The sequence below is a fragment of the Lotus japonicus genome, chromosome 3, assembly GCF_012489685.1.
Source record: "Lotus japonicus ecotype B-129 chromosome 3, LjGifu_v1.2".
Lineage (NCBI taxonomy): Eukaryota > Viridiplantae > Streptophyta > Magnoliopsida > Fabales > Fabaceae > Lotus > Lotus japonicus.
The window spans coordinates 44264009-44336097 of NC_080043.1; the positions used below are offsets into that span (position 1 = coordinate 44264009).

At 38.7% G+C, this 72089-nt stretch overlaps 3 protein-coding genes across 6 annotated transcripts; 2 read left to right on the forward strand and 1 right to left on the reverse strand.

Annotated features, from left to right (window-relative positions):
- Positions 1-4004: 4004 nt before the first annotated feature.
- Positions 4005-6536, forward strand: LOC130742967 (F-box/FBD/LRR-repeat protein At3g14710-like). Of its 3 annotated transcripts, none has more exons than XM_057595078.1 (4): positions 4005-4248; positions 4489-5416; positions 5669-5812; positions 5921-6536. In XM_057595078.1, exons 2-4 carry the CDS (start codon positions 4505-4507, stop codon positions 6209-6211), a joined length of 1347 nt encoding a protein of 448 aa, XP_057451061.1. In that variant the 5' UTR covers positions 4005-4248; positions 4489-4504; the 3' UTR covers positions 6212-6536. The 3 variants fall into 3 exon arrangements, with proteins under 3 accessions (XP_057451061.1, XP_057451060.1, XP_057451062.1); XM_057595077.1 differs by having other exon boundaries at positions 4244-4362; XM_057595079.1 differs by lacking the exon at positions 4005-4248 and adding an exon at positions 4259-4402.
- Positions 6537-21534: 14998 nt separating this feature from the next.
- LOC130744214 (uncharacterized) lies at positions 21535-24315 on the reverse strand. Its single transcript, XM_057596406.1, has one exon. The coding sequence runs from the start codon at positions 24313-24315 to the stop codon at positions 21535-21537; it is 2781 nt and encodes a 926-aa protein (XP_057452389.1).
- A 13869-nt stretch (positions 24316-38184) lies between these two features.
- On the forward strand, positions 38185-41424 carry LOC130742968 (F-box/FBD/LRR-repeat protein At3g14710-like). 2 transcript variants are annotated; one of them, XM_057595081.1, is made up of 5 exons: positions 38185-38378; positions 38924-39050; positions 39768-39928; positions 40234-40374; positions 40531-41424. In XM_057595081.1, the coding sequence occupies exons 1-5, from the start codon at positions 38259-38261 to the stop codon at positions 40804-40806; spliced, it is 825 nt and encodes a 274-aa protein (XP_057451064.1). In that variant the 5' UTR covers positions 38185-38258; the 3' UTR covers positions 40807-41424. The 2 variants fall into 2 exon arrangements, with proteins under 2 accessions (XP_057451064.1, XP_057451063.1); XM_057595080.1 differs by having other exon boundaries at positions 38924-39928.
- The last annotated feature ends 30665 nt before the right edge of the window (positions 41425-72089 follow it).

The window sequence follows — 72089 nt, forward strand, 5'->3', positions numbered from 1 at the left end:
TCGATAGATTCTGATAGTTTTCTGTGACTTTGCTTTAAAGGAACTTTTGAGGAATTTCCTGAGGAGCAACGCTTTGCTTGTGAGGAAGAGTTAGAAGATAATCCTAGAGAATCTGCAGGTGAGGGCTTCTCACTGAATCTCTAGTTAATGCTTAGGGTCGATGTTTCGACATTGTTTACTGTTTATGCACTGAGATTGTGTGTGATTGAAAATGTTTTCTGAGGCTTCGGCTGACAATGTAGATGATTCATCTACTGAATGTTTTTGAAGATTTACTTACATGTTTTGTGCTATGTGGGTAATCTAGGATGTGTGGTGCATGCTTTATATGCTAAGTGCTAAGTGTTAATGTTGAGATTTCTTGATATATGACATGTTGTTGATTGTGATGATTTAAATATGCTTTACACTGGAATCTGAGATTCTGAATGGTGAGAATAGCGGGCAGGTCATGCCGATTTTATTTTGAGAGTTTTGAGAAAGTTTGATAGGACGAACGAGGTTCGGGCCTTGATTTTGTTTTAGTGGATCGAGACATCCTCTGGAAGCGACTTGGGATTGGGAGATCCTGCAAATGTATAAGACTTGCGATAAGACAAAATGGAATCTATTTTATAAAGAAAATTCATAAGACCTTAAATAACCTCAAAATCTTTAAGTAAGGATAACAACCTCGAAGGAAGGCATTGGAAGTCAAATCATGGTTTTGGAAAAGCGAGGAGTGTCGTCGGATCCAAGTGTTGAGGAGTTTGGTAAGTTCTGAGTATGTTGGTACTCCTTCGCTCGTTGAGCAGTTTGTTAGCCATCCAAGGGATGAGCCGAGAAGCTTCACTGAGGCGTGAGACCTTGTGAATGCGTGATACTCCACTGAGGCGTGAGACCTTGTGGAAAGCATGGATCTTCACTGAGGCGTGAGACCTCGTGAACAGCATGAAGCTTCACTGAGGCGTGAGACCTTGTGAATGCGGGATACTCCACTGAGGCGTGAGACCTTGTGGAAAACATGGAACTCCACTGAGGCGTGAGACCTTGTGAGAGCATGAAACTTCACTGAAGCGTGAGACTTCGTGCAAGTGTGTAAATTCACTGAGGCGTGAGACCTTGTGAAAGCATAAAACTTCACTGAAGCGTGAGACTTTGTGAAGGTGTGAGACTCCACTGAAGCGTGAGACTTCGTGAGAGCATTGATGACTCGAAGAGTTATCGTGAGTGGTTGCACTCATTTTATGATTATTGTATTTTGTCGCAGAATCGACTTTTACCTTAGGGTAAGCTTTTAGAGACATTAATTTACCTAGAACACATGGCGACGTGTCGAGTGAGGTCGGAGACGTTGTTTGGCTAATCACATTGCACTCATGCATACATAGGAGGTTAATACACGGCGTGATACCGGACCTCGGTGAATTGGAGGTTAATACACGGCGTGATACCGGACCTCGGTGAAATGGGAGGTTAATACACGGCGTGATACCGGACCTCGGTGGATTGGAGGTTAATACACGGCGTGATACCGGACCTCGGTGGATTCCAAAATGGTCATAAGACCCGGATTTCCGCGTAAGAGCGCTATTAGGCGACTCTTAGTAGCAGATCTGGCTACCGTTGTTGTTGGAGTAAGAGGCATCACGGGCCGAAATGGCACCACCGTGGCTGGTGAAGGGCTGATCCGATGATGTCCATCCGTTCCGGATTGCATATTGGTTGACTGGGTTAACCTGCATATCATTTCATGCAACATGCATACTGACATAGTTGATGAGTGTGTTTGATACTTGTTAGTTCTACTTGATGCATGTTAACTGTGATTTACAGTCGTTATATTCTTTGTGGAAATATGCAACCCTAGGACGTTATCCCTAGTTATAAGCCTAAGTGGCTATTATCTTATTTATATTTATTGGTGCTATTATTTACATAATTCTTTGGAGTTGACCCTCACGTCTTCTGTGTGTGCTTTGGCGAACAAACGCCCTTTGTCAGATGTCTTTGGCGGGCTGATTCATGATGGTTCATCCTTCGGGAGGAACTAGGGTTGAGATGCGGGAACTGGAGCGTATCGCGGTAGCGAGAGGAGGACGGATGGTGTACATAGACTAGGTCGTTCTGGATTCAGATTCGGGCGACGATCATGCTAGCATGTAGGTTTTAGTGCTGGTGTGAGCTCCTCGAGATGGGATTAGTGTAGGAGTAGAGTCTTAGCTCTGAACATCATTTGTTTTCTTTGGGGACAGGGTAGTTTCCCACCTATAGCTTTTTGTGTGGTTCTTTACGAGAATCACAGAGAGTTGGTTGGACTTAGGAGGTCTTGCTTCAGGCCGATGGGCTAGCTTATTCTCAGTTTGGAGGGATAGTGTTGCGGACACTTACCTTTAGATTTGGTTTGTACATTTTGCCTTCGGGCGTTACACTTTTCTTTCCGTCACTGGAGGTTTACTCGTGACGAGGTTACTTACAGCGGAGGCTGTTTATATATTGTATATTAGCTCTATTGCTTTTCGCTTTTGGGTTTTATTTAATTCAGTCTTGTCTTAGTTATTATCGAAAAAAAAAATATTCACGTTTTTCCGCATTAAGTTTATTTTGGTTACTAAAGTGACGCCACCGAAATCGGGGTGTTACATGGAGCAAAGCCTTGACTTGAACTTGTTTGCATGCCAGACAATCTTGTGAATTCTAAAGCTTTTTCTTTTGTAGCAATTGAATGTTGAAGCATTGTATGCAAATTGAATTCCTCCGGAAATTCAAATTAATTGACAAGCTTAGTTGACAATATGAGTGCTTCTATATAAAAGTTGTTATTGATCAAAATTAAATTTTAAAACGTTATGATGCGTTTGAACTTAACACATAAAAATCTCATTTTAATCGAATACTTTTTTTTTCTAAAAATTAGATGAAACTAACGCATTCCAAAGTACCTTTTCCAAATAATATGCGTTCAACTTTTTGTAAATAATGATTTTCGTAAAGCTGAAACAAAGATAAAAATGATTTTTTGATTGAAAATCGTGATTTTTCTAAAAATAAGCTAAAACAAACGCGCTCTAAAGTAGCTTTTCCAAATAATATGCTTCTAGCTTTTTTTAAAATAATGAATTTTTGAAAAACTAAAAAAACCACAAAATTGTTTTTAAATGAAAAAGTGATTTTTCTAAAAATAAACTGAAACAAACGCACTCAAATTTGTTCTTTTGTTGTTCCTTAAAAAAAGTGATTTTAATTTTGAAAAAAATAATTAGTTTTATTTTAAGTGATTTTTTTTAAAAGCAGAAATTTATTTAAGCTTGTCAACAATTGTTTTTCACTTTAAAAGGTGATTTTATATTGTTTGAATATAACAGATTTCGAATACATATTAGGGGCATCTTGGACCAAGTAAAATTTTTAAGTGGGTGTTCAGTTCCGTTTCATCCTTTTCCACGGAACCATAGTGTTTCGTTCCGGTTGTTTTTTTGACATATTTCCTTCCATCCTTAAACACAACAAACACATAATAAAACACATATCACATATGTTCTATTCCGTTCCTTTCTCACCTATCTACCAAACGCTATCAAAAAAATAATGGTGGAAGATTTAAAACTGAAACTTGTCATTTACTACTCAACACTACAACGGCTATTTAGAAAGAAAAAAAAAACATAACTGAACACCTACTAAATATGATCCATTATTCCTGTATAATTAATCAGTTACGGCACCATCTCCTAAAACTCAGAACATTTAACAACTACCTAGTAAAATCATAAATAACTTCTACTAGAAACTAGGACCACTACCAAACAGAATATGATTGTTGTTGTTATGAGTTGGGCCTACCAAACATATTGTGAAAGTTAGCTCAGCATTCACTACGTGGCCTATTTTGCTACACAAATGGCAACAACCTCCTACCCAATGCAGTTCCAAAGACCACATGACCCCGTATAGATGCTGCGGTAGCGGTGGTGTCATATGCACCTCTAATTTTTTTTTTTTTTTTTCATTTTTAGTGTTTCTAACTCTAATCCTGTAATACTAACGGAGTGTTAGTTCAAATAATACATTTCTCTTAACTAAAGTTTTAGGTTCGAGTTTTATAGAAGAATAAAATCTCCGTTTGAAGAATTAGCCTACAATGATAATAATATGAATGTTTTCGGCTCGAATATGATAATCTCGGGTGGAAAATACTTATACAAGCACCAAAGGGTGTGACTTAAAAACTTCCAAATTTTTCCATGTTAGCTGTTGCCGTCTATAAAGGTTGTACTTATCTTAATCCTTTCGGTAACAATTTTTTTCATCCACTCTGCAGAAATTGTAAAGAACTGTTTGGCTTAATTTTTCAGGAATGTACTTGCATACTTATTCACTTAAGTATGTTCTAGTCTCCAGTCATATTGTGCTTGCTTGAATGGTTGTTAGTTGTTACTGTTACACATGACACTATAGATTTGTTTATTCCCACTTAATTACTGAACACTGTCTACATTTGTGAAGCAGGTGCTTGGTACTGATCATGGATTCAAATGCTGCAACAGAAGTTGGAGAAATGGACATGATTAGCAATTTACATGAGAGCATTCTGGGTCACATGCTGTCTTTCCTTCCGACTATAGAAGCAATTCGGACTAATGTGTTGTCTAAAAGTTGGATTGATGTTTGGAAATCTATAAAATGTCTAAAGTTTGATGACAGTTTGCTCATTCATGGCAAGAAGATGCAGAAAGAGGAGTTTGTGTGTTTTGTGAACACAGTTTTATTTCACTTTGCTAATTCAACCATACAGGGTTTCTCTCTTTGTTTAACATGTTATAATTATGATTCACCCCAAGTGAGAGCATGGATCTCCTCTGTGTTAGAAAGGGGAGTCCAAAAGCTTAACATTCAGTATGCTGATAAAGTCCTTCTTTCTTCCAATTCCCTTTTTAGCTGCATTTCTCTTGTAGAGTTGGTGCTTCAAATGAGATGTACTCTTAATGTTCCAATCTCTGCCTGTCTCCCAAACCTTCAAAGCCTTCACATTTCCGGGGTTAGACTAGTGAGTGATTCCTGCACTTGTTCCAATGACATATCTCTTAGCTTCCCAGTCCTCAAAGTATTTGAAGCTAGAGGATGTGAGTGGTCAACTATGCAGGACATTAGTATTCAAGCACCTCTACTTGAAAGGCTTTCCATTAAGAATTCCTTATCAAATGAAGCTTGTAAATCTGCCATTAAGGTTTTTAGCACATGTCTAACAGATTTTTCTTATGAGGGTGATCTTGAACAAGAGATCATTCTATTTGATCCGTCATCCATTCGCAGTGCTTCTATTGTGATTGTTATTGATGAAGATAGAATGGACAGAATCAAAAAACTTGTGTTTCAAGCACGAAAGCTTCTCGGACAAATCCATCAAGTGGAACAACTGAAATTATTGTTTTACAAGGTATGGTTTGGCTTCATGATACGTGAATGACAATTATGCAGAGAAATGTGTGGAATAGTAGTTTTATCTGTGGTTGCATTTGCATAGCATAAACTTGTTTTGTTATAATGACAAAGCTATGTGTTTTGAAATATATTTCAACTACAACCACAGGCATCTACTGATCTGGTATGGAGATTGAACTATTAAGAAGTACATTTGGCTGTGCCGAAATTATCCCGAATTTGAATCATTTTTGTTGTTGTCACACAGGTCTTAATCAATGCTAAAGGTATCTTCAACCATTTGCCTGCCTTTGGAAGGTTGACTAATCTGCAACTGAATGAGGTTACTGGTGAAGCTCTGTTGCACTTTCTCCACAATTCCCCATTTCTTGATACTCTTGTTTTACTTAATGTGAGTTTTCTTGCTTTACATAACAGAAATTCAAACTCCTTGTTTATTTACTATATAGATATAATACAATAGAGTGATAAATGACTCATTGTACCAAAATAATTTCAGGGAGTATGTGACTTGAATAAAGATGTTTTGGCTGCTGCATCAGTGCCCCTTTGCTTTTTGTCAAGCTTCAGAGTATTTCAGTTTAATGGATTTAATGTGAAAGAGCATGAGCTTTGTCTGGTAAAATTTGTGTTGGCAAATGCGGCAATCTTAGAGCGGGTGACTATATGTACAGCTTTTTGGTTGCGATATTCTGATATTGACATGGGGAAAGTTAAGGGACAGATACTCTCATTACCAAAATATTCCAGATCATGCATGATAAAATTTTGTGATGTCAACGGTTCCTGAAGATTTCATAACATCCAAAGAGTACTTGCACCTCACCAGTCAAATTTGTGTCTGTTGCTTTATATAGAATACTTTTTTCTGTATGAATCACGAAAAAATATAATGGAAGCTGTCAAAATTTAACTGACACCTTAATCCCCCCTTGCAGCTTCACACTTGGTATTAGTGTTTGTACTGATATAGGCGTATCAACATTGTAACCTAATGGGCTTTGATATATATGTATAATAAATGGGCCGGGCGACCCATGACCTGAACAGGTCAAAACTCAGAATATAAATACTAGACACCACCTAAGCGGTTGGGGATCTAATCTTTTCACGCATTTTCCTTGTTTTCTTTTAGTTCTCTCGATCTCAAACTTGCTTAGCCCGATTACTTCAGTTATATACCTGTACATTGGCGCCCACCGTGGGGCCAACGGAAAAACATCCATAGGCTTCAGAATTTCCAGCAATGGTGACTCGATCTGGCACGAACGGAGAGAGGAATCAAGTCGTTTCAGACAATGTTCCTCCTGATGTTCTCCAGCGGATCATGGCGGATTTAAATTATCTCCGCCAACACAATCAGCAATTACAGACTCAACTCACTAAACTCAACCAAGTTCGGGGTCTGCGAGAGGGCGATCGAAGAATGGCTGAGACGGTGGTGGATTTTCAACCCTTCACGGAGGAAATAGGAAACACAACCGTCCCAGATAATCTGAAAACTCTTGTTTTGGATTCCTACTATGGTGATACTGATCCGAAGGACCATTTGGTATACTTTAATACCAAGATGGTTATCATAGGCGCGTCTGATGCTTTGAAGGGAAAAATGCTTTCTTCAACCTTCAACAATTCAGCCATGACATGGTTCACAACTTTACTGTCACGCTCAATCTTTAATTTCCCCGAGTTATCGGCGAAATTTCTTTCTCAGTTTTCAACTAGCCGCGCATAGAAGCTCACGCCTGCAACGTTGTTTAATGTACACCAGAACCCGAATGAGACTTTGCACTCATACATGGGGCGTTTCAATTAGTTGTCGGTACATTTGGAAGATAAAATGCCATAAATTTGCATTGCCGCATTCGAATTGAGTTTAAAACCAGGAAATCTAAACAACAATTCGAGCAGAAAGCCCGTAGCGACAATAGCAGAGTTGCGTATTCGGGTTCAAGGGTTCATCATGGAGGAGCAGAGCGATGAGATAAAGAAAAACCGCCCAAACGCAGTGGTTGCTAGGCAGCGGCAGCAGTTCGATTCGAAGAAGGGAGTAGTTGGTGATCAGCGTCCGAAGCAAGCAGTTGAAAATAGCGACAGTGGATACAACAACATGAACCGCTACGACAACCGTTCTAATTTTCGAAATCGTGTTCAACCGTACAGGAATCGTGGGTATGGACACTCCATGACTTGGACCAGAAATCAACAAGATCGTGTGGTCCCACTGGCGGTTACTTTAACAGAGGCTTTGCACACGTGTCTTGAGGCGAACCTTATTCGTTTTCCGAAAGAACTGAAACGTCCACCTGGCAACGTAGACAGATCCAAGTGGTGTGAATACCATAGAATTTATGGACACAACACATACGATTGCTTTACGCTAAGAAAGGAGACTGAGGCACTGATAAAGGCAAGTTGTATGAAACAATTAGCGGCACGAAGGGATTCAAATGATGCTGGAACTTCCACAAACCGCGATGATGATGGAAATGAAATTGATGATGTAGAACCGAAGAAGCAATCAGGAAGAGAAAACAAAGGGACGAATCCATTCCATTTTTTGGGGATTTTGAGGCGGAGGAGTGACTAACCTCAGCTCGAAAAAGGTATGTTCATTACATCAATGTTGTATACTCTAATGATTGGGGAAGTTGGGGAATCAATTAGCCCGATATTACTTTCATTATTAGAGATTTTGAAGGACTTCAGCCTCATGAAGATGATCCGATTGTAGTAATGTTAAAGATTGCCGATTATGAGATTGAAATGGTACTTTTGGACCAGGGCAGTTCAGCTGATTTGATTTATGGTGATGCTTTTGAAAAACTTGGGCTGACTGAATCAAATTTACTACCTTATGATGGGGTGTTGGTAGGGTTTTCTGGAGAGAAGATGTTTGTTCGAGGGTATGAGGAGCTGAACACGGTGTTTGGCGAAGGCAAAATTGAAGAGTGTTTTGCGATTAAGTTTCTGGTTGTGAAATGTGTATCTCCATACAACGTGCTCATAAGGCGACCCTCATTGAACAGGCTTGGAGCAATCATTTCAACGAGGCACTTAATAGCCAAGTATCCATTAATGAAGACCCTCATTTAGTCTTGTTTTTAGGGTCATTTCTTTGTTAGTTTTGAGTCTTTTTCTTGTGTCTCATGTAGTGTTTCATGTATTCTCATGCATTTTTATCTTTTTTTTTTTTTCGATTTGGTAATTTCATAGTTTTATAGGGACTTTTATTGCATTTTAGTTAAGTTTAGGGGTTTTATGAAGTTTTCACTTGTTTTGTGGCCTTTGTGCAAAACTAACCTTTGAGTTGCTAGATATTTTCCTAGCTTGTTCATCAAGGTTTTAGGTTCAATCAGATGAAGATGGAAGGTCTAGAGGCTTAAAGGCTTGAAGGAAGCATTAAAGTGGAGTAAAAGTGAAGTTCAAGAGGTTTATGAGCGTGCATGTGGCGCTCAAGCGCCCCTAATTAACGCTTGAGCGCCAATTCAACGGAAGCTCAGGAGGCTGGTTTTGATGGTTGGCGCTCAAGCGTCCCTGCCTAGCGCTCGAGCGCCAATGTGTTGAAAAAGTTTATGTTTTGGCTTGAGCAATTGGCGCTCAAGCATGCTTTTCTAGCGCTTGAGCGCCCAGTCCCGCCCATTTTGCCTATAAATAAGATTTTGTCATTTCTTTGAAAAAAACACTTGTGACACTTGTGATATTTGATATTTTGGAAGTTTAGAAGCTGAGGAGCAACTTGGGGCTTGTGCGAAGCTTCCACTTTGTAATTTTCCGGTTCATTTTCATTATTCTTGTATGAATTCTCTAGTCATGCTTGGTTAGTCTTTTCACTGCTTTGGGTTTTAGAGTTCCAGTTGTTAATCCTTTCTCTATGCATGAGTTCTTGTTTCTTTATTTGGATTTCAATTCTATTATGTATGATTGGCTTGAGTGCACACTTGCTAAATGCTAAACTAAAATCAGAACGGAAGTTGTATTCTAGTTTAGGGAACTGAATTGAAATTGATCCTTCTATGGTTGTTGCTAGGAATAGAGGAAGGTTGGGTTGTGTTGGCCTGAAAATGTATGCTTAGAGCCTCAAATGAATGTTTAAGTTCGCAAGGAATTCGACTTAACTTTTAGTTTGAGAGAATTGCTTATGTGAGGCATCAAAAAGTAATTGGATAGGCTATAGCATCAAAGATAGGTTCAAGGTTTCACATGCATAGGATAGGTTTACTAGAATGGAATAGATAATCGACAACCCAAAGCGCTTTTACATTTCGTATTTCTAACGTTTTTACAATTGCTCTTTTGACAACATTTTGTCACCGACAATCAACATTGAAATCAGAATTTCTCATAAGCTTCAAGCTTAAACCAACGATTTTCTCTGAATTTCCTGTGGTTCGATATTTTAAAACTGGGTGGATTATGTACACTTGCAGATTAACCAACAGTTAACAAAAGGGGGCGTAGGAATTTCGAAGGTTGATCAAGTGGTGGTGTAAGACCCAAGTTTTTAAGTTTAGGATAAGTGAATAAAATTCCTATTCACGATTAGGTTTGATGTATCGTGAAAGGAAACCTAAACAAGAGTTTATTGAATGAAATAAATTTTATGAAGGAGAAAGTTCAGGAAAAGTCTAAGGATTGTATCAAAATCGATAAAAGTTATAGCACGACTAATATTCGCCTAAACCTAGGGCAAGGGCACTAGTAAATAGCTAATTTACACTTAAAGGCACGATGGAAATTAATTCCAAAAATCTTCAGAGAAATGTTAAAACTTATCTTGATCGTCTATAAACAAGCGTTTCGATGCGAAACCCTAGAATGTACGAATGTCTGATTCCAATCCTCGGAGGTTTGCCGAAACTAAAACCCTGATAGTTCAAGAAACCTAAAATGAACGGTTGACGAAGACTTTTTCTATTCGGAGCTTCAAATGAAGATTCCACACGCGCACACCCATTTCTCTTGATGTTTCCAATCTTTCTTCAGAAGGAAGTTTTCTCTTCCGACATTCACTGCAAAAAGTAGTTTTTCGGGTAAAATAGATTTACACCGACTTTGAATTGTTTACCTTAATTCCAAGAAACCTCTTTTGAGTTTTGGAATTCTGTCGCCAAAACCTATCTTAGAATTCACGGAGAATGAAGCCGGAAAAATCGGAATCGCGAAATTTTCATTTTTCCGCATTTTCCAAAACCTATAAATAACAAGAAAATGAGAAATTTTCACAAAACTTACCCATTTTCTTTCCCAAACCCGCGAGCAACATAGGAGGAGGAGGAGAAGAATATTTTCGCCTTTTCTTGCCCGATTGCTTCACAGTTCCTTGCTACTTGAAGACTACGAGGTATAGATACTATCCCTCACTTCTGATCGTCATTTCTGTCGTCTTCTTCTATGTCTTTCTGTGCTCAAAGTTTGGAGCTTTTTGTAAAACTGTCCAAATAGATTGATTTTTGTGTCTAAACCTCTTCCCTACGTGCCCAAGAGTACTTCTAGCGGATTACATTTTGCCGAATGTCGCCGAAATGCCGCCGGAATTCATTTCTATAGGAAATACCCATTTTTAGGCAAAGATTCATCCTTTAAGCTGAAAACTTTCGACTTAGCTTAGTGCTAGTAGGATTAGTCGTCATAAACGTCGTTGTTGACGTCCCCATCCAATTTGTTTTTCGAAATTTCAATTTTGAAATTCTGAGCTAAAAATATTGACCAAAATACCCCTGCGACAGTTTTCGATTCGATAATTTTTCCGAGTTTAGATTCACCTTAGTTACGACTAATAATAACCTAGGAACCAAGTTTGATCGAAGAAAAGTCGGCGCACACAATTGTTGTGTGTGGCCGTGAGCTACCCTAGGGGAGGAAGAAAATTTCTTTTTTGAAAACTTGTCTGATTTCGTTAGATTATCGTACCTCGGAGTATATGCTACTTCGTGTAACCTTAGTAAGTATTGATTGCTGAGTTTCTGACTGATTATGATGGAATTCTGTGGTTTTTGCTCTAAAGGTTCTTTTGAGGAATTTCCCGAAGAACAAGGCGTGGATTGTGAAGGAGCGTTTGAGGAGAACCCTGGAGGAGCTACAGGTGAGGGCTACTCACTGAACTATTAGCTAATGCTTTAGGTGTCGACGCATTCGACTTGATTTACTGTTTATGAACTTGTTTGTGTTTGACTGGGAAAATGTTTTCTGAGGCTTCGGCTGACAATGATGATTATTCATCTATTGACTGTTTTTTTGAGTTTGAATCACATGCTATGTGCTAAATGGTTAATCTAGGATGTGTGATATCTGCTCTATATGCTAAGTGCTACGTGGTTAATCTAGGATGTGTTGATATATGAGCCATGATTGTTGGACTGTGCTAATTTAACTATGCTATTACACATATATCTGTGGTGCTGGAGAGTGAGGATAACGGGCAAGTCATGCCAAACTTTTATGAGGTTTCTTTTTGAGAAAGTTTGACGGGACGAACGGAGTTCGGGCCTTGTTATTGTTTTAGTGGATCGAGACATTCTCTGGGAATTACTTGGGATTATGGGATCTTTGAAACTCATAGGAATTACGATAAGACTAAATGGAAACTATTTTTACAAGGAAAATTCATAAGATATTAAACAACCTCTAAACCTTTAAATAAAGATAATAATCTCGGATGCAAGCTTAGGATTGAATATTAGTTTTGGAAAATGAGAAGTGTCGTCTAATCCAAGTTTTGGGGAAACTGTAAGTTCCTGAGTATGTCGATACTCCTTCGCTCTTTGAGCAGTTTGTTTAGCCATCCAAGGGATGAGCCGAGAAGCTTCACTGAGGCGTGAGACCTCGTGAAAAGCATGGATCTTCACTGAGGCGTGAGACCTCGTGAAAAGCATGGAACTTCACTGAAGCGTGAGACTTCGTGCAAGTGTGTAAATTCACTGAGGTGTGAGACCTCGTGAAAGCATAAATTTTCACTGAAGCGTGAGACTTCGTGATTGTATAAGACTTCACTGAAGCGTGAGACTTCGTGAAAGCATTGATGACTCGAAGAGTTATCGTGAGTGATTGCACTCTGTTTATGATTAATTGTATTTTTTCGCAGAATCGACATTCACCTTAGGGTATTCTTTTTAGAGACAATAAGTTAGCTAGAACACGTGGCGACGTGTCGAGTGAGGTCGGAGACGTTGTTTGGCTAATCACTTTGTATTCATGCACTCATTTTGAGGTTAATACACGGCGGGATACCGGACCTCGGTGGATTCCAAAATGGTCATAAGCCCCGGATTTCCATATAAGAACACTGCGGTGATTCTTAGTAGCAGACGGAAATGGCAGACCTTCGGGTTCACTGCTGATCTGACTACACTTTGTGTGGTATAAGAGACACGCGAGAAGAAATGGTCTCACCGTGGCTGGTGCTAGGGCTGACTCGTTGATGCCCATCCTTCCGGAATGCATCTTGTCAACCTGCATTGCATTTCACGCAACATGCATACTAACTTAGTCGCTGAGTGTGATTGATACTTGTTAAACCTATTTGATGCATGCTAATTGTTATTATCGTCTTTTATATTCATTGTGAAATATACAACTCTAGGATGCTATCTCTGACTTATAAGCCTAAGTGGCTACTCCTTATCTTTACCTATTGGATTTATTATTTACATAATTCTTTGGAGTTGACCCTCGCGTCTTCTGTGTGTGCTTTGGCGGACTACGCCCATTGTCAGATGTCCATGGCGGACTAGTTTACGATGGTCCATCCTTGGGGGGGGACCCGGCTTGAGATGCTGGACCAGGATGACCCCGGTTCATGGGTGGTCGACCCCGCTGGCCACCGTGCGACTTATTCGGGGAGGATTATGGAGGACCGCGTCGATCGACTGGGACACCTGACGGAGGGAGTGCTGAGGAGGTACACTGTGAGCTTCAACTTGCCACCCGGCGTGCACTGCGGACCAGGAGTAGGAGCACCACCACCACCGTCATCTTCTGATGATGAGGACCCCTCAGAGGAGGAGCCTGTGGGAGGGACTTCTGCGGAGTCCAGCTCACCCACTGTTGCTGTCATCGATGATTTTGGCTCGGGCCCTAAGCTCATGAGGCTAGCACAGGAGCGCATCGGGGTAGCGAGAGGAGGTAGGATGGTGTACATAGACTTGGTCGTTCTGGATTCAGATTCGGACGACGATCACGCTAGCATGTAGGATTGAGTGCTGGTGTGGGCTCCTCGAGACATGATTAGTGTAGGAGTAGAGTCTTAGCTCTGACCGTCACGTTTCTATTTGGGGACAGGGTAGTTTCCTGCCGATAGCTTTTTGTGTGGTTTCCCTACGGAAATCACAGAGAGTTGGTTGGACTAGGGGGTCTTGTTTTAGGCCGTTTGGGCTAACTTATTCTCATTTTTGAGGGATGGTGTTGCGGACACTAAACTTTTCCTTTGGATTGTACATATTGCCTACGGGCGTTACATTCTACTACTTCCCGTCACTGGAGGATACTCGTGACGTGGTTTGTTTCTTACAGCGGGGGCTGTAAATATTATTGTATATTAGTTCTGTTATCTTTTGTTGTCGAGTTTCATTCCTTTCAGTCTTTAATTTGATCATCAATATCGAAAAAAAAAATATTCACGTTTTTCCGCTTTAAGTTTCTTTTTGGTTACTAAAGTGACGCCACCAAAATCGGGGTGTTATAGGTGGCTCGAAAGTGTTATTCAGAAAGTTTTAAGGAGTATGGTCACATGGAAAAAAATGCAGTGAAAGAAGCACACCTGGTATATGAAGTTAGTGTGGACCAAACTGAAGTTAGCTTGGATTCTCGTGAAGTATTACTTTATCATAAGATGACCCCTGAAGAAGAGACCAAGAAGGTGGTAGTTGGCGAACGAAGTTTGAAGGTGGAAGTAAACTTAATTTCAAGCCAAGAGAGCATATTAGTTCAACTTCTAGCGGCAAATATGGATTTGTTTTCATGGAATGCACAAGATCTTCCTGGGATTGATCCAGATTTATTTGTCACAAGTGGGCTTTGAATCCAGGGCCGAAGCCAATTGCTCAGTTTAAGAGGAAGATGGTTGACGATAAAGCAGCTGCTGTGAAAGTTGAAACTAACAAGTTGTTGGAAGTTGGTTTCATAAGGGAAGTGAAATATCCAGCTTGCCTTGCGAACGTGGTTATGGTAAAGAAAAGCAATGGTAAGTGGCGAATGTGTACCGATTATACAGACTTGAATAAGCATTGCCCAAAGGAGTCCTACCCCTTACCAAACATAGACAAATTAGTAGATAGGGCGTCGGGATTTGGAATGCTTAGCCTTATGGATGCATATTCAGGATACCACCAAATTAGAATGAATGCACCCGATGAAAAAAAGACAGCATTTATGACCAACTAGGCAAATAATTGCTATCAAACCATGTCTTTTGGGTTAAAGAATGCAGGAGCAATATATCAGAGGTTAATGGACAGAGGTTCTGAAAAGCAAGAGGGGCGTAACATGGAGATTTATGTAGATGACATGGTGTTTAAGTATGAGGAAATGATTAAACATTGTTCAGGTTTGGCGGAAGCCTTTGGGGGAGATCAGGAAACACAACATGCGCCTCAATCTTGAAAAATGCTTATTTGGTATTCAAAGTGGAAAGTTTTTAGGATTTATGATTGCGAGAGGGGTAATTGAAGTCAATCCTAACAAGTGCAAGGCCATCTTAGAAATGCAAAGTCCACCTTTAGTTAAGGACGTGCAGAAATTAACTAGAAGAATTGCAGCTTTGTCAAGGTTTTTGTCATGTTCTGGGAGTAAGGCGGTGTTGGTCAATGATGAAGATGCCTTGGGTTCTTGCTCAACTAATTTAGTTTTAGTAACCATTTTCTACACACAAAGCTCTGAGTCACTCCTTGATGCTCTAACCTAATTAGTCATCTATCGATGCCTCGCATAGACAACCCTTTCAAGTCAAAGGATAGGCACAATTCCTTGCCAACCAAAACAATTTCTCAAGGCAATAAGCATGCAATTCATGCCAACAAACCCCAACCCTTCCTCTATTCCTAGCAGCAAGCATAGAAGGGGTAATCCCACAACAAGTCCCTAATCTATAACAAACTTTCGTTATGATTATAGAAAATCAAAAAGCTAGCATGCATTCAAGCTTAAAAGATAAAGCATAGTAATTGGATTCAAGGGTTTACTCAGAAACAACATGAATAGAAATAGGAATCACAACTAAGACATACAAGGTCTTGCAAAGAACCCAAAGCAAGAAGGATTTAGCCAGGCATGGCTATGAAATCTATACAATAAAATAAAGATAGAACCTGGAACATAGGTCTTGGAGAAGCTTCTAAACTTATGAAATATGAGAAAAATGACAAGAGATCCGAATGAAAATGACTAAAATCTTATTTATAAAAAATATAGGCGAGTGTGGGCGCTCAAGCACAGGAAAATATGCTTGAGCGCCATCTTCAGGAATCAGCAACCCAACCTTCTATTGAATAGGCACTTGCACGCTCAAAAAACCTTTGAACTTCATTTCTACTCCCCTTTAAAGCTTCTTTCAAGTCTCGAAGCCTCTTGACCTACCTCCTTCAGCTGTTTCAGACTTGAAAACTTGCATCCAAAGCAAGGAAAAGATCTAGGAACTCCAAGAGATTATTCGCACAAAAGCCCTCAAAACAAGTGGTGCTTTCAAGAAATCACTAAACTTCCCTAAAATGCAATTAAAGACCCTATAAAACTATGAAATTACCTAAACAAAGCAAAAACACAAATAAAGATAAAAATGCATGAGAATGCATGAAATACTATATGAGACATAAGAAAACTACTGAAAACTAACAAAGAATGACCCTAAAAACAAGACTAAACGAGGGTCATCACACCACTATACTCAACCACAGGTCGCCTTCGAGCGTAAACACAACTCGCTTGCCCTTAAGCGCAAGAAATGCTCCCAAAACAAGTGCTCAACAAGGAATACTTATCACAAAACCGGGGAATTAAGCAACTAGAGCTGGTTCCGAAAGAAAGACACAAAAATCCATAACTTTTAGACAAAGAAGAGACTAGAGTCCATCATGAGAAGCATATACATCTAAAATCCTAGGATAAGATATTGATATAGTGCACTGAGCACACAAGCAGTTCATAGGTTCTGAATATCATTCACTCAAGAGCAACCGAGATCAAGCAAGCAAAAATTCAAAGAGACTTCAAAGGGTTAAAATGTTTGCTAGGTGAAGTACAAGGTTGGCCCCTAAGGAATACTAAGGCTTCAAAACATATTGAGTGTGGTCCAATTTAGTAACCCCGGAACTTCAAAAAGAAACATTAAGAGCACAAGTCTCTTGACCCCTTTACAAATTTATTTTCCTCTTTTTTTTCTTGAAACTCCAACTTCGATTAGGAGTGCTTTTCTTTTTTTTCCCTTTTTTTTCTTTTACACTTGGGGCAAGAGACACTTCCAACTTTACTTTGCTCCAATACAATGCAAGGACCAACACTCCCCAAATTCCAACCTCTCATTCAACCAATCATTTGGCTAACAAATAAATCTTCAATAGGCTCAAAAGGGACAACTAGGGACAAATGTTCAAGCCAACTGTCGCAACCAGGATTGCGACGGGACAGCGTTGCAAACATTAGAATTCAGAAGAGTCGCCACCAATGTTTTTAAAGTGGGAAAACATCGGAAAACCCATAAACTTATGATCTTCGCAACCAGAGTTGGATCCGGGAGTCGATTACGCAAAGGGAAGGTACTAGCACCCTAAGCATCCATTTATAAATGGTTACCCTAATTAACTGTGTGAAAGAAAATAGCTTTTTATTTATTCCACCCCAAGAAAATGATTTCGATAAAAGATTAGTTTATATTTTATTAAAAAAAAAATTATTTACAAATTTGGCTTGACGGTTGTTGATGCCCGCTCCTACGTATCCGCAAAGTGCGATGGAGAATTCAAAGCCACGTAGTTCTTAAAACATTTTTAGTTGATTTGTGTTTTTTATTTTGAAAAGATTTGATATATTAACATGTCTTATTTATGTAGAAAAGAGATCAATTTACGTTGGTGGGTGTATTTTATTTACAAAAATAGCCAACCATTAAGAATTCACGTTAGTTTAAATTGATATTTAGAAAGATTTTATTTTGATTTGTTAAAGAAAAGAAAAAAAGAAGTCCACGGCATATAATATGTTAGAACATATTGATTTTTAATTAAAGAATCAAATCCTTCCCTTTTTTAAGAAAAAAAATGAATGGAAAGAAAAAAACAGAAACAGTGGAAAGCAGAGTGGAGACAGGGGGACGAGGGTGATTGTCTCCTTTGGTCTTAATCCTTATTTTGAAAAACAAAATAGTTTGTTTTCCAGTATGCATTCAAAGGAAAGGCAAAGCAGAGATATAAGGGAGGGGGAATCAAACTTGGTTATTTTGAGAATATATGGTTTTCTATACCAGATGCAAAATCATATGTTAAAGAGTATCACGTTATCAAACCTGGTTGAAGAACCAAATAAATTAGGACTTGATGACCCTGCTACCACTTTGCGCTGCTTTTCAAATCGAGCAATGATCAAATTCACTCTCACACTGGGTATCTCTTACCTTGTATTCTAGAGTTGTAGTTCAAAGATGGAACTACAACTCAAAGTGAACACTCAGTTTTTTTTTCTCTTTCTGCCTCTCCCTGAACATGATCTCACCACCAAAACCCCCTCTCTATTTATAGCTGCAGGTTTAGGGTTTCTTTCTCACCACTCCTAGAATATTCTTAGGAATCATTCTTCACCCTTCTTGGAGAGGAAGAAAAGCTCATCTAGAAACAATCTAGTTTATTTTTGGTATTTAATATTTATTTTCGTATTTATTTATTTAATTAATATTATAATTCTGAAATCATTTAAATAACTACTATTAATATAATTTTGAGTGCTATTTTTTATATTAAATTAATTTTATTAAAAGTAGGACAAAATTAGGTGTTCACAGTTGCCCCTCTTTACTTGTTATTTTTCATAGGCAATAGGAGTAACAATTGTTATCAAATTGCTATGATAAAATAAAAGTAAAGATATGAACTCTAATTTTGTCCCACAACTCCATGGTCAAAGTGACTAAGCGCACATGAGACCGAGAAACACAAACTGAAATAAATGGCGGAACCACTACGTGGTCTTCCGAAAAAAGAAAAGCGAGATAGGTGACCATTGCGTGGTCTCCTGAGAAATAGAAAAGATCTGCGGAACCACTACGTGGTCTTCTGAAAAAGGAAATGAGCTGCGGAACCACTATGTGGTCTTCTGAAAAAAATAGAGTTGCAGAACCACTACGTGGGCGGAACCACTACGTGGCCTATCGAAAAAGAATAGAGTTGCGGAACCAATACGTGGTCTTCCGAAAAGAAATAGAGCTGCGGAACCACTACGTGGTCTACCGAAAAAGAATAGAACTGTGGAACCACTACGTGGTCTTCCGAAAAAGAATAGAACTGCGGAACCACTACGTGGTCTTCCGAAAAAGAAAAAAAAGAAAAGGTATCTGAGCGGGGTACACTACGTGCACCAAGGATAGACCTTGACTCACTACGTGGGCCATTGGACGGGTACAATACGTGTACCCTTGACTTGATGCGGAACCACTATGTGGTCTTCCGAAGAAAAGAGATGCAAAACCACTACGTGGTTTTTGAGCGGGTGCACTACGTGCCCCCTGACCGGGTGATGGCCCACTACGTGCGCCTTTGAGCAGATGCACTACGTGCATCCTGATTGGATGCGGAACCACTACGTGGTCTTCCGAAAAAGAGAACAAGCTACGGAACCACTACGTGGTCTTCCGTGTATCCTGTATAGATTTTGGCTCACTAAGTGCGCCGTTAAGCGAGTTCACTACGTGTACCCTTGACTTGATGATGGCCCACTACGTGCGCCTTTGAGCGGATGCACTACGTGCATCTTGATTGGATGCGGAACCACTACGTGGTCTTCCGAAAAAGAGAACAAGCTACGGAACCACTACGTGGTCTTCCGTGTATCCTGTATAGATTTTGGCTCACTACGTGCGCCGTTAATCGGGTTCACTACGTGTACCCTTGACTTGATGATGGCCCACTACGTGCGCCCTTGAACAGATGCACTACGTGCATCCTGATTGGATGTGGAACCACTACGTGGTCTTCCGAAAAAGAGAACAAGCTTCGGAACCACTACGTGGTCTTCCGAAAAATAGAACAAGCTACGGAACCACTACGTGGTCTTCCGAAAACAAAAAGAGATGTGAAACCACTACGTGGTCTTTGAGTAGGTCCACTACGTGTACCTTAGAGAGATTTGATGATGGCTCACTACGTGCGCCTTTGAGTGGGTTCACTACGTGTGCCCTAACTGGAAGATGGCCCACTATGTGTGCCTTTGGTAACCCAAACCGTCATCTACCTGACCTTTGATTTTTTATTTTTGATTTTTGATTTTTTTGATTTTTGATTTTTGATTTTTTTTTGTTTTGTTTCGTTTTGAACTGGCATCCGGCATCCGAGGACCCCAGGATGAGCTAGAACGCAGCATTTGCCCCTGTTTTCCACTTCCACAAGTCTATTTGTCACCTGTTGCTGCTGGACTCTGAATCAAACAACCTCGGCAGTATGTCATTGTTAAGACTCTCTGTGGTCTAACCGTCTGTATTCTTGACTCAGATTTTGCCAAGCTTACAAGGCTTACAAAATTTGCCCAAAATGATGCATCTATATGCTACAACATGCTTCCCTTTAATGCATAATAATAATGAAATGCAAAATGAACACAAGGGTTATCAGATGAAAAGGAGCTTATTAGTATTCAAAAGGTAAGTGTTGAAAAAAAGCCAATTTATTCATCAAATGAATAAAAGGTACAAGAGGAAAGATGTGTGGGCGATGGTAGAGTACTAAGAAGACACCTCCTTGGATGAGAAGTGCTAGCTTTACTTCGTCTTATTTTGCCTGTCCATCAACCAGCCGCGTTGATCTTCTTGATTGCCCCAGATGACCCTCTTTACAAGCATCTCCTTTGCCCTAGCCAAGACTTCTACCTTCGCAAGAGTTATCCCAACAAAGATCAAAACCACACCTTTTTTTTTTTTTTTTTACCCTAATTTTTGCGTGGGCTGCTCGTTTTTGAGTTTTCAGTCCACCGGGTGGCTCTAACTTTTGCTTAGATCATCTTTCGATCCAGCGAGCTTTTCAAACATAATACTTTTTTACTGCATCAGAGTTTACGGGGTGTGGCAGATCTTGGTTATCCATGTCACTGAGGATACGGGCTCCTCCAGAGAATACTCTTTTGACTGCATATAGACCTTCATAATTTGGGGTCCATTTACCTCGGTGGTATTTTTGAGTGGGCAAAATCTTCTTAAGGACTAGATCCCCTTCTTGAAATTCCCTAGGACGCACCTTCTTTCCGTAGGCTTTTTTCATCCTTTTCTGATATAGCTAACCATGACACAAAGCGGTTAGCCTTCTACCATCGATGAGGTTCAATTGGTCAAATCGGGTTTGAACCCATTCAACTTCCTCCAGCTTAGCTTCCATTAACACTCTCAGTGATGGGATCTCAACTTCAATTGGTAAGACTGCCTCCATTCCATACACTAGGAAAAATGGTGTTGCCCCAGTTGAAGTGCGATGGAAGTGCGATATCCGTGCAAGGTGAAAGGGAGCATGTCGTGTCAATCTTCATATGTTACTATCATTTTCAATCTTTTTGATGTTCTTATTCACGACCTCGACTGCTCAAAAGTTTCGAGGGAGGTTCATCCTCATCTTCAGTTCCCCGTTGGCTTAATTGATTAGGCAGTCAAAATAAGGCGATATTACACTAGCATTGTCACCCTCGAGGATATCATTCTTAGCCCTGCATTGTTGTTAGTTAAAAATAAAAGGGAGGGGATATGAAGAACGTTGGCAACAAAAGGCTTAAGCAAAGACAAAGAAAAGGGTAACAAAGTATAAGAAGAGATTATGGTGGAAATTCAAAATGCATTTTATTAATATTATAAATCAAGGGAAACATGATGGCCCAACACAAAATGTTCAAGATATCTTGAACTTTGGGCAAAGCAAAAGGACAAGCATTATGCAATTACTTTGAAACAAATTTGTAAACCATGGCAAGTCTGACAACCTTCCAATTATTGAGATTTTCATTTGGCGCACATGGACGAATTAGATCAGCATGCTGGATTCCCGGAATATCTTCTTCTGCCGCAGCTATCGGGCCCAGAAGTTCAAAACCAGCACTTCGAAATTTCTCAGACAGATTGCAGACGGTGAGTCTCTTAGTCTTGGGTTCCTGATTTTCCAACCTGGCTAATCTCTTTTCCCTTTTATCAGCAGCCACCATTTTCTTGTCATCCTTAGTGGGTTTGTAACCTAGCCCATATTTGTCCTTATTTTCGAATGGAGTTGGAACTTCAACGATCCCTTTTTCACTTGTTCCAAGCCCTCTTCCTTGCTCATAACCTCCCTCGAGCATTACTTTAGCGACCATCAAAGGAGCATCTGACGATTGTGCTTTTAGGTCAGGCATTTCTTTGTTCACATACGTTGCACTGGCAATTTCCAGTGCCCGAAATGAGGTCTCTAATGAATCTTCTAGTGTGTAAACATGCCCGCGTTTGGTCACTCCCATGGTGTCACCAATATTTGTAATAGTTGGAGCTTCAGAACTGACATTTTCGATCTTAAAATCACATTTCCATTGTACTGCCTTGCTATCTTTGAATGGAAATGGAATTGGTAGTTTGATGGTGATCGACTTGGGATCAGTAGAAACCAAGGCAGCTCCATAGCTACCAACAAACATCTCTTGTAGCCGGGCTTTGCTAGTCTTGTCCACTTGTACAATAATGGTCTTTGGTCCACCTGAAGAAGGAGTGGTTACACTCCTGGTGTAATGGATAACCAACGGCTTTGAAAAGATCGGGATCTGCCCCTTATTCATTGCTACTTCATGGTCCGCTCCAGATTGGCCTATTCGCACTAGTTTCTGATCCATAAGGTCTTGCAATATCCCTCTAAACTCATTGCATTCCTGAATGTGATGAGGAGCACCAGGGTGGAAACCACACATTTGCACCTCATCGAGACTTCCCTTGATCATTCCTCTTTTGCACATTTCAATATAGACGAGCTTCAACGGAGTCCTAATATCTCCCACGCTTCGGACCAAGCGAGGTTCAGAATCTTCCCCAATTGCATTCACGCTGTGACCTGGCAACGAATTGTTCCCAATATTTGGTTTTTCAGCAAAATTTAGCAACTTCGCATCGATCAACTTTTGCACCTTATGTTTAAATGCAAGACATTTCTCGGTGGAATGCTCGATAGATCCAGCATGATAGTCACACTTAGCATTGGGGTCATATCCCCTCGGATATGGAGGTTGGGACGACACCAAGGGATAAGGAACCACCAAGGAACCTTTGATAAGTTGGGGCAGGAGCTCTGTGTAGGTCATAGGAATGGGGTCGAACTGGACCCTGTCTTTGTTTCTTTGGTTATTAGTGGACTTGGGATCCTGGTCTTGCGGTGAGTTTTGGTGTGGATGTATTATGTTGGAAGATTGGGGTGGAGTTGGTTGATGCCACTGCGAGGTTTGGTAGGTAGTGACAGCATTAGCTTCCCCTTCATTGTTCTTTCCAAAATTTTGAGCAGGTTTCTTCATGTTGCTGGTTGCAGAGTGATTAGCAGGAATCCTCCCAATTCTCATACCATGCTCCACTCTCTCACCGATGATAACCATGTCTGAGAAATTCGACGACACACTTTCGACCATCCTATCATAAAATGGGGATTGAAGAGTTTCGATGAACATCGATACGATCTCTTTCTCAGATAGGGGAGGTTCTACTTGAGATGCCAGCTCTCTCCACCGTTGGGCGTATTCCTTGAAAGTTTCACTTCCTTTTTTCAATGTGTTTTGGAGTTGCATTCTATCAGGAGCCATATCAGCGTTGTACTTGTACTGCTTCAAGAATGCATCCGCTAAATCTCCCCAATTGCGTATGCGGATTCGCTCCAGATGCATGTACCAATTCAGTGCCCCTCCAGCCAAACTACCTTGGAAAAAATGGATTAGCATCTTCTCATCATGGGTATGTGAAGCCATTTTTCTGCAGTACATAGTCAAATGACTTTTTGGACAAGTAGTCCCCTTGTACTTATGGAACTCTGGTACTTTAAATTTTGGGGGAATCACAATATCCGGGACAAGACACAAGCCTGATGCATCACTAAAACCATGATTTCCACCTTCCATTGCCCGCATTCTTTCCTCCAGCAACTGCAACCTTCCTTTGGGTTGGTCGTCTTCAACAGCGCGAGGTGTTGGCGAAATAGGGTGTTGTTGGTCCACCTCAGGCGAGTAATTTGGCACAGGAACGGTTAGGGAGTGCGGGGGATAATAGACGTGAGTCATGTCTTGTTGGCTGGTATTTGGGAGTGGCACCTGTTTTGGTGGGACAACATATGGAGGGACATTAGCATATGGTACTCTCATGGCATTGTTGAGCGGACCCTGTGACTGAGTCAGGCCAAGCTGGGCAGTGGCCGGTGGGTTACTGTCTGTGGGGTCGACAACAAAAGGCGGTGCATAGCCTGGAGGAAGGCCATAAGGGGGAAACTGGACATCGTGCGGCTGAGAAACTTGTTGGAAGGGCCTGTTAGACTGCACTGTCAGCGGCATAACTACCCCTTGAGCATGGGCAAGAGAAAAGCCAGGTGGATTGTCAGGAGTGGATGACGGCGTTTCATTGTCTTTTTTCGCAGCTTCTTGTATAAACTCCATGAGCTTGGACATTTGTTCCTTAAGTTGATTCACTTCCTCCTTCAACTCTGCATTGCTGCGTTCAAGGTCATCCATGATCTTAGCCTGAGACCGGGTCCTGTAAGGATGCCGAAGATACACTTTTTGTTTCTGTAAAATAAAACGTTGTTAAGTTATTTATTTAATTCTATATATTTTACGATGTTGTTACCAGGTAGGTTGGCGTTGAACTTGATAAGTCGAAATAGAACCCGTATCCCATCAGAAGGTGCGCGACCTATAAGATGGTAGATATGGTTTACAATCAATCTAGGGGGAGTTCCACATAGATTGTGTCTTGAGCATACTAGCAATATCTTGAGAAGATAAACTCGAAATTTTATTAATGCAAAATTTGTTCATACATCAGATTTGCCATTACAAAACATGAACTCTAGACCGTATCAACTCTACTGGCCATCTCTCTTTCTTTTAAGCCCTGATGCTATATACTCACACAGACTCATGATTTCACCCACAGCAGGCAATGGTTCCCAGAAAGGGTTGGAGCACATCTCTTCATTTGCTTCGCAGAGGCGACGTAAGAACTTCGGGCCCCAAGTTGTCAATTGATCTCTCACCATATCAAGTTTCTTCTGCAAAATGGCACACTCGTCGCGACTTTCGACGTATTGTGCTTGAAGCGCCTCGTGGTCTTTCTTGGCTTGAAGGAGCTTGGCATTCAGAATCTGTACTTCATTGGAGCTTGTCATCACCTTAAAATCTTCTTTCGGAGGAATGCTAGTATGCTCAAAATTTTCCATTTCATTTTTTATCAAAAGCAATGCCAACCTCCAAGCTTACCTATCGTAGGAAAAAAGAAAAAAGAATTAATAGTATGTAACATGATATACAGTATTTACATTATTAATTTTTTGGGATAAAAAAAATAGAATATGCTCCCATGTGTCCTATTAGGGTAAACCCTATGGATGGCAATACTATAGCCAAACTATTTGGGTGCTACCTTAAGGAGGGGTCTAAAATTCTCTCAACTGAAAAGGTCCCCAGATTGAACCTGTCATCATGACCTAAACCACAGGGAACCAAAGTTCACATGTGGTTAGCCCATAATGGCAGTAGAAATCTGGGCGGGTATCCAATGACTGTCAGGGAGCATAGCTCACATGCCATCACTGGGGTCCCCTTCTCATCCTATGGTTGTTCCAGGACTCGGGTAGAGAGCCCAAAATGTGTAACATACTTGATTAGTGTGGTGTATGTAGGGAGCATACAAACCTTTATCCTTATTACTACCCTACCTGCAAAAAAGAAACAGAAAACACAAATATCCAAATAAAAAGGTCACCTATCCTAGGGTTCACAAGATTAAAATTGCGAAAAAAAAGGGGTAAAACAAATAAAGCTAACAAAAAAATCACACAATTAATCATGATAGGCTTGACTCTCGAAGTATGGTCCCCAGCAGAGTCGCCAACTGTCGCAACCAGGATTGCGGCGGGACGGCGCTGCAAACATTAGAATTCAGAAGAGTCGCCACCAATGTTTTTAAAGTGGGAAAACATCGGAAAACCCATAAACTTATGATCTTCGCAACCAGAGTTGGATCTGGGAGTCGATTACGCAAAGGGAAGGTACTAGCACCCTAAGCATCCATTTATAAATGGTTACCCTAATTAACTGTGTGAAAGAAAATAGCTTTTTATTTATTCCACCCCAAGAAAATGATTTCGATAAAAGATTAGTTTATATTTTATTAAAAAAAATTATTTACAAATTTGGCTTGACGGTTGTTGATGCCCTCCTACGTATCCCCAAAGTGCGATGGAGAATTCAAAGCCACGTAGTTCTTAAAACATTTTTAGTTGATTTGTGTTTTTTATTTTGAAAAGATTTGATATATTAACATGTCTTATTTATGTAGAAAAGAGATCAATTTACGTTGGTGGGTGTATTTTATTTAGAAAAATAGCCAACCATTAAGAATTCACGTTAGTTTAAATTGATATTTAGAAAGATTTTATTTTGATTTGTTAAAGAAAAGAAAAAAAGAAGTCCACGGCATATAATATGTTAGAACATATTGATTTTTAATTAAAGAATCAAATCCTTCCCTTTTTTAAGAAAAAAAATGAAGGAAAGAAAAAAACAGAAACAGTGGAAAGCAGAGTGGAGATAGGGGGACGAGGGTGATTGTCTCCTTTGGTCTTAATCCTTATTTTGAAAAACAAAATAGTTTGTTTTCCAGTATGCATTCAAAGGAAAGGCAAAGCAGAGATATAAGGGAGGGGGAATCAAACTTGGTTATTTTGAGAATATATGGTTTTCTATACCAGATGCAAAATCATATGTTAAAGAGTATCACGTTATCAAACCTGGTTGAAGAACCAAATAAATTAGGACTTGATGACCCTGCTACCACTTTGCGCTGCTTTTCAAATCGAGCAATGATCAAATTCACTCTCACACTGGGTATCTCTTACCTTGTATTCTAGAGTTGTAGTTCAAAGATGGAACTACAACTCAAAGTGAACACTCAGTTTTTATTTCTCTTTCTGCCTCTCCCTGAACATGATCTCACCACCAAAACCCCCTCTCTATTTATAGCTGCAGGTTTAGGGTTTCTTTCTCACCACTCCTAGAATATTCTTAGGAATCATTCTTCACCCTTCTTGGAGAGGTAGAAAAGCCCATCTAAAAACAATCTAGTTTATTTTTGGTATTTAATATTTATTTTCGTATTTATTTATTTAATTAATATTATAATTCTGAAATCATTTAAATAACTACTATTAATATAATTTTGAGTGCTATTTTTTATATTAAATTAATTTTATTAAAAGTAGGACAAAATTAGGTGTTCACACCAACAAACACTGAGGCTCAAAAACCTAATAGTCTCAAGAATAGTGTAAGCATCACCAAGCATGCAAGGAGTAAAATCAATACAGAACCAAGAAGTACAAATGAGTCAGGATCCTCCATAGAAATGTTATGGTGAAGGGTCAAAGATGGACCCTTATGGACTCACCCCAACTCAATCATCAAGAAACACTCGGAAGACTGAAGTCTCCTCCTCTCTTCCCCAAAGCATGCAATCATTCATCCAAAAAAAAAACACAAGTATCCACTTAAAAGCCTTTTCAAAAGCAGCAACATGTTTGGGAGCACCATGGTGACTAGCTTGAGTGAATCGGGCCATGCGGGCTTGGAAATTCTCATCTTTAGACCCCCCATAATTGTTTTCACTAACAAGCTTGATGAGATCTTGGCTAAGCTCAACATCTTCTTCCTTCACTTTGGGGGTCTCTTTCGAAGACCCGGACAAGATTTTTATCATATCACAAACAAAATCATCATTAAGGTTAGTTTCCAAATTAGGATTGAAAACCGAAAACCCTTATCAACATCAATCTTAGCCCTACCAGTGGCTAAGAAGGATTGGCCTAGAATGAGAGGAATCTTTGCAACCTCTCCCATGTTAAGCACCACAAAGTCCACAGGGAACACATACTTGTCCACCTTCACCATCACATCCTCAACAATCCCATATGGTGATTTTCAGGGATCTATTAGCATAGTCGGGGTGACCTCTCCTAGATTCAACCTCATGAACATACTAAGCAGCATCAAGTTGATGCTCGCCCCCAAATCACACAATTCATCGACCTCCGACAAACCCTCTATCTCCACCGGAATAGTGAAACTTCTGGGATCTCTGCTCTTCCTTGGCATTTTTCTTTGAAAGATAGCACTACATTCTTCGGTCAACATCACCCTCTTATCAACCTCCTTTAACTTCCTTCTGTTACTTAAAATGTCCTTCATGAACTTAGCATATATAGGGATTTATTCCAAACCATCAGAAAAAGGGATATTGATATGGAGTTTCTTAAAAACATCCAAAAATTTTGAAATTTTTTTATCCAAATTCTTTTTAGCCAATGCTAGTGAATGCTAGTTTTAATTTAACACAATTCAAACCCCCACCCCCCCCCCCCTTCCTTAATTTAACACAATTCATAAACTTATTATCGTCTTGAACAACTCAAACATGAAACTAATATCCTCAAGACCCGAAAAGATCACATTAAATAAGTATGTCTCTTCCAACAAATTTTTTTTTATACACATTGCTCTGGGATCAAATTCTAAACGAAATACTTAACAAACCCAACTATGTACTAATTATACATTGTTGGGTTTTCACCATCAACTCTATACTACATATAAATTGTCTTTAGCTCACTATTATATTTTTAGTTTATAGACAAGAATGTTTTAAATTTAATAACTAACATGATTTTTTTTTGATAGGAACTAACATGATTAATAATATAACATCTTATTAAGATTTAATTAATACTAGTACCTTTCACCCGTGCGCTGCACGGCGAGGTTTACTGTTATAATAAACACATCAATATATACTAATGTCATATAAACTTTGGATTGATGATTTGAAATGCAATTAGAATCAAGATGGCTAATGAATGGATATGGGATTTAGTACATCAGTTTTTTCATGGTTTAAGATTGTTCTTATTCCCCTGAGGGACAATTGCTTGAGACATCCCTACATTATTTGCATCTATATATTTCTGCTAATTCACCAAAAACTCATAAGGATAATTTATGAATGCCCCTGACGATTATAATTGTATAGAAGATAAGTTTCAAAATAAACCTACTCAATCAATTTCCCACTGCACAAAGCTTATATAAGTATTTTTGAATAGTAATATCATTCTATTCCCCTTATATGAAATGTTATTTTGATAATGAAAACTCGGAATAACCCCAACAAATCAGAGGAAGTTGGGGGCAGTTTCCTAAATACCAGTGTTGACATGGAGAGGAATTTTTTTTTCATAACTAAAATACATGTAGAAATAAAAAAAAAAAAACTATAGCTTAGATGTGAAATTGGAGCCATATTCAAATAATATCTTCAAAGCTTGAAGCAATCTTCTGTTGTGAGCAATCTTCAAAGCTTGAAGCAATCTTCTGGAAGATGAAATCACAACATGAACAACAACACTGCAGCGGAAAATAGTAGAAGAAAAGTTAGATTAAAAATTGGTAGGAAGCCAAAATAGACATAAAAATGTGACTAATTTGACCTGAGTAATAGTCCAGAAAATTAGCTTCCTCTAAGCTGTCCATAACTGCTTCTACAATCACTTCAAAACATTTACCTGTATTATAAGTCCACATTGAAAACTCTGAGCTTGTATTTTTTATGCTAAAAGAACAAAGAATAACAACGAAATTAGGTCTTTAAAAGATAACATACAAATGAGGTATTTCAGTATACATCACACAGTTTGAAATCGAATTTGAATTCCTTGCAATGAGTCATGTTTGCCAATACAGCTCATGTAGATGAAAAGAAACCTGACATATAAAATATAGGAATGTAAAGAATAGATCAGAAAGATTAATAAATTAATTTATGGTAATGACAGATTTTAACTAACCTGTCAGATGTTGTCGAAAACTTCTTGGTAGACAACATTCTTTGTCCTGTTTGAAACAACTCCTTCATCATCTAAAATCAATATCTTCAACCCTTTTCTAGATTTTACTCTTGATAGAGCAACATACAGCTGACCGTGTGTAAAAACCGGTTTTGGAAGATACAAACCGACGTGGGATAAGGATTGACCTTGACTTTTATTTATAGTCATTGTGAAGCTTAAGGTGATAGGAAACTGCCTTCGTTGGAATTTGAAAGGAATGCTAGGGTCAGAAGGAGTTAAACTCTGTCTAGCAATATAAACTTTCTGCCCAGATTTTGTTCCAGATAAAAGAGTTGCTACAATGATATACTGAGTGAGATGTGTCACCATCATTCGAGTACCATTACACAATCCTGCAGCGTGATCAAGATTTCGGAGAAGCATAATTGGGACTCCAACCTTCAATACAATCCTATGATTTGGAATCCCTGAGCATTGAATGTCATTTTAAATTTAAATCATATTTACTCCTAGTGTTTTTTTTATCTTTTTTTTTTAACTCATCTGATTCCTTTCCTCTGAACATGCTGAAGCACCGTTGGTGTGTTATCTCTTTATTTATATATATAGAATAAAAAATTTTAAATTTAAATCATATTTCCACATATTTAATCATAGAGTTACTTTTATCTTTTTTTTTTTTTGGAATTCACCTGATTCCTTTCCTCGTCCAAGATAAAAAAAATTATCATATCTAGGTAATTTGATAATGATTTAGAGGATATAATAACTTTTTCAAAATTTGGTATATATCATGAAGACATTTATAATTTTTATATTATGGACAAATTAAACTTGGAAAAGGTAATGAAATTAATGGAGGGAATCAATAGATACAAATATTTTCTGGGGCTTAAGATTTACACAATATAGAGTGAGGAAGATTGGTCTATTTTTAAACGGGATTTTATGAGTTATACTTGAAACCAGATTTTAACAACAAAAAAAATTAAGATTTGATATAAACGGCTCAAATAATTCAACATGAAATCAATATATTTATACGGATCATATATTCTAGATATAAGAAACTAAATTTAACACTTCAGTTATATAGGGACGAAATCAACTAAAACGACAATGACAAAAAATTAACATAACATAAATTAAAAACATAGCTAGAATGTTTATAAAGTTGGCTTATTGATCCAAAATCATTCAGAGAAGTACAATCACAAAATTTGATAACCAACATCACTTAGATCTAGTAACATCACTTAGATAGGTTGTTTGTTAAGACTTGAATTCTTGATTGGAAAAAAACAAAATTGTTGAGAGAAAGAGTAAGTGAACGAATTTGGGGTGTTGAAATAAGGAATTTAATATTATTAAATAGATTGTTTGTTAAGACTTGAATTCTTGATTTCCTAGATGGAATTGAACATGGAAATTTTCAAAGATTTAAAATTGATTATAACAAAAAAATTCTATTATAATTTATAGACCTTATTTTTCTGAAAGGATATACGGTGAAATGGAATTTAAAATAGTTAAAAAACTTTTTAATTTTGGTTTTTGTGTTTCATTCTTATAATAATCAGGTATTTATGGAAGTATACAATCTTTTATACACAGGATTCAAATTCAAATTTCTTTGATATCATGAATAGAAAAGGTAGGATCAAAGGGCTAAAACAGTTCAAAAAACAATCAAAAGGATAAATTATTTATCAAGAATAACGGAGAATTAAATCTAACATTGAAATCTAAGAATTAAGATTTTAAAATGAAGATGTAAATAATGAAGACAAATGGACATATCTCACGAAAGAAAAAAATTGAAGGACACTGGAAAAATTATCATAACAAAATTGAAATAGATCAACATAGTGCAACAGCTCGATGAGCATTTTAAGTTAATAACAAAACAAAACATGGCCCCCATATTTAAAACGCCATCAAAATTATGGGGGTATTCCAGTCTGAACGATAAAAGCTTAAATCAAAAGGACAATAGGAAAACATGAAAAGAAACTAAAACTGATGTCTTCAGATCTTCTCCTTCTTCACAGCTTTAAGAAGCTTTTTTCCAGCATTAGATGATCCAAGGGCTTCAGAATCTGAGGGAGAACTACGTTTTGTAGGAGGGGAACACTGGCTGCCCACAGCTACATCATCATCATCATCAGTATGACAAACAGTCCCAGCAACAACACCATCAGCTAATTTCTGTTATAAAAACCAAAAAAAAATTACTAAAAAAATCAAGGAGACTAACATTTACATAAAAGAATATTGGAGGATTCTTAACCTTATTTTTGGCCTTTCTAGCACCCATCCGAACAGCAGCAAGGGGTAAACTGCGATTTTGTTGAGGAACAGTCTGCGAAACATTCTCAATGTTACTCTGAAAAAATGAAATAATCAATTGATTAGATGAAACTTTACCATGAAACAAAAGATCTGAAAAGAATAATTTGAAGGTCTTAAAAATGTGAAGGTACAAAATTCTTTGAAGCAACAGCAGATGGAGTTGAATCCTGTATTTCCTTTCCCAATACATCAGACGGAACATCAGCAACGTGCTCTACAGCAGATTTACGACCCTCAGATTTTGTAGAATCATCAGACTTCATAACCATTTCACTAACAACCTATTAGACGATGTCATTAAAAACATAATTAATAAATCAAAGAATTGTTAATGAAAAATGTTTAATAAAAGAGGAATGATATATAAGGTTTTAACTACATTAACTATTGTAGCAGTTACAGGAACGGGGTTTCCAACAGCAGCAACAGCAATTGAACTTGGATTTTCAGATTGGGCGGTAGGAGAATCCTCAACTTGGGATTCAGAAGCTACTCCAAAATCATTGATAAGATCCTGCAATTTGAAAATTAATAAACAAATAGGGAATAAACTCATAATTTATGTCAAACAACTAACACATAATAAGAATGCATCAATAAAAACTACCTTCACATAGCTTGATGATGATGAAGATCCCTTGAGGACAGAAGTTGGGGTTGAAACATTCATATTTGGCATTGGACCATCAGCTTGAGGCATAGATGACTTGAATTTAGAAATTATAACTGGATCCCAACATATTTTTTTGACACGATATGAGGGTTCAAAATTGCTACTTGCATTGTTATTGACTTCAATCTTGAATAAATACTGCTTATCAGCCAATGATAAGATATCTGAAGGAACCGCCATTTCAGCAGGATTCTACCACGTACAACAAACACAATAAGCAAAGTAAAAACGAAAAATAAAAAATAACATGAAATTACTGATCAGAGAAAAAAACATGTACACAAACCTTGGTAGAAGCATCCACAAAGGCAGAACATGGTCTGCTAAGCAATGATGCAGCCTCTTGGTCGAAAACAACAAATGTGGTAGATTCAGTATGATCCATTACCCTTAATTGCAATTTGAATTTTGGAATTGGATTTATTATGTGACGGACACAGTTTTCACAGAAATACATATCATCAGCAGGATAAACCTTCCTGTTGCATTTGCATGCCGGATACTACCAGGAACCCTTACAAATGAACATGATAGAAGCTAAAACAATGCAATTAGATTTCTGCACAAAAAAAAAACAATATATAATAGATTAAAAATCTGATTTAGTAAGAACTAATATAAATAAAAAAATCAAATTAAAACTGTTATACATTACCTCAGATAAATCTTTAATCTGGTCGATGGTTTTCGCTTCTGTCTGGCTTAAAAAATCTTCCTCAATTGACACTTTTCCAGAATCCTGAAGCTGGCTAAGAACTTGTAGAGCAGGATCATTCATAGCAAAAAACCTACTCATGTGAAAGGACTTCAGGAACAGAAGTAATTAAAACAATGGAAACCCCATTAAACGACTTAATATCTAACCTTTCGCGAAGAGCTGCAGATTCCTCCACATCTGGGTTGAACAAAATTTGGGTAGCACCATAGACATTCTGAATACTTGGATTCCCTATAGAAAGGGAATGAAATTCACGGTAAATATAACAAAATAGAGAATTAATAATTTCAAAAAAAAAAGAAAAGAATACAACCTCTGAATGGCTTAATCTTTGCATAATTGACCAAAACAACTGCATTAGTCATGTCTCCAGATGCTAACTGACCCAAGATTAGGGGAACATATTTTCCAAAAAAAACAACACTCCATCCTAACCCTAAATTCATAAAAAAAAAATCAATAATTAGGAGGGATGAAATTTAAAAATGTTGATAAAAAAACCCCTTATGATATGAAGAGATTGAACAACTACCCATCCTGACACAGCTCAATAGTAACTCTCTTTTCAATTTTTCCGTTCTTTTCAAACTCTTGCTCACCACTGGACCCTGTTAAAATTCCAATAACATCTGTACAGAGAAACTTTATTGTCAGAAAATTTGGAAGACATGAGATAGATGTCGGAACATGATGTCAGATAAAGGAGTGAAAGAGTAAGGACTCTTTGATATCGCAATTTTGGTTTCCAGTCTCACAGATGTATGCTTATGAAAGTTCAATTTGAATGGATGGGAAGTTGTTTTAAATTCACCACCATTCTCACCGACGCCAAAATATGAAATATTATATACCCGACCCTCAGTTAAAAGAGGCTGGAACACATACACCAGAGTCTTTTTCACAGAAGCATGAATCTTTGTACCCTACACATTGACAGGAAATAAGTAAGAAAAAAGGGGAAAAAATAGGAAAACGGAAACCAATGACCCAAAAAAATAGTACCTTAGCATCCATGAGAACCAATTCCATTGAAAAGGGAAGCTTCCCACCACCGAAATTGGGACTAACCCACAAACATATGACCTTCACGACAATATTCCAAGCCTCTTTGGAGGAATCAATGATGGAGAGATCATCAACCTTAACAGCCATAGCAAAGAAATTGAAGGATTACACTCAGTTCGATTGCTAGAGATTAAGCAGCAGATGAATGAGAAAAGTTTACCATTTGATGGGCTTAAATAGGGAGAGATAGACTGCATATCCAATGGAACAATTTAATTGCCTGTTCTTGGAACAAAGCAAATGAAATTGTAAGCGTGAGAGAGAGAGTCTGGAAAACCATAATTGAATTAATTGATTGAGAGTGTATCTAGAAATTAGGAAGAAAAAAGGGTTGGAATCGGTGAAGAGTTTGAAAATCTAAACATGAGTCCAGATAATGACAGTCATTTTAAATATGGGGGAATATGAAGAGATTCAGAACAAATTTGGAATACAATTGATAGCTCCTTTGCAAGTGTACAAAGTTGCCCGTAGTAATAAATTATCGATCCCTCGAGGATTGTGATTCAATACTAATTATATTAACTTCTAGTATTTAGATTATGAAAATAAAAACCAATTTTAAAGATTGTAACAATCACTAATAAAAAGTAAAAGCGAAAATCAAGTAGTTTATGAAATCAGATGAGAAAGATAGTACTTGGGTCCTGTTTCACCTATTCGGCTTATGTCTTTATTCTAACAATGTTCGTATGAATTTAATTAACTTCTCTACGACGATTTAGCCTATGTTCTAAGATGTTGATAACTCACACGCCCTAGACTTTCAATTCAATTACTAAGTCTGTTTTACGAGCACCTAGACCAGGGAATTGAAGATTAAGTCCTATTTAAACTAGCCAACGCAATTAGGTTCTACTCTTGAATCAAGCAGTAGGGAACGCCTAATCTAATTGTTTCCTTGTTTCTCTAATTCCTAATCAACTTCCGTTCTCATAAGAATCAGTAAATTACTCGCATGCATTCAAGTATAATCAAGATAAATTGAAACAACTACGTAGATTAATAAATAAAATTCATATAGAGCAAATGTTCGAATCAAAACATAATCCTAAAAAGGATCAACACCCAAGTACTAAAAGAAGTTTAGCCAAGCATGACCATAATCAAGAATTAAAGAGAAAGAAAATAGCACCTAAAATCTCCAGGAGGAACCTTGCAAAAGCACTCAAAACCCTAAGAAGTCTGTGCTCAATTCCAATCACCCAAAAGCTTCCTCAAATAATACTTCTACCAAAATATATATATATTAAGTTTTTTTCTATTCCTTTAAACTGCCACCGCCTACTTTGCCTTCTGTTTCTTTTCTTTTCCTCGTGATCGCAAAAGACAAAACAAAACCTATCTAACGCCACGTGTCGCTTTTCAATTGGTCCAAGCTTCAAAGTGAGTAATCCAGCGCTTCGCGGGTGCATGGTCTTATGGTGGACCTCTTTCCAGATCATGCCGCATGTCAGAGAACAAAGCAGCAGCCGTTGATCTCCTGCGGGTACATGGCAGCTCCTGTGAACCATCAGCATCAGTTTCAGCTCCTTTTTCCTGCTTTTCACTTTTCTTTTTATTCCGAAAATCCTAAACAAAATAAAATAAAAATAAAAACATAAATCAAAATAAAATACTAAAAAATAATAATTCAAAATAAAAAACCTAAATCCTAACTAAATCTATAATTTAAAAAGTACTAATTAATAATAAGATAAAAACTACAAAAATCTACCAAATCATAATAAAAACTCCTAAAATCCTAAAATAATTAAAAATACGAAAATTACTTAAAAATACCATAAAAACTAATTAAAACTTAGAAAATAATTTAAAAATAAAATAAAAGGCCCACAAAAATACCCTTATATACCCAGGTCAACAACAATCTAGACTGTTCTTTTGTTATTGGGGAAAAACAACTTAGGATGAGGGAGGGAGTAAATGAACGAAATTAGTGGGGAAATATCTTTTTCATTTTAATTTTAATTGAAATACAATCAGATATTTTAAGAGCTTTTAATAATTTAGTGAAGGAAATTAGTTTTTTTTTTTTTTCTAAATGCTTCTGAATGTATTGATCACCGGATAGTTAGAGCAATTTAGGGGGGGAGATTAAATTTTTTTGTAAAGGACCGAAATTAAGGGAAAGAATGAAAGGGGATTAATAAGAAGTATTGGAAATAGATTTAAATGGGAGAGAGAGAGAGTGGTAAAACCAAGATTATAATGAAGATTGTTCATAATTTGAAAATTGAGTAATAAATTGGGAGAGAGAGATATATATAAAGTTGAATGTGAAATAGAAGCATTTAATAATGCTGAATTAAAAAAATCGAAAAAATGGAGGAAAAGACATGTGGCCAAGGAATGGAGGGAAGCAATATCAGGAAGCCACCTAGGATTTCCACTATAAAATTGCACCAATAAAAAAAGAGGATTTTTGTGGAACTGACACATATGCAATTGGTTCTCATAACCCTTACTGCTTTAATAAAGTTATAGATTATCTTTAATAGTGATTACACATTCGATGTATTTATATATATCATTTAGTACCATCCATGATAATGAATTAATTATAATTATAATTAATATATACATAGATAATTAGTAATATATCCCCACATTAAGATTAAATAATATATTTTAAAAATAATGAATTAATATTATCATTAATACTACTTTTTTTGAAACTATCATTAATTCAACTTACAATTTAGTTTTTAACTTTTTTTTAACTTTTTTATTTGATTTAATAGAAATAATTAAAGTTGGGATAATTTTATTCTTAATTATATTAAACATTATTAGGTGCATTTATTTAATTCAAAAATTGACTATTAACTAAAATGGGTTTTCATATATTTGTCTCAATTTATTTTCACTGATGAATATTATCATAAATAAATTATTATATTTATAATTTTCTTTTAGTAAATAAAGCTTTAATAATATAAAGTATTAATAATATAAAATATCATTTTCAAAAAATAATATAAAATATCATTAAATGAATTTTAATTTTTTTCTTGAAATGCATTAAATGAATTTTTAATATTTAAACTTGACTTATTAATTCTTTCATTAATGTTTCCTTATCAACTTACCATCATTTATTACCAAATGGAATATTGTCATTTACTAATTTCACTCAATAATATATTTATATATACATATCTCTAAGTCTTAAATGATTAATACTCCCTCCGGTCCTATTTATAAGCATGAAAGAGAAGAAAAATCTTGGTCCTTTTTATAAGAACCAAATGAAAGTTTGAGCTATATTAATTATTTTTTTTCCAATGATGCCCTTATTAATTCTAGCTTGTAAAATGTGTCTCATTAATTATTCTCTCTCTTTCCCACTTTCCAACACTAATAACAAAGGGTAATTTTGGAAGTTTATTTTGATTCAAGACATATTTAATGCATTTTATCTAGTTTAACTACATTTCTTAAACTATGTGATTTTTTTTTTGCTGCTTATAAATAGGACCGGAGGGAGTAACTAATATAACCTCTTCATTAATTAATATTATGATTACTATTTAACCCTCATTAAGATTTATTTAATATTATTGATAATACTAATTACAATTTAGTAGTTTTTTACAAATTAATAAATTTTGTCATTTCTTAGTTCCAACTATAAATAAACCTCACAGGTTGCTGCAGTTTCCAGAACTCCAAATTGAAACTTCAAAATCCCTTCTTTTCATTTCAGCTCTGCTCTGCCTCCTGCCCTACCACCACCTCACTGTCGATGCCCCGTCAGTTGGCGGCTCCGCCGTCGACCGTCGCTCAATCCACCGTCATGAGTCTGTCCCGGCCCTCTTCTACGGCACTCTCCCCCATGGGGCACCTTGCACATTTTCAACACAAGGTACTAGTTTTTCTTTCAGCTACATTGGGTTGCTTTGTTCCTTTGATTTCGCATGAATGTTGATACAAAATTTAGAATGTCTTGGGCTTTTGAAATTCATAGTACCTAAATTTTTAGAATGGTTTGTGCTTTTGAAATTCATTTCCAAAACTCAATTTTGATTTTGGTTGACCAAGGTAGAACCAATACTAAAGTTGTTTTCTTTTGCATTCGAATTGAAAAAGCATGTTTATCTGTTTTTTTTTTCCCCATGATTTTCACTGTTGTTTAAAAAGTCACATAATTCTATGGAGTTGAAAGCAGTCCAAATTGAATGCTCTTAAACTACAACTCTCAAAGGTTAAAGCTTTTTAACATTGCACTGGTTACAGTCTGCAATTTGAGATTCTGGGTGGGAGAGTTTGACTCTTGAGTTATTGACTTGCTATTAACCACTTATTCAAACTTCAATTTCTTGCTTCAATTTTTATACAATGTGCTATGTGTTTGAGTCTCTTGTTTGTCTGTAAAGCTTGATGATGCGATGCGTCTAATTGGTTTTGTAGGAACTTGCTATGAAGATGGAGTCAGGTTCTGTTTTTATTCCTGGTATTTATGAGAATCAGCTTTCAAAGAGGCAAAAAATCAATGAGGGTCAAGACATTATAAGCAACCTACCTGACTTCATTATTGGTCATATTCTTTCTTTTCTTTCTGCTAAAGATGCAGTCCGTACTAGTGTTCTGTCTAAACGTTGGATATGCTTGTGGACCTTTATCACCAAGCTAAGGTTTGGGGATAGAGATCATAATTCTTCTCCAAAGAAAAGTAAAAGCAGCTTTTTAAACTTTGTGTATAGAGTACTTCATCATCTGGATAGTTCAAGCATAGAAAGTTTTTCTCTTACTATATCAGAGAAGTATAATGCTTGTCATGTCAGTAAGTGGATATCTTCTGCTATAGATCGGAGTGTCAAAAAGGTCGGTGTCTATTCACGGAAAGAGTTGAACCTTTCCTTCCATTCCCTTTTCAAATGCCAGTCCTTGGAGGAATTGGTGTGGATGATGGATTGTTGTGTTAGCATAGTTCCAGTTCCCTCCTTTAGTTATTGTCTTTCATCCCTCACCGTCCTCAAGCTATCGGGAATAACATTTTCCTGCTGCAATTCTAATGGACCAAAATTTTCTAATGGACCAAAATTTTTGACCCTTAGTTTCCCAGTTCTTAGAAAGTATGAGACTAAAAATTGCACTTGGTCAGATGTGAAGGGTGTCACTCTAGATGTGCCTCTGCTTGAAGTGGTTTCAATAGAGTATAAACCTGTGTTGCTATGTGCTTCTTCATATACGAAAATTAAGTTTTGTGCCCCGCGTCTTACAGAATTCACTTATATTGGTTATATATTACCAGACACCCTTGTGTTAGATCTATCTAAAGCACATATCGCTTCTGCTAAAATTGTACCATACAAATATGCGGACGACACTGTGGAAGAGACAGGGATTCTTGCTTGTAATTTTCTGAGACAATTCAATGCTAATGTAGAATGTCTGAAGCTTCAGCCGTCAAAGGTATGTATCCTTGCATCACCCTTTGCTTACAATAGGGAAATTCTTGCCATATCAAACTCAATGTGTAACTAAATATTTTATTTGTAATTTTATCTCAAAATGAGTGAAGAATATAGTTGAAACTTTTCAGTAGTCGCGTTTCTGTTTTATGTTCGGTGTTGGTCGCTTGTGTTGCAAACATTTTTGCACATAAGCTGATGAACATAGTGGTGAAAATTGTTTAATTCTTCTTTCCATTGACTTCGTTTTGTAGACAGTATTCTGACGGCGACAACATTAACATTCTTTTGTTCATTGTCATTCAGTTTCTTGCACATGCCAAAGATTTTGTGGAGGATCTTCCTTCTTTTGAAATGTTGAGCCATCTGGAGCTAGACATAGTTACTGGTGAAATTCTTTTGGCCTTACTTCAAAAGACTCCGTCTCTTAAGACTCTTGTTTTAAAGGTCAGTAATTTATTGATTGAAGCTCAGGTCTTATTCAAATTTTTGCAGAAGCTTATACTACTGATAATCTTTGTCGAATTTATTTAGTTTTTCCGTCATATTATTTGGACTTTGCTGCGCAATATAATAATATGTATATTTGTTTATGATCATCAGAGAATCATTCAATTCGACATGGAACTGTTGAATTCTGCAAGTGTGCCTGATTGTTTTCTATCTACCCTGGAAATGGTGAAGTTTGGAAATTTTCATGGTAATGAGCATGAGTTAAATTTGGCAAAGTTTTTGATGGAAAATACTCTAGTCTTGGAGAGGCTGAGTGTTTTTCCAACTTGGATGCTGTTCGGGTTGAATTTGGAAAATGCTAAAGAAAAGCTCTTCTCATTTAGAAAAAGTTCTAACTTGGCGATTATAGAAATTTGCACCGTGTAAGTTACCAATGTTTTACAGACCAAAAGAAAAAGTTACAGAAATTTTGAAGGGTCAGGAAGACAATGGGGGTTCATGCTTAGTGCATTTTGTTTTTGTACTGTGCCCTTGACATGGCATGGTTTTGGAGCTGGTGTTTGAAAGGAGCAGCGACGAAGTGGCTATGCAAGGCCTTGAAAAGGATTTCGAGAATCATCGGTTGTCTTGATCGTTTTTGGTATTTTGATCTTGCTCTCTTTGGGCTGTTTATTGCTGTGGAAGGGTTTCCTTTTATTCCTTTTGGCTTTGTTCCTGGGTACCTGATTTTGTATAGCTCTTTTGAGAGTATATGCTTAGGGTCCTGGTCGGGTTTTTCTTTTTTTGGGGGGTTCTGTAGAGATCCTCATTGATTAGCACTCTCTTTTTGGCGTTAATCTTCGCAATTGTACTTTTCTTGAGGGTTCATAATCAAAGGATTAGCATGCTTCTTCAAAAAGATAGTACTATATTTTATTACCGATATAGTGAGCTTCAATGTCAAAAATAATGAATAGCCACTATGTGCTATTCTTTTGTCCAAGAATTCGAAAATATTTCGGAATTGCCGTAATTTTAAAAAGAAAATTATAGTAGTTAACTAAATATCTCTGCTCAATTTCTATTTATCATGATCTTTTATCTGGTTTGACACCCCTTGTGCTAAAATGAATACAATTACTGGCAAAATCATTGAGTGAAGTTTAAAATTTAATAAATCACTAATTTTATAAAACAATGGAGAATTAACATGTCTGACAGCAATGTATAAAAAATTAAAAATGATTGGAGGGAGGTTGTAATATTCATACTATTTTGAAGGTCATTTATACGGTTACTTAACTAGTCCTTTAATTCGGGATCATGAGTCCAATGCGTTCATTTTATTTTATTGATATATAATGAGGATGTAAGTTTTCATGAAATGATGGGTTCAAATAATTAGAATAAATTTTTTTCTAAAATATCAAAAAGAGTAACTTAAGCTTTTTTGTTTTAATAAGCCAAGAAATATAATGAAATGAAATACAAGGGGTACTTCAACCTAATACAAAGAAAAAAAAGAACAAGTAACAACACAGCACAAAAAATTACATATCAAATTTACACTTGTAACCCTTGAAAGCAAGGCTTTTTAAATGAATGTCTCATTAAAATCTTACTAGGAAAACTCTGTTGGAAAAAACCTAGTGAACGAAAATGAATAGTTTAAAAAACCAAGACTGCACCTCCAAGGAAGAAACACACTGATACTACTGAGCGAAAACACTCCTAACCAATCTGATCAGCTCTTCCAGCAATCCCAGCACACAAACATGAATTCCAACAGCAATTTTCTTCAAACTTTGATACCAAAACGACCCAACACAAAGACTATTTCCAACGCAGCAAGCTCCACACAATACATACTACAAACAGGGCCACTCTCCACCTTTTTTTTTATAAGCCAGGCCACTCTCCACCTTGACCTTGGAAAAAATCATAAACGCAAGGCCCACTGGATTCGAAATCCACTCGAAAAAGAAAGAGAGGAAATTGCTCTGTTTTGTTCTCAGCCATAACCACACCTTATACTGCAATAATTCCACTATGCGATCCACCTCCTGAAAACAGAATCATTCCTGCACTGCCAGATAGAGTTAACAACTTCAATCCAAATTAATCATTGTAAGCCAGGCCTTCTTACTCTCCATTAGGATATTTTTATTAGAGATAAATAGGCATAATATCTTACGAGATATTTCTTTATTTATTTATTGTCTTATTTTGTAATATGCCTCAGAATATTCTTAGTATATTCTGTACTTTCATTATTATAAATAACATTGTCTACCTCGCACACAAGTGGTGAGACTATCTAATCTTACATGGTATCAGGTTTAGGTTGAAACCCTAACCTCCAAACTCTCCCTGTGCCGCCACCATTATTTCTTACTTTTTATGGCCACTTTTTCTCTCTTAATTTCTGTGCGTGCCATCATCACCTTGCTTCTGCGCCGACAGCCGACGCACCTCTTGTTCAGCGTCGCCAGATTTTTCAATTTTCTGCCGCCAAGCTTCTTGTATTCAGCGCCGCAGATTCCTTCTCGTGCTTCCCACGCACCAGCTGCCTAGTGTGAGACCCAAGTTTTTAAGTTTGGAATAAACCGAATAAAATTCTTTTTCACGATTAATTTGATGTAACGTGGAGGAAAACCTGAACAAGTGTTTAGTGAATGGAATAAATTTGTCAAGGAGAAAGTTCAGGAAAAAGCTAAGGATTGAATCAAAGTCGATAAAAGTTATGCCACGATTAGTATTCGCTTAAACCTAGGTCAAGAACGCTAGTAAATAGCTAATTTACTCTTTAAGACACGATGGGAACTAATTCCAAAAATCTTCAGAGAAATGTTAGAACTTCTCTTATTCGTCTATAAACAAGTGTTTCGATACGAAACCCTGGAATGTTCGAACGACAAATTCCAATACTCGGAAGTTTGCCGAAACCAAAACCCTGATAGTTCAAAAACCCTAAAACCAACGGACGATGAAGACTTTTTCTATTCGGAGCTTCAAACGAAGATTCCACACGCACACGCCTATTTCTCTTGATATTTCTAATCTTTCTTCAGAACGAAGTTTTCTCATCCGACATCAACTGCAAAAAGTAGTTTTTCGGGTAAAATCGATTTACACCGACTTTTGATCGTTTGATTAAATTTCAAGAAACCTGTTTTGAGTTCTGGAATTCTGTCGCCATAACCTATCTTAGAATTCTCCAAGGAATACGCAGGAAAAATCGGAATCGCGAAATTTTCATTTTTCCAAATTTTCCAAAACCTATAAATAGCGAGAAAATGAAAAAAATTTCAAAAACTTCACCATTTTCTCTCTTGAACCCGCGAGCTTGGAGGAGGAGAAGGAAGAAAAAGATTTTCTTCGTTTCTTGCCCGATTGCTGCACCGTTCGTTGCTAATCGAAGACTTCGAGGTATGGATACCATATCTCACTTCTGATCGTCAATTCTGTCGTCTTTCTCTATGTCTTTCTGTGCTCAAAGTTTTGAGTTTTTTGTAAAACTGTCCAAATAACTCGATTTCTCTGTCTAAACTTATTCTCTGCATGCCCCTGAGCGTGTTTAGCGGATTACATTTTGCCGAATGTCGCCGAAATGCCGCCGGAATTCATTTCTGTTGGAAAAACCCATTTCTGGACAAAGTTTCGTTCTTTAAGCTGAAAATTCACGACTTAGCTTAGCGCTAGTAGGATTAGTCGTCATAAACGTCGTTGGTGACATCCCCATCCAATTTGTTTTTCGAAAATCCAGTTTTGAAATTGTGAGCTGAAAATAATGACCAAAATACCCCTGCGACAGTTTTTGATCCGAAAATTATTCTGAGCTTAGATTCGTCTTAGTTACGGCTAATGATAACCTAGGAACCAAGTTTGATCGAAGAAAAATCGGCCCACCCAATTGTGAAAAGTGGCCGAGAGCTCCTCATTAAGGGGGAGGAAATTTCGTTTTTCGAAAATTTGTCTTAACGCGTTAGATTGTCGTACTTCGGAGTTTGTAATGTTTCGTGTAACCCTAGTATGTATTGTTTGCTGAGTTTCTGACTCATTGTGATTGATTTCTGTGAATTTGCTCTAAGGTTCGTTTGAGGAACTTTGTGGATTCGACGAGGAAGATTGTGAAGGAAGAGTTGAGGAACAAGCTGGAAAACCTACAGGTGAGGGCTACTCACTGAATACTAGATAATGAATTAGGTGTCGACGATTTCGACTTGATTTACTGTTTATGCACTTGATTGTGTTTGACTGGGAAAAACGTTTTCTAAGGCTATGTCGGACAATTGATAATCATTTATTGCTTGATTGTTGTTGAGGTTGATTCACATGCTAAGTGCTACCTTGTTAACCTAGGATGTGTGATATTTGCCCTATATGCTAAGTGCTACATGGTTATTCTTCAATGTGTTGATATATGTGCCATGATTGTTGGATTGTATTGCTTTGATTATGCAAATACACATATATCTGTTGTACGTCAGAGAGGATAAACGGGCAGTTAAGCCAGAACTTATCGTGAGATTTTGAGAAAGTTTGACGGGACGAACAGAGATTCGGGCCTTGTTGTTGTTTGATGGATTGAGACCTTCTCTGGGAATTACTTGGGATTACGGGAGCTTTTAAACTCATAAGTTTAGAGACAAAACTAAATGGAAACTATTTTACAAGAAAAATTCATAAGACATTAAACAACCTCTGAATCTTTAAATAATGATCACAAACTCAAATAAGAGCTTAGGACTTGAATATTAGTTTTGGAAATGAGAAGTGTCGCCGAGTCCAAGTTTTGAGGAAACTAATGAGTTTCCGAGTATGTTGATACTCTTTGCTCGATGAGCAGTTTGTAGTTGGACTATCTCAAAGATAAGTCGAGAAAATTAATGAGTTTCCGAGTACGTTGATACTCTTTCGCTCGATGAGCTGATTTGTTGTTGGGCTATCTGAAAGATAAGCCGGGAAACAGGTAGTTTCCAAGTACATTGGTACTTTTTGCTCGCGGAGCAGTTTTGACCATCGGATGGAGATGAGTCGGATGATTCGAGAAATCATCATGAGTTACTTTTTATAATTAATTGTCTTTTGTCGCAGAATCGACATTTACCTTAGGGTATTCTTTTTAGAGACAATAAGATAGCTAGAACACGTGACGACGTGACGAGTGAGGTCGGAGACGTTGTTTGGCTAATCACGTTGCATTCATGCACTCATTTTGAGGTTAATACACGGTGGGATGTAGGACCTCGGTGGAATCTAAAATGGTCATAAGACCCGAATTTCCACATAAGAACACTGCGGTGATTCTTGGTAGCAGACGGAAATGGCAGGCCTGCGGGTTTACTGCTGATCTGACTACACTTTGTTTGGTATAAGAGACGCCCGAGCAGAAATGGTCCCACCGTGGCTAGTGTTAGGGCTGACTCGTTAGTGCCCATCCCTCCGGCATGCATCTTGTTCCTTTGCATTTACATTTCATGCACCATTCATGCTAATTTAGTTGCTGAATGTATTTGTTACCTGTTAACATTGCTTGAGATATGTTAATTGCCAGTAAATGTTATTTATTTTCGTTGACAGGATATACAATTTATAATGTTGTCATTCATAACTAAGCCTATGTGGCTACTATTTAAACTTTGCCTATTGGATGTACTATTATGTAATTCTTTGAGTTGACCCTTGAGCGTGCTACCTGTGTATGGGGGGCTATGTATGCCCTTTTTGTCAGATGTCGATGGCCGATTGGTTCGAGATGGTCGTCCCTTCGGGGGGGACCAGGTTTGAGTTGCTGGACACGGACACCCCGAGCTCTTGGGTGGTCGACCCCGCCGGTCACCGAGCCATTTACACGGGGCGAATAATGGAGGACCATGTCGACCGAATGGGAAACCTGACGCATGGAGTCTTGAGACGCCACACCATTAGCTTCAACCTACCACCGGGCGTGCACTGTGGCCCTGGGGTTGTAGTACCACCACCATCGCCTGAGGACGAGGAGGACCCTTCGGAGGAGTTGCCTGTAGGAGGGGCTTCATCTGAGTCTAGCTCACCCACCGTCGCGGCTGCTGCTGTTTTGGGATCGGGTGCAGTACCCGTGGGACCCGCTGTGAGGACCGATGCAGTCATTGACCTGATCGTCTTGGATTCAGATTCAGACGACGATCATGGTGATGCGTAGTTGGGAGTGGTGTGTAGTACTCCTCTAGTCAGGATTAGGGTAGGAGTAGCGTCGTGGCTCTGATCTTCAGTTTTTCTCATTTTGGGGCAGGGTAGGTCCCCGACCTTTAGCTTTTTGTGTGGTTCTCTTTACGGGAGTCACAGGGAGTTGGTCAGATTAGGAGGTCTTCGGGCTGTTTTGAGCTGACCTACTTTCTTTTTGGAGGACTGTATTCAGAATACTGACCTTATATTTTGTGTTGTACATATTTGCCGACAGGCACTACTTTCCCGTCACTGGAGGTTACTCGTGACGTGGCATGCTGTTTACTGTGGGGAGTGTATATATATTGTATATTAGTCTTGTTTATCTTTCGTCGATACGTCTTTAAATTCGACAAGTCTTTTATTTACTGAAAACAAATATTGAAAAAAAAATATTCACGTTTTTCCGCTTTTATTTTCTTTTTGGTTACTAAAGTGACGCCACCGAAATTGGGGTGTTACACCTAGTGCTTTGTGCTTCCTACCTCGCTGTCAGCGCAGCCAGCTTCCTTCTGCTCCCTCTGCCACTGACAACACTTTATTGGGAACAACGCCAGCACCTTTTCAACTCATCATCACGGCACTTTTGGTAGCGCCATCAGCTGCCATTTATTTTTCTGGAATCCGTGCAACGTCAACTCCAAATTTATGTGTGCGTTGACTTATTTGACCAGCGGATTTTGACACGGTTGATTTCTTCTTATTTCTTCCCCATGGCTAGTGATTCTACTCCTTCGTCTTTGCCATTTTCCGTCTTGGTGCACATGATCACCGTGAAACTTAAACCGGATATTTTTCTTCTCTAGCGTAAACAGGTTACTGCTCTTCTTCAGAATCAGAACTTGTATGATATTGTTGATCCACCGCCGGAGTTTGTGCAACAGACTTCGATCCTTGAGTTTGATTACATGGTATCACAGCCTCTATGGCCAAGAGGTGTAGAGTTCGATCCTTGTTCCGTTCACTTTCTAATTAAAAAGTGAAATTTAGTTAAGCACATGGTAGGTGTGCCTGTGCATTTATTCACGCTTCAAGCCCAAAGGGCTCTTGCGTAAGGGGGTGTGTTAGAATATAATATAAAACAATTCATGTGACCCTTACCCAAAAGCTTAAGATTTTGGGATAAGTTGTTATTTGCTAATTTTCATGCTGATTAAAATGAGACTCAGCATTATTTGATAGTGTTGTTTGAATCCCCAACCAGCTATAAAGATTTATCCATACCCTCCAAGACACTTGACAATTGAAAAAGAAGTGTTGATTGCATTCTTCTTCAATAGCACACACAGGCCACAAACTAGAACTGAATTTGCAGGTAATACGTTTCTCCTTACCAAATCAAGTCTCGTTTGAACTCTATTAACAATGACCTTCCACGCAAGAGAAATCAGGCCTGAAGGGACTTTTGCCTGCCATATTCTTCTAAACACTCGTCTTTCATCCATCTCAGAACCACCTAACAACTCCACATATGTAGATTTAATGCTATAAATACTCGAACCCTCCTTAACCCACCACCGAAATGTTGGGGTTGATTGCAATGTAAGTCCCACACTACTAATGAAGGAGAAAAATATATCAAATTATGCATTTTGGAGAAGTCCCACATCGCTTAAATTAGTGAGGGTGGGAGGGTTCAAGACTATATAGGGATCTCAAGCTCCTTGTTTCAACACACCAAAACACCAAAGATGTAGTACCTGAAAATATTTTAAGTTTATATTTGTGTTTTCTTTTTCTCTTATGCTCTTGTTTTATAGTATTGTGAGATGTAGTTCAAATATTTACTTTGGAGAGTGTGAGTGTACTAGGGTAATGGGGTGGTTGAGAGTGAAGTCTATGTGTTGTAACAATTTACACATAGTGTTTATTCTCTGGTTGTCGGTTTTGACAACGGCCTTGGTTTTTTCTCCGGTTTTCGAGTTTCCACGTTATATTCTCTTGTTGTTGATTGCGCTCCTAGTTTATTTTACTTCTTCGGCTGTGTTATTTCCTAATAGTGGTATCAGAGCTTCTAGTTCGATGGATATCACTTTGTGTGGTATTGCGAAGGTGCTGAAGAAGTGTGACATTGTGAAGTGCTGTTTTGGGAGGTTCTGGCCGAGAACCAACTCGGTGCACGATTTACAGTTGTAAGATCAAGCTTTGATCTAGTAGTACAACTCTATGTTTTGATGATTACAAGTTAACCTTTTGATATGAACAATTGTGGTACTCTAACGTGTTTTTCTGAGTGTGCTATTTACAGGCTCTGACCTCAACTCAATCTCACACAAATCAGAAGCACTGTGTATAAAGAGCGACCCAAGCAACGCTTTCGCATTCACCATGTTCAGTATGAACAGTGGAAAAGCTTCAGAAGTTCTGAAGTTATACAAACTCTGATGTGGACTCAGTCACTAGAAGTTCTGAAGATCCAGAAAGTCTGATAACCAAGAAACACTGAAGGCTCAGATATTCTGATGGTGTAGAAGACTCTGAAGATCCAGAAGCTGATTAGTGAAATTCTGATGTCCAGAAGCAAGATACTCTGAAGACCATGTACTTCCCTCTGAGTTCAGAATCAGAAGAAACAATGGTCAGAGGATCTGGGCTTTCCCTCTGACTCTGATCAACCGGCTTCACAAGTTCCAACATGAAGCTTTCTCCTGATCAGAAGTCTCCTAGGTTTAAAGGTCAAGTCGCTATCCAAGTACAAAAGCAACTGTACCTTCCTGACGACCTACCTAACAGTCTCAGACACAGCAGAAGCTGGATTTTCCAGAACTGCCCTCCAACGGTAGCATTTCCCATGCAACGCTCAACCCTAATCCTTGGAGTATATAAAGAGGCTGAAGACTGAAAGAAGCGGCTACAAGCATTTACATACGCGCAAGACAAATTCAAATTCTTCTAAGCTTTCTTTCATCTGAAATTCATTGAGTTTACTATTAGCTTTTTAGAAGCAAATCTCTTGTAAACAATTCTTTGATAAACAGTTTGTTTAGTTCCTTTAGGAGATCAAGGTTGATCGGATCCTAGAGAAGACTAAGAGAGTGAATCTTAGTGTGAGCTAAGTCAGTGTAATTGTTAGTCACTTGTAGGTTTCAAGTGCAGTTGTAACTCTTACCTGATTAGTGGATTGCCTTCATTCTAAGAAGGAAGAAATCACCTTAACGGGTGGACTGGAGTAGCTTGAGTGATTTATCAAGTGAACCAGGATAAAATCCTTGTGTGCTTTTCTATCTCTTATCTTTAGCACTTAAGTTCTCGAAAGATTTGTCTAAATCTTTAAGGTGGAAGCTTTATCTTGAAAACATTATTCAAACCCCCCCTTTCTACCGTTTTTCATACCTTCAACAGTCGGTCTGCAGCAGCAAGGAAGCTGTGATAGAGGAGTTGATATAATCATGATTACACAAAGCGTTCTTGGAATGAAATTGTCCAGGTGGCACACGAGCATTGGTTGATATAGATGCAAGGTGTGTGATGATAGCGTGCGGGCATTGGTTGGCGTTGGTGCAAGGTACGTGGTTATGTTGATGGCTGATGAACTTCCGGAGAAAGCCAACATGGAAGTTGCACCATAAATTTTCAGCAAGGTTTCGGCATGTGGAAATTTTTGGAATGGTTTAGTTCCAAGTGAAGAAAATTCTTGGTATGGTTTAGTTCCAAGTGTAGTATACTCTTTTATGGTGGAGTATGATTATTTAATTTGTCGATATATAGACAATGATAATTATGTTTGTCGGTGAAAACAATGATTGTCGGTGTAGACAATGAAGATTGAAGACAATTACAATCAAGGTGGAGATTTTTGGGGTTGATTGCAATGCAAGTCTCACATTGCTAATGAAAGAGAAAAATAGATCAAGTTATGCCTCTTGGAGAAGTCTCACATCGCTTAGATTAGTGAGGGGTGGGAGGGTTCAAGACTATATATAGGGATCTCAAGCTCCTTGTTTTAACACACCAAAACACCAAAGATGTAGCACCTGAAAACACTTTAAGTTTATATTTGTGTTTCCTTTTTCTCTTATGCTCTTGTTTTAGAGTATTGTAAGATGTAGTTCAAATATTAACTTTGGAGAGTGTGGGTGTACTGGGGTTATGGGATGGTTGAGAGTGAAGTCTATGTGTTGTAACAATTTCCACATAGTCTTTATTCTCTGGTTGTCGGTTTTGACAACGGCCGTGGTTTTTTCTCCGGTTTTCGAGTTTCCACGTTATATTCTTGTATTGTTGATTGCGCTTCTGATTTATTTTACTTCTCCAACTGTGTTATTTCCTAACACAAGAGTCTCATTAAACTTAAGCTTGACTTAATGTGCAAGTTGCTTTCATCTTTTTCCATTTAATCCTAGTGGGCACCTATATCATAAAGTCCCTTATAATTTTTAGATCTTCTTAATATTTTTTATAGCTCTATAAAATTAAATTCTACACTACCTAAAGCAAGTTATTATATCAATACTCACGGCACCTCCACACAATCTGTTAATTTGGTTTCCAAATTCCTCATAAATAGTGAGAAAGCTCTACGTGCAACTTGTTGAATGTACACCACCAGCTTTGTAAACAATGACAAGGGAAGCTTAATGTCTTCCACCACATGCTTTATTACACCTCATGCTTATACTTTATACCTCCTCCTTAGACATGTTGGACGTGACACTTAGTGGTGATTTCTTCACTCCAAGCATTGAGGATTCATGCCTATATATATACAGCAACATGGCTCGGTGATGCAACACACACAAAGCATTGAGACACATACATTACTCACTGTTAGAGATAAATAGACGTAATATCCTACGAGATATTTCTGTATTTATTTATTGATTTATTTTGTAATATAACTCAGAATATTCTTATCATATTCTGTTCTTTTATTATTATAAATAACAATGTCTACCTCACACACAATTTGTGGTGAGAGTATCCAATCTTACATGGAATTAGGTTTAGGTTGAAAGAAAGCCCCCAAACCTTTCTGTGTCGCCACATTTTCTCTTTTTCCTTCCCTACTGCCTTTCGACGCGTCACAAACGGTGCTGCTTCTCCATTTTCGCGTTGTTGCTTTATTGTGTTGTGTGCGCAGCTTTCTTGACTAACATGCTTCACGCGCCAGTCATCTCTTGTTATAGCGCCGTCCCATCTCGTGCTTCGTGCACCGGTCTCCGTTTTCTCAGCGCCGCCATACACTAGTTCTTGTGTTTCGCACCGCCAGACCGCCTGTTGCTTCACACTTTTCACGCCGCCAGACTCCATTCCTGCACTATTCGACAGCTTCCTCATCCGCCCGACCTCGTGCTTTGTGCGGTGCTTGTTTTTCCAGCGTCAGCAGCCAGCCATCAGCTCTCGGGATCAACGTCGGTTTGCCTTTAATTGATTTAATCTTCAGCTTTGACGTTTGACCCGATTGATTCCTTTTCTTGACCAGGAGTTGACTATATTGGTGGAAGTTTAATTCTATTTTTTGGGGCGGTTGTTTTTTCGTTTTCCACATGGCTTCCGATGCTACTCATCTGACTTTTCCTTCAACACTTTGATGCATATGCTTACAGTGAAACTTAAACCAGATAACTTTCTTCTCTAGCGTAAATAGGTTACTGCTCTTCTTCAGAATCAGAACTTGTATGATATTGTTGACCCTACTGTCGATCCTCCGCCAGAATTTACTCATCAGAAATTTGCACAAACTGTTACTCAACCATTACGTAATGGTGCTCCTTCTCCAAATCCCCTTTATGCTGAGTGGCAGGCTCGAGATCGTAATGTCAACAATCTGCTTCTTTCCTCCCTCAGTGAGGAGGCCTTATCTTAGACTCTAAGTGCAACCACTGCTCATGATGTTTGGGTTGCTTTACACTCAGCTTATGTCTCACACAGCAAGGTACGTGAGCTACGTCTCTGTGATGAACTTCAACTCATGCGTCGTGGTTCTCTATTTGTTTCTGAGTACCACTAATAGAAAATATGAGATTTAGCGGCGGATGCATAGCGGCGGTTTCATATAACGGTTTCATATAACCGCCACTAAAATATAAACTTTGCGCCGGTTGCATAACCGATGTTAGATTACTGGCGTTTTGTGTTAAAACTGGCAGTGTCAAACTCCCGGAAACTATAACATTGCGAAAATGATTTTATTCCCTCCTTTGTTTCGCGCTCATTGTTATTAGAATTTTTCAGATATCTTCATTGTTTTCATCCTCTCTCCCAATATACCAGCACCTATGAAACATTCACCATTTTCATTTAACCCTAAAAGTCAATAACCACACCAAATCTAATGAGAAGAATCGATCAAACGCCACACAAAATTTTGGTATCGATCTCCATTTCGATCTCTCTGTTCGTCCTCAATCAACCACACCAAACCCTATATTTCTCTCTCGTTTTTCATTTCTTCTTTGATTTTCCATCTATTCCCGTAACGATAATCTTCCTTTGCTTACAAATTTCTAGGGATTTCGAATATGATCGATTGATCGATCGATCGATCTGTTATGATGTAATTGTGGAAATCAGCAGTAGAATCGTTGAACTGTTGCTCTCTGCTTCGTTGAATCAGTGTAATTGTCAAACCAGAGGTAGAATTATTACTTTATGCGTCTTTTTCCTTGGTTCGTTTAGGTCGTTCAAAGGTTTGTTCATTGTTCTCTTGCTCACTTCATTGAATTTGTTGGAATTCGAAGGTTTGTTCATTCATCACTTCATTGAACTTGTTGGAATTAGAAGGTTTGTTCATTCACTACATTATGTTGCAGATTTAGCCAATCACATGTTCAACCTCTGCGTCTCATATCCAAATCGATAACCATGTGAGTTTTCCTCGTTCTTGATTTCACTTGCTTCGTGAGCGCGAAGATTGGGCGCTCATTCCAATTTCCTTCTACCTCCACTCCACAACCCTAGCTCTCGATTAATTTCCTAATCCCTGATGCCTGTGAATTTCATTTATAACGTTGTTGTGATGTGTGGTTTGATTTTAGATTGATCTCACAGGTTACGATTTACAAGTGTTGAATTTGAATTTCCAGGATTCATGATCATGAATTGCACGGTCCTGTCATATGTGCAATTTTTCGGCGATATTCAACTTCGGAGGCTCCAGATCATACATAGATTGTACTAAATAGTTGGACGTTCTCAATTTCATAGGTAAGCACTCTAGCAAAAAATCATTCTCATAACCTGTAGCAATCAAGAAATGGATTGGCATAAAAAGCCATCAATATTTCTTTATGATCATATCAGTGATTTCTAGAGGAAGATTTTTCCGATGATACATTCATCTCATAAGTTCTTTTAAATTCAAGTTGGATATCCATTTTTGCTTTGATCAGTGTTCTGGAAAGTATTTCATCTTCTTCATCGCATTTTGTATATTTACATGAACTTTCTTATCTAATCTAATTTGTTGCAGTTTATAGTTTTTCATGAGAGCTTGTAATTTTGAATGAAGGGGGGATTGATAGGATTAGATGTGGCAACTGTTGGGTTGGCTTCTGAAGCAACGCGACATCTTGAGGTTAGGGCTTGCTTACTTGTTTTAAGTTTTTTGTACTTTTGTCATAGTTTGTTTCTTTGTTAATCATGGCTTACAATTGAGACTCTTTCCACTAGAGAAATTATGCTAAACTTATTCTAGTAGTATAACCAAAATGGAATTTTTTTTAATATAAGGGTTTCGCTCTGCTGGGGTTACGAGTGAAAACCGCTCGTGGGAAACCGTTTCAGTGTGAATGTCGTCATCATTCGGCGCGCTGCCACTCCTGGCCGGCGTTTCCTTCCTTCTGTCCGGTCCTCTATGTCCCTACTCTTCACAGCTTTTGGTTTTGTTCATATGGTTTATGCGGTCGATGCGTGCAAGGCCAAAGCTATGCTTGATGTTTGGTGTCTTGGTGGGTCTGCCTTGTATGTTTCGGCAGCAAAGCTTCCCCATCCTAAGCGTGGGGTATTTCAATGTGACTCTGATTCGATGCTTGAGTATGGTCAGGTGGCGACGTCGGGGGCTTGTTTGGATCGTAAGTGTGATGATGGGGTGGCTGATGAGGTGACGTTGCGGTTGAGTTCGGGTGAGCATGATCTTTCTGACGGGGTTGATGTTTCGACGATTATGGTGGGCTCTAGGCTGGATAGTGCTCTTGTTTCGTCGAGTGCATGTGCTTCTTTGCGGGAGGGGGGTTGTCGTACTCCTTTCATTCGCGTTGTTGATGGGGTTCTTAAGTTTGTTAAGATGGAGGATAAAGTGTGTACTTTGGATGAGATGAATTCGTCTGCAGATTGTGCGGAAGTGATTCGTGCTATTGCTCAAAATTTTGAGATGAAGATGCATGCTTTGTGGTTGCCACCAGAATATGCTCCCTCCATTGCGAGTGTGGGGCTTGAGGGTGTTGTTTCTAGCTCTGATTTCGTTGTGCGTGATGATGGTCCGGCCGAATCGGAGCCTGATAATGCTCTCATGTCTGACGTCGATGGGTTATATGGTGAGTCGGCTGTTCCTATCGTCCCTTCTGGTCAGTGCGTTGTGCCTTCTACAATTCCTTTGGACGTTGTATTCTCTCGGTTTAATGTGTTGGCACGAGAGGAGCAACCGGTGGGGTCGCCGTTCGGTGTTGCTGATGTTGACTTGTTGGAGCCTGTATCTTTTACTGGTTTGGGTCGGAGAGGCAGAGGTCGGCCTAGGAAATTGCACAAGGGGAGAGGGCGACCCAAGAAGAAGAAGGATCTTCAGGTCTTGATAGCTGAGGATAGAGTGATATGTCGGATGTGGTAGAGTCACCTGTAGACATTGAGGATAGTGTGCTTCCGGACACAGAGCAGAATCCTGATTGCGTTTTTGAGAGGGCACGAGGTATGTTGGAGATGGGGAAATTTTGTGGACTTGTGTTTTTTAGTACTGACGAGGAGGCTCTTCATGCTTGTGTGGAGTATCTCAGGGCTACTCATCCGAAGAAGTATGGAACGTCTGGGAGCTTGCGTTGATTGGTTTGCGTGGTTTCCATTTGCGTTTTTTTTTTTGCGGTCTTTTCGTGGTTTTTCTTGTCGGTTGGCGTTTATTGCTTTCGTTGTGTTACATTCGTTGTTGCTTTGATTTGTAATTAATCCATTGTCGAGAGGATCTAAATCTCGACTTCTTTCGCATTCAATAAACTTTTGCTTTCTAAAAAAAAGAAGCTTATCAGTGGTCAATAGGGGCTAACTTAGTATTGCAGGCTTGTTGTGTTGTGTATACGAGATAATAATATTGTCATGGCACTTTTTATACAACTCAATTTCAACCAACTAATCATACATAAATATCTCAAGCTTGTCTAATATGTTGAGTGATTCAGGTCATGAAATACGTATTTCAACTCACTTTTGAACCAATAGGTATTAATCTCCTGAAGTAACCAACTCACTTTTTATTGGTTACTGATTTGTGATTCACTTGCATTTTATATAATTTATGTATGTGCTTTTTTATTTGTTCAGATTAATGAGTTTGTCAAACTTGGTGGAGACCTGCTTGTTCCATATTATGCTGACATTTTTGGAGCCATTTTGCCTTGTATATCAGATAAAGAAGAGAAAATTAGTGTTGTAGGTTCACTTAAGCTTTCCTTGTTTTCTTTCCTCTTTTTTCATCCATTTTTTATTCTCTGTTTTGCCCTTTTTTCAATTACATTGCTCCTTGCCATATATACCAACAAGTTTGAAGTTATCTTTGGCATATGTTCACGGTTGCTCGTGAAACCAATGAAGAGCTACGCACCACCAAGGCTGATCCAGCTGAAGGGTTTGATATAGGAGCAATTCTGTAACGCCCCGATTTCTCGAGGGTCACTTTAGTAACCTTTCCAAAAAAAGTGGGTGAATTTTGCTAAAAAAAACTTTTTAAAACATAGCTTGACAACTGAAGGAGTAAATGGACTGAATAATTCCATTTTATTAATAAAACCTTGATTACAAATAAACCCTTCAATTATAAAGAAATAAGGGTAAATTAATGTTCGACCGCTTCTGAGCCAACACAAAAAGAAGGTCTCCAGGTTAAGTTCGAGCCCTACAAGAATATTCAGCTCACCCCGAAGTACTAACCTAAAACCATAATAATACTAAGACATAGTTCTACGCCTAACATCCGCCCGTCCCTTGAACACGTCCTAAGTCATATAGTACTTTATCCCGGCGCGGTCTATCATTCTCTGGCGTTAGGCGCCCATGCAGCACACAGTCAAATAAGCAAGGGTCAACTCTCAAACAACACTTAAAAGGTGTAGCAAGACTGACATAACATCATAGTAATAAGGTCATCTACCCTAATACCTCATTTGAAATTCCTGGCTCATGTTATACAGTTTAACAACTAGCATATAGAGTAGCAAACCCAAAAGCATAAACAAGTCCACCTAGAGTCTAGTTAAACTACATGCTCATGCAAATGCTAATTTTAATGTCGGCAATGACTTATAGGAAGGCGAGACAAAATACGACTCCACAATTGGGGTTAGTCTACACTAACGCACCGTCGTCGAATCACTCGCACGACTCCACAATTGGGGTTAATCTTAATAACGCACCGTCGCTTTTATTTTGTCACTTCTTCGGGAATGTCGCAATCCCTCGGCAGATTTTCATATCGTGGTTCAACCTAACCGGTTCTGAACCACAACAAAACATGCATAAAGCCATGCGGTTAGTCAACACAACATCGGTGAAGGTATGAAAAACGGTAGAAAGGGGGGGTTTGAATAACGTTTTCAGTATAAAGCTTCCACCTTAAAGATTTTGACAAATCTTTCGAGAACTTAAGTGCTAAAGATAAGAGATAGAAAAGCACACAAGGATTTTATCCTGGTTCACTTGATAAATCACTCAAGCTACTCCAGTCCACCCGTTAAGGTGATTTCTTCCTTCTTAGAATGAAGGCAATCCACTAATCAGGTAAGAGTTACAACTGCACTTGAAACCTACAAGTGACTAACAATTACACTGACTTAGCTCACACTAAGATTCACTCTCTTAGTCTTCTCTAGGATCCGATCAACCTTGATCTCCTAAAGGAACTAAACAAACTGTTTATCAAAGAATTGTTTACAAGAGATTTGCTTCTAAAAAGCTAATAGTAAACTCAATGAATTTCAGATGAAAGAAAGCTTAGAAGAATTTGAATTTGTCTTGCGCGTATGTGAATGCTTCTAGCCGCTTCTTTCAGTCTTCAGCCTCTTTATATACTCCAAGGATTAGGGTTAAGCGTTGCATGGGAAATGCTACCGTTGGAGGGCAGTTCTGGAAAATCCAGCTTCTGCTATGTCTGAGACTGTTAGGTAGGTCGTCAGGAAGGTACAGTTGCTTTTGTACTTGGATAGCGACTTGACCTTAAACCTAGGAGACTTCTGATCAGGGGAATGCTTCATATTGGAACTTGTGAAGCCGGTTGATCAGAGTCAGAGGGAAAGCCCAGATCCTCTGACCATTGTTTCTTCTGATTCTGAACTCAGAGGGAAGTACATGGTCTTCAGAGTATCTTGCTTCTGGACATCAGAACTTCACTAATCAGCTTCTGGATCTTCAGAGTCTTCTACACCATCAGAATATCTGAGCCTTCAGTGTTTCTTGGTTATCAGACTTTCTGGATCTTCAGAACTTCTAGTGACTGAGTCCACATCAGAGTTTGTATAACTTCAGAACTTCTGAAGCTTTTCCACTGTTCATACTGAACATGGTGAATGCGAAAGCGTTGCTTGGGTCGCTCTTTAACACAGTGCTTCTGATTTGTGTGAGATTGAGTTGAGGTCAGAGCCTGTAAATAGCACACTCAGAAAAACACGTTAGAGTACCACAATTGTTCATATCAAAAGGTTAACTTGTAATCATCAAAACATAGAGTTGTACTACTAGATCAAAAATTGATCTTACAATCTCCCCCTTTTTGATGATGACAAAACTAAGATTTTTGATGAACAATTCTTAAACATTAAACTAAATTCACTCAGAGTTTAGAGATATAGAATAAGACTTATCCTGATGTGAATAGTTTATCTTGCTCATTCTGAATTCAAGTCACTGCTTGATTCTGAGCTTAGCTCCCCCTGAATCTAATACTTGATGAAAACATTAGTAAAGTCTAGATTCTGAGCTAAATGATATAAGAGTTCAGAGTGAAAAACTTATGACATAGATGAAAATAGAGTAATCAGAGCGCATAAGTAATCAGAGTCACGGACAAGGTATCAGAGTCTTGGGTATCAGAGTCAAATTAGAATCACTTCAGAAGAAGTGAAATGTATTCCTTGTATTTGCCCAGTGACACATCTATGGTCATAAAGGTGGAACTCTTAAATTCTCCAAAAGAAAAAATAAATCACACTAACACATCTTACACATCAAAAACTGGGTTTACTCCCCCTTTTTGTCATAAGCAAAAAGCTTGGGGTGTGAAAAACTTAGCTTGAAGTACAAGGTACTCCCCCTTAGAGAAGGTCTAAGTTTAAAGAAAATGAAAACGATGCAAGAATCAGAGTTAGGCGAAATAAATAGAAGAGTTAATGCAAGATAAGAACGTTTACCACCGGCCAAGGGAGTAAAGAGGAGGGTCAGTTACCAAGAACTTAACCTCGAGAAACTGTAGGAGCATTAACTTTCAGAGAGAAAGTGAAGCCTATAAAAAGCGTTGGAGAGAGAGGTAAGCTTCACAACTCGAGCAATTTTCAGTAAAAAAAATGGTATCATACGTCATAGCACTAGAAGAGCTGAGAAGGAAGGCCTTTGAGGAGGACTTGTTCCTGAACATTAGGCATCCAGAGGGTACACAGACCATCTCAGAGCTAACACGGACACTGCTGGAGGAGGACCTACGTCCAGAGTTGAAGAGAGACTTGAGGGAATTTCTTGCCTTCGTGGAGGAGGTGCAAGAACTCAGCCAGCTTGAACTCAAGCTGCTGGAAGAAAAAGAGATTTTTGAAGAGAAGCTCAAGACTGCATAAGAGATTCTGGAGAGGGATGAGCTAAAAGACAAGCTCAACAACATCCAGTATGCACTGGAGCGTCTGGAGAAGGAGAGGTCAGAGCAGCGCCAGGAGTGCAGAAGAATGAGGAGGGATCCTCCATTCTAGGATTTTAGGAAAAAGAAAGAGAATGTATGATGTAAAAGCATTTATGATGAATACTAATAAAAAATTAATTTGCAAACATAATGTCAGAAATATATATATATATGCATAGATAATCACAAACGAACAAAGTAAAGATTAATAAGAAAGAGCTAGAGGTTAACGAAATAAAACATAGATAAAGAAAAAGAAATCAAAGCGAAGAGATCCTAAAGTTAGGGTTTATCAGATCGACGCAGAAGTTCCATCATCATTTGCTTCATTTCAATCAGCAGAGACTCATGAGTGTCAAGACGTTGTTCCACAATGTCGAGTCTGGACGAGTTTGGCTGTGCAGAACTAGAAGGAACATTCTGAGCAGCGTGAGGATCTGGAGTGGAAGCAAAAGCAGCAGGAGTAAAAACTACGGGTGCAAGTGCTTGGCATCTAAGAGCTTCAGCCTCAGCTTCAAGTCGTTCTGTCTCTAATCTGGCTTGTTCAGCTTGAGCTGCTGCTTGACGTGCAGCTTCTTCGGCTTGTTCTTTCTTTCTTTTGACTTCTTCAATAGCTTCAAGCAGCTTATGTCTCTGTTCTTGTTCATGAAGAGCCACCCTTCTAGCAAACCTTTGCTTTGCAGCCTCGATCCTCTGACTTCCCTCTTCATGCAGGAGCTGCATCATAACTGGAACTTGAGCCACTAGCCAAGTGCCCAGATTGTTCCACTCTTTAGCCACATGTTCAGCATTCTCGCTTAGGTCAGTCTGACCTTGCACATTGCGTAGCATCAAAGAGGCTTCATGATAGAAAATATTGATGCACTCAGAGAGAGATGTGGGTCGGAGGTGAGTGTAAGGAATTATAGAGAGGTTGGTTTCAGGAGAGGCTGGGTGATTGCTGCTGTGAGCTTCAGAGGCACCTTGTGGAGAGCCAATGTTAAACATTTGAGCATTTGGTTCAGAGGTTCCAAGGTGAGGTTCTGAAGTTTCAACCAGAGGATAGGGTGATCTAACTGAGGATTGGTTAGACACAGATTGTTCTGGTTCAGGTTCTGGTTGAATAGGCTCTTGTTGGTCAGGGGCAGGGTGAGCTTGTTGAGCCAAAGGGTCTGCCTCATGTAAAGGATTGGCCAAGATAGGTTCATCTGGGTCAACTAGACGTTCGGGTCTAGGGCCAGGATATCTCCTAGGGCTTGGACAAGTGAGATAATATTCTTCTAAGGTAGACACCTTTTCTTTTCTAACTTCCATGAATTTTCGAAGGGATTCAGAGTTGTTGGAAGGAGAAGAATCAGCAACATTTGTTGGGAAGGATACGGGTGTAAGGGCTGTGGAAGAGTCTGTATCCGTGGTTCTGGGAGCCAGACGTTCTGATGCTCTTGGGACAGAGTGATCAGAGGTTCTGGGTCCAGGTTCTGTTTGGGTAGGCTCTGGTTGCTCATGAATGATAGGTTCAGAAGTTAATGGGTTGTACGAGATGGTAATGGGAGAGGTTGGTTCATCTGGCCTAGAGGGTTGGTTCTGGAGCAAATTCCAGAGAGGTGCTTCAGTAGGAGAAGGTTGAAAAAATGAAGACCTTGGGGAATGTGGTGGAGAGGTGGTTTGTGCAGCTGGTTGGGACTCAGGAATAGGAGTGAGGGGATTTGAAGAGTGTTTGAGCATGGCTGATATGGGGAGTGCATCAAATAAATTCAAATCATCATCAGAAGCAACTGCAGACTTACTTGAATGTGCTGATGATCTTGTCACTCTGGTAGGAGTTTCAATCCTTCTGATCACTTCAGCAGCTGGTTCCACCCGAGTAGGCTTCACCACAATTCTGACCTGCTTCTTCTTCTTCTTAGGAGAAGGAGGACCATCCTCATTATCACCATCATCACCATCATCGGGCTTGCTGGTTTCATCATGCTTTCTCTTGGATTGACCAGTCTTCTTCTTTCTGGTCAGAGGGACATCTGATTCCTCAGAAGATTCTTCTAGGATCATTTTCCTCTGAACTTTCTTCTTGATAGGAGAAGGAAACTCTGGAGCTGGCGGCAGTCTGCTGAAGAATTCATCGAGATCAATTTCAAAGCCTTGAGCCCTTAGGTCTTCAACATAGCACCTAATGGCTTCAGGATTGTCTGCCTGTGTCCACAGAGGGTAGTCATTCAGAGGCACCCTTCTACTTCTGATTTCAGAAGATGTGTCTTCATGGGCAGAAGCAATCTTCTTCTTGACTAGGCCCATTTTCTTTAGAGAATTTGCAGTGAAGACATCACTGACAATGGTGGTCAGATCTTCTGTGCATCCAGCATTTACCAGATCTTGAATGAGGCCACTCTCAATGAAGAGATCAGACAACAGTCTCCCAAATGGAATATACTTGATTGCTGACTTGATGGAGGCAGTGGTACGAGACTTCCGAATACACTCCTTCAAGTAGGAGAACAGGAAGTAGGGAAGGCAGATCTTCTTCTTGTCTTGGATGAAGAACAACATCGCCTTCTGGTAGAAGTTGATGTAGTCTGGGGAACTGCCCTTTGGTCTCTGGTTTATGCAGTGGAGCAAAATCTTGTGCCAAATCCTGAGCTTGGGATGAAGGTCCATCACTTTGTAATTCGTCTTGCCTGGTTTGTAATTGGTGTACAGGGCCTTGTTGGTTTCATCCTTCGTCTTGGGTTTCAACTTTGATTCAGTGAATTGGAAACGATACCCAAAAGCAGTTTCTGCACCCAGCAGGTTCACGAAAGACTTCTCTGTAATGATGATCTTTCTTCCAAGAATGTGAGATACCACCTGAGTATCATCGCAGTCGGCGTGCTTCCAGAATTCCTTGATCAGTTTATCATACACCGGTCCTCGAAGCCTGTTGAAGTAATTTCCCCAACCTTGAACTTGGACTTCAGGACGAAGATCATACCCATTTGTAGCAAGGTTGTCGAGGTCGAATCTCCATTCTGCCAGTACTTGAAGTTCCTCAGGATCATATACGCAGTGAACGGCACAGCCCCGTTCTGCAATCGGAATAATCTGCTCGTGAGCTTGACCTTGATCTTGAGTCGGATTCTCAGGACCCCTTTGACCTGTTGCTAGACCGACTACCATATGAGGGAACTGGGTTGCATCTGCAGTAGCTCTTCTGGTTTGACTCACCATTTTTGGAGCGGTTGAAGGTTTAGGTAGAAGATGAAGGTTGAAAGATGAAGAGAGATCGAGAGAGAAATAGAGGATAAGCGGTTTTGAAATAGCAAGAGAGAGAGAGAGTAAAAACCGAAAATGAAGGAGATCGTGTGTGTATAGTGGGTTTTGACAAATAACCGTTGTTGATTCAAAAAGCAATTTAAAATCAACGGTTGAAAATTAAAGATAGATAGTAACAGTAAATACACATATCACACACAGGAGAGAAGCACATCTACACGCAATCATGACAGACTGTCACACGGGCACGAGGAACTATGCATCAGAAATACTGACACACGTGTTGCTGTCTCAGCTTCAGAGTCAGTACCAATGGGTACACACACTCTGATTGAGTTACCTTCTGGACTAGACATCTTCTGATCAAGAAGTATTATAGTCAGAGGTTCTGATCCATCTTCACTCTGGACAAAAGTCCATGTTCAGATTTTTCAGAATAAAATTAAATCTATCCTCTGCTAAGGGCTTTGTAAAGATATCTGCCCATTGATGGTCAGTATCAACAAACTTCAGAAGAAGTACGCCCTTCTGTACATAATCTCTAATAAAGTGATGTTTTACCTCAATGTGCTTTGCCCTTGAATGCAAGATATGATTCTTACTCAATGAGATTGCAGCGGTGTTATCACAATAGATTGGGATATTGCTCTCAATGATCTGATAATCCTCCAGCTGATGTTTCATCCAGAGCATCTGAGTGCTGCATATTGCTGCTGAGATATATTCTGCCTCTGCAGTTGATAGTGCAATGGTTGATTGCCTCTTGCTTGCCCATGAGACTAGATTGCTTCCCAGAAATTGACAATTTCCAGAAGTACTTTTTCTCTCTGTTCTATCTCCAGCATAATCAGCATCACAATAACCTGAAAGCTTATACTCTGATGTTTTCTTATACATCAAGCCAAGGTTAGTGGTGCCTTTCAGATACCTTAGGATCCTCTTAACAGCAGTTAAGTGGGTTTCCCTTGGATCTGATTGGAAACGAGCACATAAATGAACACTAAATAGTATGTCTGGCCTAGATGCAGTTAAGTATAGAAGTGAACCTATCATGCCACGATAGAGCTTCTGACATACTTTACCACTTTTATCTTCTTTTTCCAGAATGCATGTAGGATGCATTGGAGTCTTGGCCACTGTAGATTCCAGCATATTGAACTTCTTCAGAAGTTCTTTAGTGTACTTGCTCTGATGGATATATGTTCCTTCTGGTGTTTGATCAACTTGTATTCCCAGAAAGTACTTTAATTCTCCCATCATACTCATCTCAAATTCAGCCTGCATCATCTCAGAAAATTCTTTGCATAGAGATTGATTAGCAGAACCAAATATAATATCATCAACATAAATTTGCACAATTAAGATATCATCTTTATAAGTCTTGCAAAACAGAGTTGTATCTACTTTACCCCTTACAAACTCATTCTCCAGAAGGAATGAGCTGAGTCTCTCATACCATGCTCTGGGAGCTTGCTTCAGACCATAGAGTGATTTCTTCAATTTGAACACATGATCTGGCTTCTTCTCATCTTCAAAACCTGGGGGTTGATGAACATAGACTTCCTCTGAAATATAACCATTTAGGAAGGCACTCTTCACGTCCATCTGATGTAGAACTATGTTGTGATTCACTGAAAAAGAGATCAACAGTCTGATTGCCTCCAGTCTTGCTACTGGAGCAAATGTTTCAGTGTAGTCTATTCCTTCCTGCTGGCTGTAGCCTTGAGCAACTAGCCTTGCCTTGTTTCTGACTACATCTCCTTTCTCATTCAGCTTGTTTCTGAATACCCATTTTGTTCCAATTACATGGACACTCTCAGGCTTCTTCTCTAAGCTCCAAACATCGTTCTTGGAGAATTGATTCAATTCTTCTTCCATGGCCAGAATCCAATCCTTGTCCTGAAGAGCTTCATCTATGGACTTGGGTTCAATTAAGGACACCAATCCTTTCAGACTGAGCAAGGTCTCTTCAGAGGGTCTGAAGGCTGATCTGGTTCTGACTGGTTCGTCTTTGTTGCCCAGAATCAATTCCTTAGGGTGAGCTGCAGTGATTCTGCTCTTCTTCAGAGTTTGTGAGTTAGAGGGACCAGCTTCTTCCTCTGGTTCATCTTCCTCTGGCTCAGCTTCCTCTGGAGCTTTGCCTTTGTCAGAAACATTAATGCTTAAATCTGCAAACTTCTCAACTAGCTTTGACTGGTCAGAGTCAAGCTTATCGTCAAATCTAACATGAATAGATTCTTCAATAGTCTTAGCATCAGTATTATAAAATCTAAAACCTTTAGATCTCTCTGAATAACCAAGTAATAGACACTTAGAAGACTTAGCATCAAATTATGCAATCTATCCTTAGTATTGAGAACATAACAAACACAGCCAAAAGGATGAAAATAAGAAATGTTGGGTTTTATGTTCTTCCACAATTCATAGGAGTCTTATTCAGAATTGGTCTCACAGAGATTCTGTTCTGAATGTAACATGCTGTATTTACTGCCTCTGCCCAAAAGTGCTTAGCCATGCCAGTTTCTTGGAGCATGGTTCTAGCCTTCTCCTGAAGAGTTCTGTTCTTCCTCTCAACAACACCATTTTGTTGAGGAGTTCTGGGACAAGAGAAATCATGTGCAATTCCATAGGAATCAAACAGACTCTCAAACTTGTCATTCTCAAACTCTCCACCATGGTCACTTCTGACACGCACAATCCTACAAGCCTTCTCGTTTTGCACTTGAGCAATGAAGGTAGAGAACACAGCATGAGACTCATCCTTGCGGGTTAGAAACTTTACCCATGTCCAGCGGCTATAGTCATCAACGATAACCATCCCATATCTCTTGCCACCTATAGACTCAGTTTTCACTGGTCCAAAAAGGTCGATATGCAGAAGTTCCAACGGCCTTGAGGTTGAGACAACATTCTTTGCCTTGAAAGGGACTTTTGTGAATTTGCCTTTCTGACATGCTTCACAGAGAGCGTCTGAAGCGAACTTCAGATTGGGTAAGCCCCTGACAAGGTTTAGCTTGCTCAGCTGAGAAATCTTTCTCATACTGGCATGCCCTAACCGTCTATGCCATACCCACTGCTCTTCATTAACAGACAGAAGGCACTTCACATTCTGAGCCTCCAACTCAGATAATCTGATCTTATAAATGTTGTTCTTCCTCTTGCTGTTAAACAGAACAGAGCCATCGATTTGACTTACAGCTCGGCAGGACTTTTGATTGAATATAACATCATAACCCTTGTCAGCTAATTGACTTATAGACAATAAGTTATGTGTTAAGCCGTCTACCAATAACACATTATCAATGCATGGACTACTATCTACACAAATAGTACCAGTACCAACAATTTTACCCTTTTCATTTCCTCCAAAGCCAACTTCGCCTCCAGGCTTAAGTTTCAGCTCTCGGAACATACGCCTTTCTCCCGTCATGTGACGCGAGCGTCCACTGTCCAGATACCATGATTGGTGTTTCAGTGGAGCTATCAAGGATATCTGCAACATAGATAATCTTGTCCTTAGGTACCCACTTTCTGGGTCCTCTCTTGTTAGTTACCCCAGAGGTTCTGATCACCTTGGGTGTCTCAACATGATATTTTAAAGGAATATTTGCATGATATTTAGTCATAGAGAAGGATCCCTTTTTAAGAGGGTTTTTAGCAACTTTAGCAGGTAAAGGATCTGGCAATATGGTACCAGAGGGAACAAAGCATTCATACAAGGATTTAGCTTTAGACACAGAGGGCTCATTTCTAATTGGTTTAGAATAGCCAATGCCATGCATTCCATTTCTGCTTACGCCATAGATCATTGAAGCCATTAAGCTTCTATCCACGCTTTTAGCTAGGAATCTTTGAAAATACTTTTCATACTTAGACTCATTTCTACAATCAGAGGCATCACAGGCAACAATTTCTTCTAACTTAGCAATCTGGTTCTTAAGCACAGAGTTAGAATTGATCAAAGCATGATTATCATTTTTCAAATCAGAAATAATTTTCTCATGTTCAGAAGGAGTCTTGGAAACAGCAGATAAGTCCTTTTTCAGTTTCTTATGCTTAGACAATAAGGAGTTATACTTATCCATGATATCAGACAATGCATGTTTCAGTTCAGAGGTAGAGAAAGAAGCGAATACCTCATTTTCATCGTCTGAGTTAGGATCTCCTTCTGATTCTGAGTCAGAGTCAACAGCTCCCTTTGACTCTGCTTCCTTGTCTTTGACAATAGCCATGAGTCCTTGGACTTCACCATCAGAGTCAACATCCTCTGACTCTGATTCATCAAATGTCACCATCAGACTCTTCTTTGTCTTGAAGTGCTTCTTTGGCTTCTTGTCCTTCTTCAACTTTGGACAGTCACTTTTGTAGTGCCCTGATTCTTTGCACTCAAAGCATGTGACTTCCTTAAGTGAGGACTTCTTCTGACCTGAGGATTCAGACTTTCCTTTTGCCTTTCCAGAGCCTTTGTATTTGCTCTGCCTGTGCTTCCAGATGCGATTGAGTCTCTTGGAGATCAGAGTCAGCTCATCTTCATCAGAATCTTCTGATGCTTCTTCAGATTCCTCTTCTTCAGCTTGAAGAGCTTTTGACTTCTCAGCCTTAGCCTTTTCAGATTTAGATTTCAAGGCTATGGACTTTTTCCTCAGATCTTGCATCTCTGAGCGCTTCAGCTCATGGCATTTCAAAATGCTGATGAGTTCTTCTAAACTCATATTCTCAACATCTCTCGTGAGCTCTATTGAAGTCACTAAAGGCATCCAACTTTCAGGAAGACACCTGATGACCCTTATGACATGATCTTTTGTTGTGTAGCTCTTGTTGAGAGGTCGTATGCCAGCTACAAGCAACTGAAATCTGGAGAACATTTCTTCAATGGACTCATTTGGCTCCATGATGAAGGATTCATACTTTTGGATCAAAGACAATGCCTTTGATTCTTTGACTTTCTTGTTTCCTTCATGAGACATCTTCAGAGATTCGAAAATGCCTTTCGCAAACTCACGATCTGTAATCTTCTGGTACTCTTCATAGGAAATAGCACTTAGAAGAATTGCTCTTGCTTTGTGATGTTGTGAGTACAGTTTCTTTTGATCTGCAGTCATCTCTGACCTTGGGATCTTCTTGCCATCTGCATCAACTGGACGCTCGTAGCCATCCACAATAATATCCCAGAGATCTGCATCGAAACCCAGAAAGAAACTTTCCAGTCTATCTTTCCAATATTCGAACCTTTGACCGTCGAACATAGGAGGCTTTGCATTGTAACCATCTCTTTGAGTTTCACTGGTGGTGGCAGCCATTGTTTTTCACACCGGCCCGGATCACTGAACACTGTTAGGTGTGGTAATCAGAACTTGCGCTCTGATACCAATTGAAGGTATGAAAAACGGTAGAAAGGGGGGGTTTGAATAACGTTTTCAGTATAAAGCTTCCACCTTAAAGATTTTGACAAATCTTTCGAGAACTTAAGTGCTAAAGATGAGAGATAGAAAAGCACACAAGGATTTTATCCTGGTTCACTTGATAAATCACTCAAGCTACTCCAGTCCACCCGTTAAGGTGATTTCTTCCTTCTTAGAATGAAGGCAATCCACTAATCAGGTAAGAGTTACAACTGCACTTGAAACCTACAAGTGACTAACAATTACACTGACTTAGCTCACACTAAGATTCACTCTCTTAGTCTTCTCTAGGATCCGATCAACCTTGATCTCCTAAAGGAACTAAACAAACTGTTTATCAAAGAATTGTTTACAAGAGATTTGCTTCTAAAAAGCTAATAGTAAACTCAATGAATTTCAGATGAAAGAAAGCTTAGAAGAATTTGAATTTGTCTTGCGCGTATGTGAATGCTTCTAGCCGCTTCTTTCAGTCTTCAGCCTCTTTATATACTCCAAGGATTAGGGTTGAGCGTTGCATGGGAAATGCTACCGTTGGAGGGCAGTTCTGGAAAATCCAGCTTCTGCTATGTCTGAGACTGTTAGGTAGGTCGTCAGGAAGGTACAGTTGCTTTTGTACTTGGATAGCGACTTGACCTTTAAACCTAGGAGACTTCTGATCAGGGGAATGCTTCATATTGGAACTTGTGAAGCCGGTTGATCAGAGTCAGAGGGAAAGCCCAGATCCTCTGACCATTGTTTCTTCTGATTCTGAACTCAGAGGGAAGTACATGGTCTTCAGAGTATCTTGCTTCTGGACATCAGAACTTCACTAATCAGCTTCTGGATCTTCAGAGTCTTCTACACCATCAGAATATCTGAGCCTTCAGTGTTTCTTGGTTATCAGACTTTCTGGATCTTCAGAACTTCTAGTGACTGAGTCCACATCAGAGTTTGTATAACTTCAGAACTTCTGAAGCTTTTCCACTGTTCATACTGAACATGGTGAATGCGAAAGCGTTGCTTGGGTCGCTCTTTAACACAGTGCTTCTGATTTGTGTGAGATTGAGTTGAGGTCAGAGCCTGTAAATAGCACACTCAGAAAAAACACGTTAGAGTACCACAATTGTTCATATCAAAAGGTTAACTTGTAATCATCAAAACATAGAGTTGTACTACTAGATCAAAACTTGATCTTACAATCGGAACTGTCATCCTCACAGTCCGAACTTATAAAAAATAACTCCTTATTGAGCATCTGGTTTCCCACTGGCAAAGGCATCTCTTGCCAACCCTCAGATCTCAAATTTATCATAAATCACAATATTCAATTCATACGCCAAAGCATAGTAACATGATTTTAATACGTCATATAGCAATACTTGCATCATCTAGTTTAAACCAAACTACAAGATATAAGTTAATTGGCAGCGACTTTTTCCCAGCAATAAAAAAGTTGTTGGTAAAAATATGTTTATCGCAACAACATTTTCAACTTGTTGCCATAATTTTTATTTCCCCAACAACACTAATATTGTTGTGAAAAATGAACTTTTCCCAACAACTTTAATTGTCGCTGGGAAATAGCCTATTGTATGCCAACAACATTTAAGGATTGATGTAAAATGTATAGACTTTTTCCCAACAATGAAAAAGTTGTTGGTAAAAATATGTTTATCACAACAACATTTTCAACATGTTGCGACAAATTTATTTATTTTCCAATAATATTGTTGCGACAAATGAACTTTTCCCAACAACTTTAACTTTCGTTGGGAAATAGCCTATTGTATGCCAACAAAATTTGAGGATTAACACAAAATGTATAGACTTTTTCCCAACGATGAAAAAATTGTTGGTAAAAATAGGGTTAATCCTCTAATTGGTCCCTGTGGTTGTGTGGCCGTCTGAAATTAGTCCCTCCCGTAAAATCTAAGTCCTCGTGTTTGAAAAAGTGTGTGTAGCAGGTCCTCGCCGGAGGGACTAATTTCCACACACTTTCCAAACACGAGGACTTAGATTTTACGGGAGGGACTAATTTCAGACGGCCACACAACCACAGGGACCAATTAGAGGATTAACCCGTAAAAATATGTTTATCGCAACAACATTTTCAACTCGTTGCCACAAATTTACTCTTTTTCTAACAACACTAATATTGTTGCGAAAAATGAACTTTTCCCAACAACTTTAATTATCGCTGGGAAATAGCCTATTGTATGCCAACAACATTTAAGGATTGACGCAAAAAGTAGACTTTTTCCCAACAATGAAAAAGTTGTTGGTAAAAATATGTTTAGTGGACCAGAACTAGAGGACTACTATTCTGAGAGTCGGTAAAACGACTGACCCCCTCCCGACCAGGAGAAGACGATCACCTCATTAGTTCTCGCTCCACTACCTTAGTGGACCAGAACTAGGGAACTACTGTTTTGGGAGTCGGTGAAACAACCGACCATCCCCTTGTGCCTAAAGGGACGACCGTTCCGTCATCTCTGACTTCACCACCTTAGTAAGATAGGGCCCGAGAACCACCTGGGTTTGACCAAGCCAATAGTATACCTTACTTAAGGTACCCACCACCCGACCACTATACCAGAACGAGTACACAAACTTCACTCGACTGCGGTACCGACCTGACGACAAAGCCGGACATAAAGGAACCGGAGACGACGCTAGCAGTACGCCACAATGGGAGGTGAGGTTTGAATCAACTCAACCATCACATCACTAGCCCTACACCCCTAGTACAAAAGCTAGGACCAAGGCTCGAGGCCTAGCCACTTGATCACTAGGAACCTTGGGCCGTAGGATCCCTGCGGCTTGTAGAGGTTGCAGACAGATCCAACTGCTGGAAGAGACCCAAGGTCTTAGGCTCTTATGGCCTCTTCTGAGGGTTGTCCTAGCTCTCAGGCTTTATATAAAAGGTCCCTTTCTTCAGGGAGCCAAGGTAATAACTTGATATTTTTCCTAACCCTTCTACACTTAAGCTTTTCCTCCATAACTCACCAAAACTAACTTAAGCATCGGAGTGACTTGCACGAGCCCCTCCTTGGCCTACTTTCATCGTTCGAGACTACTGCCTCTTCATCACCTGCTCGGGCTCCTACCTCTCCCCAATCACCCTCTCCTGATGTCTTTCGCTCCCTTCTTCTCCTACCCTTTTCTGGGTAGGTTTGGTTAGATTTCCCCGGCGATCATACACTGACGGTGTAAAATTTGTTTACATAATTCTTATAAATTTTTGCTAAATCATAAAATATAATTTTATTTTAATTAAAATTAAAAATGAATTTGAATGTTTATTCAACTGACATAAAAAATAATTGAATCATAGTGTAATTGAATGTTAGTGTAAAATTATTTTACCGGAAATGTATATCTATTAAACTCTTACTAATAAAGAAGTATAAAACACTGTTAAAAGTTAGGCTACCATCTTAATTATTTCCATTGCTTATCTTTTTTTCTTTTTTTTAAAAGAACCGTTGCTTATCTTCTTTATCTCAAATTTAATAGATAATTAAGTTATTCATGGTTGTTAACAGACGGTTCCAACTCGAAGCACAACAATCATGGTTTGATTTTAAAATCTTGTTTTTTTATCATTTGAAAATAAGCTAAAATTTTGGCGCAATATTCTAGCGCTATTTTTTAAAGCTTTTCCGAAAATTGCTAACCCCACTAACAATAACCGCTCCAATATTGGGTCACTCATAAGCAGAGCTATGCTGCATTCTTTTAATCATTTCCAGTTTCTAGCGTTTCTTTGTGACTCACAGTTTCTAGCGTTTCTTCCAGATAAACCATCAGGTTATGTATCAATCTTGTGTATTCCTCCATTTTTCTAGTGTCTTTTAGATTTGTCTTACGGTTTTTGAAAACATGAGACAAATTTTTTA

What these genes read in the sequence shown, in the direction of transcription:
- LOC130742967 (XM_057595077.1), top strand. Translation starts at nt 4,337, where the DNA reads ATGTACTTGCATACTTATTCACTTAA. An exon ending in TGAAATTATTGTTTTACAAG is followed by an intron (nt 5,417 to 5,668) that starts GTATGGTTTGGC and finishes GTTGTCACACAG; the next exon opens with GTCTTAATCAATGCTAAAGG. An exon ending in ATACTCTTGTTTTACTTAAT is followed by an intron (nt 5,813 to 5,920) that starts GTGAGTTTTCTT and finishes AAATAATTTCAG; the next exon opens with GGAGTATGTGACTTGAATAA.
- LOC130744214 (XM_057596406.1), bottom strand. Translation starts at nt 24,315, where the DNA reads ATGGATGACCTTGAACGCAGCAATGCAGAGTTGAAGGAGGAAGTGAAT.
- LOC130742968 (XM_057595080.1), top strand. Translation starts at nt 38,259, where the DNA reads ATGCCCCGTCAGTTGGCGGCTCCGCCGTCGACCGTCGCTCAATCCACC. An exon ending in TGAAGCTTCAGCCGTCAAAG is followed by an intron (nt 39,929 to 40,233) that starts GTATGTATCCTT and finishes ATTGTCATTCAG; the next exon opens with TTTCTTGCACATGCCAAAGA. An exon ending in TTAAGACTCTTGTTTTAAAG is followed by an intron (nt 40,375 to 40,530) that starts GTCAGTAATTTA and finishes TATGATCATCAG; the next exon opens with AGAATCATTCAATTCGACAT.